Here is a 68,216-nt window from a genome sequence, read left to right as displayed (position 1 = left end):
ATGAAATTTTAAAGTTTCTTACCAGATTTATAAAAAGTAGGAATAGAGGGAATGAACCGGTTATATAAAGAGGTAAGCATAAATGTACCTCTTAATTACCCAGACCATACGCGTACGGTCCGACCATACGCGTATGGTCGGACCATATGAGTATATACCCATATGGTCATGACCATACGCGTATGGACCAAATACTCATATGGTCCGGAACATAAACAATTCGAGTATTTTTCTACTCGTGAATGCTTAACTCTGAACAATGAACTTAGTCCAAAATCAAATAAATCATTTATGGTTTGATTTAAGTTTTGGCTAAAAATTATAATGTTACAGCCGTTCTTATAATGAACAGGTACGATTGATGACAAAGTTGGTAATTGATAATATCAAAACAACAATATCAAACAAAGTATTAGCTTAGTTTACCTGAGTGTCAAAACTAAGGCAAAGTTAAGAAATCAGACAACAAATACGGTTAAGGAGACTCGAAGGTTTAAAAATTTGAGCAAAATTTTAGATATATTTTTTTCATTACAAATTTAACTTATTACACTAATAGTTGTTACTTAATGATATGGTACAAAAATCAACCAATAAAATCGATTCGTTTTGGCCCCAGATGACTTTTCAAATGTTTATATCGTTGAAAAAACTCCAAATTATCTCCCTTTGGTGAAAAAAAAAAGTTTTTATGCCCCACCTACGATAGTAGAGGGGCATTATGTTTTCTGGTCTGTGCGTCCGTTTGTCCGTCCGTCTGTCCGTTCGTTCGTCCGTCTGTTCGTTCGTCCGTCTGTCCCGCTTCAGATTAAAGTTTTTGGTCAAGGTAGTTTTTGATGAAGTTGAAGTCCAATCAACTTAAAACTTAGTACACATGTTCCTTATGATATAATCTTTCTAATTTTAAAGCCAAATTAAGTTTTTGACCCCAATTTCACGGTCCATTGAACATAGAAAATGAAAGTGCATGTTTCAGGTTAAAGTTTTTGGTCAAGGTAGTTTTTGATGAAGTTGAAGTCCAATCAACTTGAAACTTAGTACACATGTTACTTATGATATGATCTTTCTAATTTTAAAGCCAACTAAAAGTTTTGACCCCAATTTCACGGTCCACTGAACATAGAAAATGAAAGTGCATGTTTCAGGTTAAAGTTTTTGGTCAAGGTAGTTTTTGATGAAGTTGAAGTTCAATCAACTTGAAACTTAGTACACATGTTACTTATGATATGATCTTTCTAATTTTAAAGCCAACTTAAAGTTTTGACCCCAATTTCACGGTCCACTGAACATAGAAAATGAAAGTGCATGTTTCAGGTTAAAGTTTTTGGTCAAGGTAGTTTTTGATGAAGTTGAAGTCCAATCAACTTGAAACTTAGTACACATGTTCCCTATGATATTATCTTTCTAATTTTAATGCCTAATTATATTTTTTATCCAATTTCGTTGTCCATTGAACATGGAAAATGATAGTGCGAGTGGGGCATCCGTGTACTTTGGACACATTCTTGTTTTGCATTAAAATTAAAATATCTTTTTAAATAAACAGTTGAAAAATTTAAGCCATTCCTGTAATCTAGTTCTTTTTATCACGATTTTACCTCTATATCTCCTATTTAAAGTTCAACAGAAAAAAGTACTTTAACAAAAAAAAAAATGCTTTCTTGAAGGCAGATTTTGAGCTTAAATAAACGGCTAATCAATTTTTTTTATTTAATATTTTTATAAAGTATATGATAAAGGTTTTTTTATAGAAAAAAATAGCGAAATCCATTAAAAAAATATGGATTTATACCAACGATACTTTTAAATTCATGTTCAATCTTTCAGTCAATGAAAAGACGTATCTACCGACTCAGATGTGCATTCATTACTGTTCAAACAAGTGGCGATAACTAAGAGCTGTTTAGCCTTCTTTCAAACTTTTCAGTGGTTGGTTTTTACTTGTAAAAACATGTTTGTTGTCGACTGATGGATTTGATTGTACTTTGATATCTTTCGCCTTTCATTTGATGCTATAATGGTACAGAATTCAAAATGGTACAAATTCTATATACATTTGATACCAATACATAATACCAATACATTAATCCAAATACCTCTCACAGACTCTCCAATAAAGTCTCACACGACGTTAAACTATTTTTACAAGTCCTGTCTGTATTTGGCCTGCTGCAAAACAAAATGATTTTTTTCTTTTCAACATACATGTACCTTTTTTTTCAAGAGTCAGCCAAAATTCGCACCTTTTAAATCGATCTACTTTGCAATACTTATCTATTGAATGGATTTTTTTTCATCTGCATATTCATGAAATATTTGCTACCGTCTTTGTTCAGCAAACAACTATCAATCAATATTTTCATTTATATGCCCTATTCAAATTTCGACATATTTATCATATAATAGTGACATCACAAGTGTAAAAGTGTCCATAATATGTATTATCGTAGTATAATATGATAATATTTCTTAAAAGAATAAACATTATATTTTGAAAGACGTTAACATCTTGACTATCGTTGCCCTATGTGGTGAACCGAAAATGGTTTACAAATGTTAATTAATAGTTACAAATGTTATCATTCATAACCATGTCATTATTATACTTCTTACAATGTATTAAGATGTATTTTTCGCACCATATTTGGATTACTTACATTAACTCATGTTTGTATTTAGTTTCTTAATGACAACACCAATTTGAGTTCCGGTGTGAAATATCCGTTTCCTGATGGACGAAATATCTATGAAACATATGACGTTTCTTTTGTTTTACGTTTAACTACTGCATCATTATTAATATGCTTAAAGGGGTAGACATGAGGAGACATCTCTCCTAAAAGTATTGAAGCTCATTAATCTAACAGTAATTCAAACAATGATCAGGCATTAATGTTGTTTAAATTTGCAATGAGGATGATGCAGGAGTATTTTTAAGACACTTGGACAATTTTGAAACCACCAAGCATTTAATTAAGGAATAACGTTTTTTCCGCAAGATTTTAAAATCATAAAAAAAAAAGGTTTGAAAATTAACATTCATAAATGAATAAGCCTTAGATGCCTGCTTAATTTCATTTGATGTTATTGGCATTGAACCAGCTGTCGTTAACTACGAGTACTCTTAGAATTGTACTTGATGCCTTTTTGTTGTTTAGATTTAAAGGTATCTGACCACGTCCGCTATATGTTTTTGTTAGATTTATATCTATTTGTATCAATCTGATGAGTTAAACCTTTTACAACTGATTTTATAATTTGTCCTTATGTTATACTGCTACTCCACTGTCTACGGTAAGGGAAAGTGTTGGGCATCCGCTGGCTCGGTACTTATACATCTCGTCAATGTGTTTGTATTGGCTTTCATTTTTTTGTGGTTTGTTTTGTATTTGCGACTTTTTGTATTTCTTTTGTTCTTATAACGTGACTCTGTACTTTAAAAGATCCCGTCAATATGATATTGTTCTATTATATGTCATTATGATATATTTCTATTATGAATTACAATATACGTTGAACCACAAACGTCAAAATCATTCAATTGCGTAGTGGAATTAACTATTTTTGGATACTTATAAATTCTATATATAACTTTTGGACTAGTTTAAATCTCGGTCTATTTCTTAAATTTATTCTTACGTACTTTAGATTTGTTAACCCTGTATGCTAACATTCCCATGAACATTTTAAAATTGTTTGTACGCACATTGAACGACAAATTTATGTGACGTATAAAATTTTCTGACGTCAGACACTCAAATCAATAAATGTGTTCGTAGATAGTAGATGTTTTTGTGTTCTGTTAAATTGTTCCTTTTAAAATTGTTAAACGATGATGACTGATGTACCCATATTTTGACTATTTTATTTATTGTGTCTGTTTATTTAACACATCAATGTAAAAATATCGGAAATTGATGAGACTGTAATTAAAGTGAGAGGGTTAGCGCTATAGAACCAGGTTTAATCCACCATTTTCTACATTTGAAAATGCCTGTACCAAGTCAGGAATATGACAGTTCTTGTCCATTCGTTTTTGATGCGTTTTGATTTTGCCATGTGATTATGGACTTTCCCAATTGATCTTCCTCTAAGTTCAGTATTTTTGTGATTTTACTTTTTACATATTCAATCTCGCTACATTGTGTATGTTGCTGTCCATAGTCAGGAGCTTGTAATTCAATGGTTGTCGTTTCTTGTTGTGCAACTTTGTTTTTCATTCGTTAGTTTGAACATAACCGTTAGTCTGTTCTTTTTAATTTGTTTCATGTGTTCCCAAGGGGAATGTTTAAATGATATCGAGGGATCACGTTGCCATATATCACTATTTATCTGTCATTATTTTGAACATTAATCAGGCCGTTAGTTTTATCGTTTCAATTGTTTAACATTTATCATTTCGGTACCCTTTATAGCTAACTATGCAGTACGGGTTTTCCTCATTATGAAGGCCGTACAGTGACCTGTAGTTGTTAATTTCTGTGTCATTTGGTCTATTGCTTAGAGTTGTCTCATTGACAGTCATACGACATCTTTTTTTTTAATATGATATGGATTTGAAAACAAAATCCTATGTACTGATGAGTTTTCGGAATAACGCTTGACATCATTTAGATAACATCTTGACAGTTTTGTGAAAAATCAAGAATGAGGTTAAGATTTTTAAGTAATGAGCCATTTGTTGATAGATTATACTTTATTGTGTGTCTTAAGCTTTGAATTGGCAATTATATTCTAGAAAATATCACCTGAACATCCATCCTGGTACACTCTAATGCTAACACTTAAGGTATATTTGCGCAAAGATTGGACTAAGGTGACAAATTGTTAAAACATTCAATTGAGCGTCTGCTCATATAAAGACAGGGACATTTTAAAGTGTTGGAGAGGGAAACATACAATTCAATTCGACCTTTGGGTAATCGTTTCATACTGAATATTACTGTATTTCCGTATATTCTTGTCTATAGTTAGTGTTTGGACCACACAATTTTTAAAAGAGACTATGAAAGGTGTTCTTATGTCCAAATTGATGGTAAATTTCAAACGGTTAAATCAAAGAAAGGTATGTTATTTTCCAGGTTTATAAGCAATAATTGTTTCAGCATTTGTTTTGCAGGATTAAACTTGATTTTCAATTTTGTGTAAACTGGTCTTATTCAATAGTTATAAACCATTTATCAACATTCAGGATACACATATTACCTTGACATTACAAACTTCAAAATATTTTTTGCATACACATTTAACAGTCAATATTCCTAATGAGAAAATGTGGAAAAACACACACTCACATATGCCAATTACTGTTTTCAACCATTTTAAGGGTACACGCGAATTGGTCATATTCAATATTCAATATACCATATACACATAAAATACAACGGTTAATTTCAACACGAATTTAGCAGATGCATTGACCCCTACCCTTTTGATAGTGTTAATATATATAAAAAAAAAATAACAGAACCATTTTAGGGTTACCGAGGTCAACCCCTTGAAATGTCTGCAGTACCATCTATGCAGAAAATGTTACAGTTCTAGTTGTTCATAAATTTTTATTCGTTTAAAATTAATGGAATGGGAAATATGTCAGAGAGACAAACACTTAATCTAGAGTCAGAAAACAGCCTAATACCACCAATTGGTCTACAACACAGCGATAAACTCGCATCAAAAATATTTTTAAAGACCATCTGTAGAAAGAGAATTCAACACTTTAGAAAGAACATCTTGATGATCCAGCTACAGTTGAGATCACTTCTAACCTCTCATCAAATATGTCAGAATTTGTCAGGAGATCTTTTCGAGGACAGTATGTAGTATTGTTATCCTGACACCTCTTAGACAGTTCGAGCTAGAACAGTTCTAACCTAGAACTGATTTAGACAGTTCTACATAGAACTAATCCTGGCAGTTCTACCCTAGAATAGTTTTAGACAGTTCTATCTTTGGTCAGTTCTACGATTAGAACAGTTTTGCGGCTAGAACAGTTCTACGATTAATCACTTCTATCCATAGAACAGATTTAAGAACTTTTTGACTTAGAAATGAATATAAGTCAAAAGAATATAATATCTGTAAAACATATTCTCATCACACCACTGTTTTAACTGCAGTGACGTTATTCAGAATTGTTCTGCAATCCTGACAAGTTTGGTCAGTTCTACGGCTAGAACAGTTTTAGACTAGAACTAGTTATAAGACTAGAACTGATTTGGACAATTTCTACCTAGAAGTTAGAAGTGATTTCTACTGTATCTATCTTTCTGTACACTGAGTCTTGTGTAAATTGGTTTAGAGTATAAAGACGGTAGATTTTCTTCGTTTTCTTAGATGTTAAAACCAAATTGAAAGGAGGACAGATTTTTGATTTTGTAAAATGTCATCCTCTGTAAATGTAGTTTGAACGTCTTGCTTATTGCATAATTGGACGAATATTTTACATGTTTTACTACTCATACTTTTTAATAAAATATTTTGTTAAAGTTTATACTAAGTTTGTTGTAAGTACTCGGTGTTGTATACATAATTTTCTTTTATTATAGAACTATTTAATTTTATTTGTTACAATATAAGATTGTTCAATGATTTATGTCATTGGATGTTTGTCAGGCGTCATTTATGCTGTTGGTAAAGTCGGCCTGTAATATCGATTTCCATAACTCAGATAAAAAAGCTGCATTAGAACATACCTAACACGGATATAACACTACATAAATTAGACGCCAATTGCGCACTCTTCTAAAATGTTATCAATTTTATATACAAAGAGATCGATTGTCCATTACTTTATTGCGAAAATAAGTGAAAGCATATAATATATCTACCAAGTATAATTAATATTACTATTTTCATTTTATTTATAGGAACTTGCCAAAATATTTGAAAGCAATATATCAACCCATACTCAACGTAAGTATAACTTATATAGTTTTCAAAACCACATCAGTGTCTTCATTTGTTCTTTAAGTCATTCAAGCTATAGTTTTATACGTAAAATTCTTCTAAGGTTTCGATTTGCGACTAATAAAATCACACTTTTTATATTTAAACACCGGTATGTGTTTTAAGATGTGCAATTTGCGTAATTGTTATTTAACTTTATAAGGTGATTTTGTTTATATATCAAACATAATATCAGCGTGTATGTTCATTTCATTCGGTAGCAGATGTGCATAAACGTTGTAAATGCACTGTCTTTTATTTACAACATTTGCAAGATTTTGTCCTCGACATATCTAGGAACGCTTGCAAATTTTATCGACACTTTGTAAGTTTTCCTATGTGCAGACAATGTGGCTCTTTAAGACATACTTCTATACTACATGTAACCATTGTGAATAAAATGTAATTGTTAATTACCGTCATATAATGTATTGTCAATTTAAACGTGAGAACGTGTTCTAACGGCCAAAGTTAATGTAAGTATAGATTTCGATGCTAAATTGGTCAATTTATTTTAAAGACTATGTAAACCGTCAAAGACCAATTAAGTATACAAGGAATAACCGTTTTTTTTTTATTGATTTATAAGTCATCATATGTATTTCTATTTGTATCCATCTGATGAGTTAAGCCTTTTTCAACTGTTTCAATAGTTCGTTCTTATGTTGTACTGTCACACCAATTGTTTGAAGTAGCAATTAAGCTTAAAACAAATCCAGAGAGTGTTAAGAATTCGGAATGTGTAGAGACAAAATTGGAAAATTATAAGACTATTAAGCACATATTAATGAGTTTTCGCCAGTAACATGATGAGTAAAAATAAAATCATAGTACGTCACCAAATTGTAGTAGGTCACATCAGAAAACACACATTATGTGAAATGTTTTCTACAGTACTGGACATGATCACATTTAAAACTCATATTAACTTGAAAAAATGATAAATTCTGCACAATTTTTTGAAAAGTTCAAATTTAATATAGACTAATAGGGAAACATCAATGGTGGTATTTCACCTAATATCGGAAGCTGCACATTCACATTTGACCTTGTATGTACTCTTATTTGTTTAAATGTACTGTGATTTAAGTGAAATATTAAAAAAATGAAATATTTTGAATGAACTGAGTCTCAAAAACACATTTTATGAGAACATTGCCTTGATATATGCTGTACCATGAATATTGTACAGACAGAACAAACAACACACAGTCTTTTGGGGAGCTTTTTCTGACTTTTTCTCCTTATATCATTTATTTTACTTTAATAAAAAACCTTTTCCTAAGTAATGATTTAATAAATATACAGTTATAAGTCAGTGATTTTTTTTAAAGCATATACAACTAACTTTTCGCTAAGAGGAAAGCTTTTTATGTCCCTCTCTGAAACGCAGCTTAAATTTATGTTTTACATATAGACTTTTATAGCTGATTATGCAATATGGGCTTTGCTCATTGTTGAAGACCGTATGGTGACCTATAGTTGTTAATTTCTGTGTCATTTTGGTTCCTTGTAAAGAGTTGTCTCATTGGCAATCATACCTCATCTTCTTTTTTTTATATTATATTAATCTCCACGGGGGCTGCCAACATAATATATATTGATGGTTCATTTAGCTTGAATACTTCAATTTCTCCTTTTTGTATCACATGTCTGAGTTAACACTACCCAAGACTTTTTATTTATTGGCCTACAAAGTTGACATTTTAATGGTTAACTTTGTATTTTTGGGTGTTATCATATACTTACTTATGATATGCACAGGTCTGCATACGCAATAGAGATAATAGATGAGTACTGCGGCTTTTCTTTTATTGATATTGTTTACCCATTAAAGGTTAACACATCCCAATTCCAAAGTTTAATGAAGTCTGTTTAACAATAATTTATGTTTTGTCGAAAAATAAAGGATTTGACTTGTACAATCAATAACCCAAATGAGTTAATAATTGATAGAAACAATGGTATGTCCAAGTGATTTAATGACCCAATCGTCTAATGAAGACACCAGTGCTGATGTCAACGTATACAATAAAAATGATTCTGGCGTGAATCACCACACCACTGATCAAGGTATGTTATCAGTTAAATTCACTTTATACAACTCCATTCATTTCAACCAACTAAATGTCATTAAAATGAACAAAAGATATATAATACTTCTAACAGTAGCATCTATTTTTATGTAAGTAGTGATCGCATAAATTAAACAAAATGTTATTTTCATCTTTAGCACTGGTTTCAAATCGCCGCTTGGGGACTCTAAGTGCTTATGGTGTAAATTCCGTTTAAATCAAATGCAAAACTTGAGTTGGTCTCTAATTAACACTTAAGAAGATATGTATTGCAAGTAGGACAGTGTCCTAAAGACACGTATTTTTGTTTCTTATCATATTTAGAAAAAAATTCATGTATAAGCCTAAATATATGTTATATCTGTTTTCGATCCAAACGACCGTATATTTGTATTGATATCTTAATTGTTTTTAAAATGGATGTTTTAAAGACTTATTTTTAATCACAGCTATAAACAAAATATAATTCACAATGGTTAACTATGTAATTCTTGGTGTTATCACACACTTACAGATGAAGTGTTAAAAGTAAAATCACCAAAATACTGAACGCCATGAAAAATTCAAATAGGAAAGTCCCTAATCAAAAGGCAAAATCAAAGGATAAAACACATCAAACGAATGAACAACAACTGTCATATTCCTGTCGTGGTAATTGTTTGTATATGATATAGAGATTATGTAATTATGGATGAGAGATGCAGTTTTCTTGTATCGATGTTGTAAACCTTTATAAGGTTTGTCAATACCAATTTCAAAGTTTTATGAAGTCTTTTTAATAACAGTTAATGTTTTATCCAAAAATATTAATTAGGACTTGACTTGTACAATCAATAACCCAAATGAGTTAATAATTGATAGAAACAATGGTATGTCCAAGTGATTTAATGACCCAATCATCTAATGAAGACACCAGTGCTGATGTCAACGTATACAATAAAAATGATTCTGATGTGAATCACCACACCACTGATCAAGGTATGTTATCAGTTAAATTCACTTTATACATCTCTATTCATTTCAACCAACTGATTGTCATTAATATGAACAAAAGATGTATAATACTTCTAACAGTAGTATCTATTTTTTATGTAATTTTTGCCATCAAAAATTTAAAAAGTGATCACATATAGTAACCAAAATGTTATTTTCATTATTTAGCACTGTTTCCATACCCAACGATATCAGTCCTATTCAGGACCGATAACTCTGTCGATAAATATTGTCGTGTATACAATGTTGTTGAAATCAGAGCAATTGTATACTAGTATATGTCTATGTTGAAATGTATACAATAACATTTTTATTTACACAAGTTTAACTTTATATCAATTTATTGAATGCCTGGATTTTCCTTAAAATATTAGACTGATAAAAAAAATTAATAAAATTGTTTAATTTTCTACGAAATAAAACAAATCCATATAAATTAGAATTTGAATCAAAATATTTCTTTAAAATATATAATTATAGAAACATAAATATTAATTTGATTATTTTTTAAAGCAAAAATAATTTTTTTAAAGAAATTGTTTTATATTGTTCATATTTTCTTAAAGTTTATTATGATACATTTTTCTTCTGATTTGACACGGGGAAGAGAAGATATATTTGTATGAAAACTTTTGAATATCACAAAATTCAAACTCTGGTAATACATGCATGTATACACAGGATGTTTAATGTCACCTGGTTGCTTTTGGTTTGCACGTCTACCTGACAATATATTGTTATGTAACATTACAACCCAAGTCAGAGTTCACCTATTCGTCAAGTGATGGGATTTTGAAGGTATAGAATATTTATCTATTATAATTGTTTGGATTTTTTATCTGTCTTGGTTCTAAAAGGAAAGTATAAATATATTTCTAAGAAAGGATAAATTATGCAGAAAACAGGAATAACGCCTTTTCAAAAAGCAGAGAAAATTTTATTGTTTACTATTTTTCTGGTAACAGTATATATCTTGGATATCGGCGGTCAAAATAAAATGTTCCCGTGTCACTCTTAAAATAATATTTTTTTATCAAGAAATTTTGAAATCAATCATATCGAAATATCACCAAAGAAAATATCAGAAACATTAGAGATTCTACATTAAAAATTTAATTTAATCTAGGAAGGTCGTACTATACAAATCCTTGATTTGATGCAACATTTCCATATACATCATTCGCCATTTTGAAAAATCTCGAAATATTCACTTTTTTAAATCAATTTTTGACCGAAATTGCCCAGAAATTAAACTGTTTCAAATAGTTTTTTTTATATATGTTTGAATATACTTAATCGATTTGCAAAGTTTTATTTTTATTAACGGAATTTCTTTATTTGTTGTACAAGTAGACATTGGTATCGGTAATTTAGCATTGAGTCAACGGAGAAATGACGAGAAAAAGCAATGTTTTTACGATTCTCATTTGACAGATTTTAATCAAAAATTAAACTGTTAGGACCAACAATGTTTGATAGAAATATGTTTGAATATCAAGGATTGATTTGCAAAAGTTAGAAAACGGGTCAGGTTAATGAGAAAATTAAACTTTATTGAAGCACCTATGCATTTTATATGGGGCAATATAATACAAAATGGCGGTTAGTATACGTTACAAAAGTCACGTGATGTCTGACTTAGTTGGACTCAAGTAATTGTGGTATATATTCCTTCTAAATTGAATTCTTTGAAATTAAATGCAAAACTTAGAGTTGGTCTCTAATTCACAGATCACTTATGAAGATTTGAAATACAAGTAGGGCAGTGTCATATGGACATGTATTCTTGTTTCTTTTCATATTTAGAAAAAAATCATGTATAAGCCTAAACATATTTGATATCTGTTTTCGATCCAAACGACCGTATATTTGTATTGATATCTTGCTTTTAAAATATATTTGTTTTAGATTTGTATTTGTTCACAGCTATAAACAAAATATAATTCACAATGGTTTATAACTGTGTATTTCTTGGGATTATCATACTTACATACAGTACTACCTGTGACATTATCTTATTCATGGTGGCCCTATATGTCCATCATTATACCCCCTGTCGCTTAATTAATACACAAGGTATTAATCAAAAACTGGTCAAGGATAAAGGGAAATCTTGACTGCGTTGAAGTGTTAAAATTATATAACTTACAGGTCATGTGTCTCAGGTAAAATATACATGTATGTGTTTGTGAAATTTAATTACTGTGATTATGACAAGAAAATTCAAAAATAAAATGAAATAATATAACTAGTTGAATAAATAGCTGATCGTTTTTTTTTTCAATTTGACTCATGACTATTTGTTTTGACATTATACTTTTTTAATCAATTTAAGTTATTTTTAACATGTATTTTATGGTAAGTGAAGAATAAATGAATATCATCTTCTAATATAATGCAAACTTTCCCAATGCCTGCCTTTCTATTGAAAAGTTGTTTCTCAAATTAATTTTCTTAAATCAAAATAATTTATACTTAAATCATAGTAGATAGATTTATCTGCATTCAATACTGTTTTACAAATGTTAAAGATTGTCTTTAGAACTTATTCTAAATAAAATTTAGGCAATTCCTTATTTCTCTATTGAATAAATATATATATTCAAAATGTTCATTAATTTAACAAAATTTGTCATATAAACATATGGTATTTAGTTTGTGACAAAAAAAAACCAATTATAATGCAAAGAATTAATAATTCTATAAGAAATTAAAACACATGGATTTTTTTTAGGTTTGGACCCTCAGTTTTAATAATGACTATTTTTATAAGGGAGCCAATATTTTCAACATATTCATGTAATAAAGGTTTAGCATTTCTTTCACTTTTTGTTCTTGGGTAAGAGACAATATTATGAGAAGGTAAACAATTTTCAAATAGATTATCTCAAGTTGTTTTGTTAATTTTACAATTCAGGAAGGAGTGGTTTTCATTGTCCAGCAAGTGGCACAGTTTACATATTCTATCTTTTCTAGGAATTTTATATTGTCCACTATTTTCTATTTCTAAATTATGACCACTAACTCTCTATGTGACACATTTGAGTATACAGTTTTTACCAAAGTTTTTATTCCTAAATCTATTTTCAAAAATGTTCTTATATTTTTCTTTAAATTGATTTTTCATCAAGGGTTTTAAAGTCTTAATTCAATCAAGTCCCTGAAATTGTTAACCTTATCTAAAAGGCCTGGGTTTAGGGAAATATTTGCAAATGTATACCAAGAATATGTGTCATACCAGTCCAGTACTTCCAACAATATAAATGTATGCAGAAAAAAATGATTTAATTAATCATGTTAATAGACCATAAAAGTGTAACCATCTACAGTATATAAGTGTATTTTGTCAATTTTGGCTTTTAACTGACAGATATTAGCCAAACTGAAGATGTCATATTTAATAAGTTCATATTTGTTTGAAAAAGGCAAAGCAAGAGTTTTTTTCTTTAAATATTTTTTTGGAAAATAAGTCTCTTCAACATATCCATTATGTTAACTCCTGATTTCATATATTAAAAAAAAAAGATAGACAAAAATACTTTTTTCCTATTAAAACCGTATAATAATATTTGTAGTTTTCCTGAATAATAATAGATGTTATAAAAATTTATTATAGGAGGATTGATATTGTCTGATCATTTTATTTTGTTAAGAAAAAGGCTTGCTAAAATTACTTCCTTTATGGTTTCTTTAAAAATATCATTTGCTTGATTATTAGTTATTAGTAATGATAATTCATTAAATAATATAAATAAACAATTAAATTCAATGGACATCATGTACATTAATTTTTTTTTCTACTTTTAAAAAAAATTAATTAAAGTCTGATGCCTTTCAAATGCTAGTCAATAACTTTATCTTTGACATTTTTGTCTTTTTGCTTCTCAAGATTCTTACTAAGAAGACATTAAAAGAAAAAGAAACACAATCATACAAAAATGAATATAAAAAAATAAAAAAAATAAATTTGAAAAAATTCAAAAGACAGAAAAATCAAAATTAATATTAATTAATAAAGACTAAAACAATGTCTTATTCTACATTTTCAAAAAAAGGTGAAATGTCAATTTTGAAAGAAACCTAACTTACCTATACAGGTAAATTTTAAAGAAATATACAAGTTGAAAACTTCAACCCTGATTGATTACAACAGGTAACCTTATTAGATAAAACATCAACCTATGTTTTATGACCCCAATAAATGGCCAACATCTCAAGATTGAATACCCCAATAAAAGGCCACCATTGGATGTTGACCATGCAAGAGGGTGGACATAATTAAGAGAATATCACAGGCTGTACTGTATGAAGTGCGAATCACTATGAGTCCACATGCGGCGATATGGAAATGTATAAGTCATTTATGCCATAAAAAAAGATATAGCAAAAAGTTGAAAAAATGTTATCTTTATTTTCTAGCACTTGGTCGATATCACCGCTTGTGGTGGGAACTTCCTTTTAAACTAGATGCCAAATAAGGATTGGTCTCATTTTCGCGATTCACTCAAGAATATATATAGTGCAAATGGGAAGTTGTGTCCTATGGACACATATTTTTGTTTCTTATCATATTTAGAAAATCTTTCAATCATTTCCTGTACTAGCTTTAATATATCTGATATCTGTTTTTGAAAGAATCGACCGGGCCTGGTATTGATATCGTGCATTAAATATGGATGTGTTTCATTTCGATACTTGTTCACAGATATAAACAGAAAAAATATAATTAACAATGGTTAACTGTGTATGTCGTGGTGCCATCATGTACTTGCTTATTATGGGTAAGTTTTTGTACATGCAATGGCAATTGAGTTGACGTATCAATATTCAGAGGGTTGAAATATGGCATCAGTATTACATGAGTGTGTAATATGGATGCCAATATTGCATGGGTTAAGCAAAATGTTGATATAAGAAAAAAGTTCATGGTCAAATGTCAATAGAAAGTCAGTGGATAAGGAATTCTTGCAAAAATGAAAACATAGCACAAAAGACGATTAAGTAATTGAAGGCCATTGTATGATCTTTAACAATGGAGTCAGCTATGAAAAGATTACGTCATGACAAAATGTTAAACAAATATCAAACGACCTGATTTAAATAAAATGAAAAATGACAGACAGCTAACAACGACCACCACTGAAAAGAAAACTATGAAAAAAATAAAAAAGATGACATTAGATGTGTCACATTACCCATGTTTGCGAGCGCTTAACCTACCCCTTAAACAGACAGTGTTGTTTTCTCATTCGATACTTTATTGTTACATGTATCGCTCCCCTAGTCAAAAACATTTTTGTTCACACTTTTAATTGCGAAAGCCGAATGTGTACGTTATCTTTAAATAGGATGTTACTCCTTTAAAATAAGCTGTACATGGATAGCTAATTAAGTAGCGTGAAGGTACCCAAATTGCACCTATTGTGATAGTTTTTCAATTAAATTCATTTAAGAAACAGGCAAAACTTTCAATTATTTGTGTATTTTAAGATGTATCTTTATTTTCAATACAAAATCCATACTGAATTATAAAAAATAGATTTGAACCCACCTCTAAATGACCGAAGATTCTGTAATGATGAGTACATAAATTTCTCCCATACTTTATTTCCCTTCCTTAAAAAATCGAACAACTGATGTTTTGTTTTATTTCCCTGTTTTTAAAGAACAATTTCACAATGGCCCCTGCGATCTAACATATTAATAGAAATGGATATCTACGACATATTTGAAGTGCACATTTATAAGTTATTTTAATGTAAACGTCGTATGCGATCTCGGCGTAACATTTATTTGTTTCACTAGCCACTTCATATATTGATATATAATGGGATACTTTTGCGTATATTTGTGTTTATCACATATTTGTTATGAACACCTTAGGTTTATATATGCAATAACCTCAAAATTGCCGGGGGCAAAAAAGAGTATATTGATATTGTGCCCTCCAAATGACGTGACGTCATTGCGTCCTTAACGACAATGGCAAACAATGACGGTTCAAAATTCTCTTGTTTGTGTTTTGCCATATTCCAAAATTCTCGCGTTTGTGTATTGCCATTTTCCAAAATAAGTGGAAATGTGACAATAAATTTCTATAAAGTAAATGATAAAAACTAAATTTGAAATGTGATAAAATTTTTGTAATTTTTTTTAAAGATTTACCTGTTTTGTTTCATTAAATTGTTATAATTGAACTTTTTTTCCTCTTTCCTGCAAAACTTAAATATGTGATAAATAAATTATAACATGTTTTTTCCATATTGGCCCTGGAGGCCGATATGGAAGTCTCGGGATGATACCAGGGCCAACATGGAAAAGGGCATGTTATAATCTATACATATTCATCTATATCAAACGACAGTATGATGACATAATACAACAAATACGAATTAGTAAGTTCGTCCTACGGAAATGTGTACTGAATGGGTGCAATTTGGGTACATTAACATTAAACGCAGTACAAACCTTTGGTCAATTGAATTCAGATTCTTGGCTCCTCCACATAAGTTATTTAGTTCTAGATATAATACTTTTTGCTTATATTAAAATTGAGAATGGAAATGGGGAATGTGCCAAAGAGACAACAACCCGACCATAGAAAAAAACAACAGCAGAAGGTCACCAACAGGTCTTCAATGTAGCGAGAAATTCCCGCACCCGGAGGCGTCCTTCAACTGGCCCCTAAACAAATATATACTAGTTCAGTGATAATGAACGCCATACTAATTTCCAAATTGTACACAAGAAACTAAAATTAAAATAATACAAGACTAACAAAGGCCAGAGGCTCCTGACTTGGGACAGGCGCATAAATGCGGCGGAGTTAAACATGTTTGTGAGATCTCAACCCTCCCCCTATACCTCTAGCCAATGTAGAAAAGTAAACGCATAACAATACGCACATTAAAATTCAGTTCAAGAGAAGTCCGAGTCTGATGTCAGAAGATGTAACCAAAGAAAATAAACAAAATGACAATAATACATAAATAACAACAGACTACTAGCAGTTAACTGACATGCCAGCTCCAGACTTCAATTAATAGTCTACTTCTTACTGCACTTTGAAAGATAGACATGAAGTAACGGGTGCAAATTTTATGATAATTAGATGTTGTATTTTTTTAGTTAATTTGGTTTAATAACTATATTTAAAGACTCTTCATCTGAATTTAATCACACTTGACGATACTTTGTAAAGTTTCTTCAAACACGAGTAATAATAATGCATCGGATTACGGACTTCTAGATATATGAGCGTCAATAGTTTTGACTACTAATTGATATAGTATTCTATGTAAATCCTTTCTTTTTTTAGGAATACAAATAAAGGTAATACTACATATAAGTTGCAATAACATTAAGTTAAACATGAATAATCTTTCACAAAACAGCACCATTCAAACTTGCACACTAACTCATTCATGTAACATAGCATATTTATATGTAAGGATAAGGACATCAGTTTGAGTCTGTTAAGTGTAGGCATATGAGTGACGTAAAAAGTGGTGAAAGATACCAAAGGGGTGTTCAAAATCAAAGTCGAAAATAAACTGATAACGTCATGACAAAAAAAAAAGAGAGCAAGTCCGAAAAACAAACAATTTAGTATACAAATCATCATATAGAAAACCAAAAAACATGATCCCACGAAAAACCGGAAAGGGTCTCTTGTAAAGTAAGTTTATCCTGCTGTACCTGTGACAACAATTATGTCGATTATCTAAGTGCAAACCAGGGGAGATTTGTAATTCGGTCGGTCACATTACATAAACATGTAATTGGTGTTCAGATTATTGACAAAGTTGAAAGATAATGAGGGAGCGCATTTTTGATATGATACTAGTTAGGAATGAATATGAAACTACTGCAACTTATTAAGAAAAATTATTATTATCATCAAAACCTTCACAAATTGCAAGTGTATGGACATGAACGTATATATATAAACCTATTCCACAGCTAATATCATAAACCTGATAAATTACTACTCTCCTCGAAGAATCTGAATCAAATGCATTAACGTTATGAGTGATCACTTATTTATTATAATTAAAAATCAAAAGAAATACACATATATAGGTTGTTATTATTACTAACAAATATATACAACTACTTTTTATAGTTATTCCTTATAACCAGCCCTAAAAGGCAATTGTTTGTATTTTCGATATTTAAAACCATGATTCTCACATAAACTTCAATAAGGTTAACACACTAAGTACAAAAAGAATTAACCATCCAAATAAGTATTTGTATATATAAATATACGTTAAACGATAACGATTTATATGTCTGTCATAAAGCAACAAATTATATAATACATGTTTTGAAGGGAGTTTCCAATATGGGGTTGACTTGCTACGCTAATGGTATTTTTCAGGTAAGCATGGGTGTGAACATCCATTATAATAATACAATATTATGTACCATAAAATTAACACTCTGAATATCTCAACCTAATTATTTATAAGTGCATATGTTTCGAAGTGTATAAATATGCGTGTAAGCAATAATTTCTAGCCCCAGGCAAACTATGGAAAAACTTCTTATTTGTACAAAAACGAAAATCACAGATAGCATTATTAATGTTGTTGGTCTGGTTTACAATTGTACCTTTACGTTACTTATAAAACGTAAGCACATTCATCATATTCATTCTTTATCAAATATTGTCAACAAATGCAATATATAAAAGCTATTGGCAGTTAAAATAGGCAAAATGCAGAAATGTACAAACATCACAATAACAAATAGACGTTTCAAAGGCTTCAAAAGAGTTTGAACCTTGAATTAAAACCTGAAGAGAAAAGCAGAGGGAGTTTATTTCCTTATTATTTTTCATGATATTAAATTATAAATTTTAACGATTACATACCAATGAAAATAAATTCACGACGCTCATTCAAAAAAGAATCTGCACGACTATAAAAGAATCAACACCAGGGATACTCCACAGATATCAAGGAATTCTGTATATTTCTTTTTTTCCGGAAAATAATTACAATTGACATCTGAAAATCTGGATTTCATCGCATCACATTTTTAAAGTACTATAATATTTTCATTTTTAGAAAACCGTGTAACGTGCCATTAACTGTGTTTACGTATCCTAGTTGATAAGATGTTATAAATCTTTCTCTCATTATGGCAATTTGAATCATACATGTATGGGTATACATGTTACGACAGACAGTTAAAGCTAGGAAATGTGACACCTTAAAAACATTTCTACTTAGCAAGATTTTATCGTTACCGTTAAGGATAGTAATTTCATAAGGGGTTATGTTTAAAATGCCAAATATTACACATGTAACCAGCTGTCCGTCTGACAATGTAACATGTATTATCATCATCTAGGTCATAAAATAACTTGTAAATTGAACCGTGTGACGAGTACCTGGAGACGCTTGCATACAAAGAGTTGCTATGGCACCCTGTATCACCACATTTGATTAGAATTTCGAGTTCATAATCTGTTAAGGTTCAAGTCAGAATAGTTACAATTTTTAGTGGTTAAATCAAATGTTTATACATTTATGTATCGATTCTGCTGTTATATAGAGATTCTACCAATGCATAGAGTGTGATACTATATTTATTCACTACAGACAGTAAGATTTTCAAAATTTAATACGCAAGGCTCGCCGAGCGTATTAAATGTTAAAATAAATGTCGTCGAGACTGAATAAATTTCGTAATACACGAATCTGTTTCTCAAATTATATTTGAGAATTAGAGAAATATAGACTCTACCACTGTATCGAGTGTGGTACGATATTTATCTACACTCGAAACAGTTAAATATTTAAATTTATCTGTTGAAAGTGCATAAATATCGTATTGTAGAAGATTAGATGGTGAAATCTGTTTCCCTTTATAATTATAAAAGATATGCAGACAAATTTAATCTTTCCTTTAGAATGATCTACAAACAGACGTGTTCTTTTAATGTGATAGTCGCCTTTTGCATGACGTTTTTTATGACGTCACAATAGGAATTCCAGAAAGCAAAAATTATGTGACGTCATAATCGAGTTTTAATCAATTAATAACTGAGATCAAACGAACCACACGTTGATTAAATAAAACAAACATCAACAGGTCAGGAAAAGAATTACAAAATGTCTAATATACCAATAAAGCATATTTCTAAATATGATTTTCCGTAAAATCTGTTAAGCAATGTGAGACGGAAAGTGTTTAGTTTTAATTAATGTATATTTTTGTTGGTAGATACTTGCACAAACGAAACCGTTTATGACGACGCTAATAAATTTAGATATGGTACGTAAAAGTATGGTAGATATTTTTTGTCATACAGCTATCATACTCCGTGGCAAAATGTGTCATACATTCGTTGTCTTTGTACTTTGTGCTTTGCGATTGTTTGCCAGAAAGATTTAAGCTAAGGAACATAGGTTGTTAATATATGTCGTTGACATGACCATAATTTTGATATTCTCTGAAAACGAACAGGCATACTAGGTAAACATGTCAAAATGTGGGTAAAGCAGTCAACATTGTGTCATAAACTTAATATCAACTATATCAGCAAAGAACAAAATGTCATGTAGACACACAACAAACAAAACACATCAGCAAAAAATGATAGACAAGAAAACAAAACTTAACAATAGCACAATAATAGCACAATGTCGTGTTTCATAAATACCCAGCCGCGTCGAAAGGATATTACAAAAAATGGTCTGAAAAGTGATCGTTGATAATATACAAAGACAAATAAAACTAAATTTACAACAAGTAATAACGATAATAAACCCAAATATATTATTTTTAAATGAGTAATAATCATTAAAGAATTTGTCTGTGGAATCATTATCGTCGAGATTGTTCATTGTTTGTCCAAACAATTTTGTTCGTTTTGGGGATACAAATGAAAACAATGTTTGTAGAATTAGTTTAAGCAAGAGTGAAGGAACTTAAAAAAATATAATTTGTTCTGAACAAATACAAGTTCCAACGGATAAAAGTTACACATATGTTACTCAATGCTGCATACAGTGTGTTCTGATGTGCCAAAGAAATTGTTGACTCTAGCTCGAAAAATATTTCAATTTCATATTTTTCTTTATATGAAAAAAAACCCACTCGATCCAATAGTATAACGGAAATGAGTAGGTTTTATAGTGATAGAGATACAGTGATTCTTTTAAAGAAGATTATTTTGTTTAATTTCAATTATTGATTACTTTTTTCTTAACCTTTGGAACTAGTTTTCACATTGTCAAGTGATGTGTGTATGTCAGACCAACAATGTCTTAACTGATTTTTTTAAGAAAGGATAGTTTTTAAATAATGGCTATACTTATGTTTCACACCATAAACTATTATATGCCTACTAGTCGGGATTTCTAATAGCCCTTCTTCTCATTTTCCAAATCTTTCAAAGGATATCAAGGATATCGATAGTGCAAATTAAGATAAAAAGGTACCTATTTTCAAAATGGTTATTGATATATCGTATATATTGTGAAATTTTGAGTTTAGCCTGTTATCTTAATAAAAAATACTGCAATAATACAATGTATTTGATCTGTCAACATATATTGAAAATACGTCAGAAACAGAAAGCTCATTAATTAATTAAAAAAGCCTGATGTTTCGACACTTACTGAACACCTTTTGAAGAAAGACTGAACCCACGGAAAATAAACAAATGTCATACAAATTGGAGGTTCGAGTAATAGTAAAACCAGGTTTTACCAACTATTTTTTTCGTAAAATGCCTGTACCAATTCTGACATATGAAAGTTGTTCACTCCTTCCGTTTGTTTGTTACATTTGATTTTGTTAGTCTTTTTAAAGCTTCCTCTATTTTAGTTTACCTTGGATTCCGGTATTTTTTGTTACACTTTTGTCAACCTATATGAAACTTTGTGATTAAAATGTATTTGCGTACCTAGACATCTCTTGGGCCGTGATATTGCGTACCTAGACATCTCTTGGGCCGTGATATTCGTTAATTTTATCCCTCGCTAACGCTCAGGATAAAATTCGAATATCACGGCCCAGGCCATGTGTAAATTTTCAACAATCTATGGCTTCCATGAATTATTTCTTAAATTTAACAATTAACTATCATCTTTCCGATGGCAAATATTTAAAAAAAAAAAAACCCAACAAAGCGCTGTATTTAAATGCTACTAACGTCAAATGAATGATGGTCACGATAAAGTAAATGGGCTTTATCACAGATTTTTTTTACATTTGCATACAACTTCGGCTGATTGAACTATAACTAAAAAATCGAAAAAATTAATTTGCATTTATCTGTCATATTGTCTAAAATATAACTCATTGATTTTGTTTTCACAATAGATTAAAATTTGTATCAAAAGAAGACAGACTAAGCGAAATCCTTCCTTTTTTTTTTTTTTTTTTTTTTTTTAACTTTTAAGCCCCAGTCCCACTAGACCACGATCGCACAACGCTCATCGCGATCTAAAATAAATTCAGGTCGTTGGACGGTCGCGGTATGAGCGGCATGCGAAAGTTTTCGTTGCTATCACGATGCTACTACGTCCTCACTACGCTTCTACAACGATCCCGCTACGATTATTCCACGTTCTCACCGCGCTAATTCTGCGACCTTACTACGCTTATAAAGACCTTTCTACGCTCTTCGCGTTCTCACTACGACCATACCACGAGTTATCTGATTGCAACACGATCCTACCAAGCTTCTACTGCGATTATAGCACGTTCTTACCACGATTGTACTACGTTCATTCCGCGATCTTACTACGTTCTCAGCAATAACGTCAACATCATGTTCCATATCAATACAGTTCTATTCCTTCTATTTCTGATCAATGCCTAGATATCTCGGAAACAATACTGTCATGCCACCAAAATCTACTAAAACACGTTGGCGTGGTGGTAGGGGTTGATGTATAGGCAGAGGGAGCTCTGATAGTAACGGATCCTGATCAAGCAGAATTGTCGGACCGACCAATCCAACCTAAATTACAACCTATTGCTGGTCCATAACGTTTAAATGACGATATTTTAGTAAACGATAGCAGAGATGACACATATGTGTCAATAGATATAGGAAGATGTGGTATGCGTGCCAATGAGACAACTCTCCATCCAAGTAACAATTTATAAAAGTAAACCATTATAGTCAAGGTACGGCCCTCAACACGGAGCCTTTGGTTCACACCGAACAGCAAGCTAAAGAGGACATAAACCATTACTAGGTAAAACCATTTAAACGGGAAAACCAACGGTCTAATCTATATAAAAACGAGAAGCATGGTTGAACCTCTCGAGCAAATGGATAATTATATACAGACAAACAAAATCTAGGGAGCTTTTTTATATACTTTATGTGAAAATGACAATGAGAATGATGATCGTAGTATGAACGTAGTCAGGTCGTTAGCAGAGCGTGATGAGGACGGCAAGGGCGTGGTAGAATCGTACTAGGGTCGTGAATAGCGTGGTATAGTCGTAGTGGAAGCGTAGTTGGGTCGTGGTGAAAACGTGATGGTCGAAATGAGGTCGTAATAACGTGGCTGTGAGATCGTAGCGCAATCTTTCCGAATAGAATAACGCTTTCGCTACGCCCTCGCTACGATGATACAGCGACCTTTGCGATCTTACTACGATCTTAGTGCAGTCTCACTACGCTTCTACTACGACCTGATCATGATTTCGCCACGACCGCACCACGATTATTTTGAACATGTTCAAAGTTGGCCACGCTCTTCACGATCTTGAAGACCTCACCATTACCATGATACGACCTTACTGCGATCTACACGATCGCACAACGATCATCAAAATTTACATTTTTGTCACAGATCGTAATGCGATCGTGGCCTAGTAGGACTGCGGTATTACTTACAATCATATGAAATTACCAATTTAATACCATAACAAACATGGTATTTGTTAATATGTCTTTTTCATTGAGTTAAGTCATTTCAATTGATATTTTATAATGTGTCTATCTATGTTGAAATGTTACACTTTTTTTCAGATAACGTTATTTTGAAGGTTGTTGCATGTTAAAACGTTTAAGCCCGCTGCGTTCGACTGCACCTGTCCTAAGTTAGGGTCCTGTAGTTCCGTGCTTTTCGATTGTTCGCAAGTAATTCACGTTTCACTTTTGAATGGAGTAAACCGTTTGTTTTCCTGTTTTAATTGTTATATATTAGTCATGTTGGGGCTTATTATACGGTGTGAGCAAATATTCCGTTTTGAAGGCCATACATTGACATACAATTATTAACCTTTCACACATTGTGACTTGGTTAGAGAGTTGTCTCATTAGCACTCATACCAAATCTTCTTATTTAAAAAAGAATCATGGCTTCTTTCTTAAATCAGCTTGTAACACTTTGCCTCTCATTTAGTGGCAAAATCAGCAGTTCAGATGTAAAAATGCAGTTAATTGTTCCTTTTTAGCTCACCTGGCCCGAAGGGCAAAGTGAGCTTTTCTCATCACTTTTTCAACCAAAACTTGGCCACAATCACCATTGGGGTATCTAGTTTAAAAAATGTGTCCGGTGAGCCGGCCAACCACAAAGATGGCCGCCATGGCTAAAAATAGAACATAGGGGTAAAATGTAGATTTTTGCTTATATTTCTGACACCAAAGCATTTAGAGCAAATCTGACAAGAGGTAAAATTGTTTCTCAGGTCAAGATCTGCTCTGAAATTTTCAGATGAATCGGAGAACCCGTTGTTGGGTTGCTGCTCCTAAATTGGCAATTTTAGGGAAATTTTGCCGTTTTTGGTTATTATCTTGAATATTATTATAGATAGAAGGTAAACTGTGAACTGCAATAATGTTCAGCAAAATAATAACTGCAAATAAGTCAGCATGATCAAAATGATAAATTGACCCCTTAAGGAGTTATTGCCCTTTATAGTTCATTTTTAACCATTTTTCGTAAATTTTTGTAATCTCTTACAAAAATCTTCTCCTCTGAAACTACTAAGGAAAATTCAACCAAACTTGTCCACTATTATGATAAGGGTATGTTGATAAAAAAAAAAGTGTCCGTTGACCCGGCCAGCCAGCCAAAATGGCCGCCATGGCTAAAAATATAACATATTGTTAAAATATAGGTTTTGACTTTTAATTCTAAAACTAAAGCGTTTAGAGCAATAATGTTCAGCAAAGTAAGATCTACAAATAAGTCAACATGACTAAAACTATCAATTGACCTCTTAAGGAGTTATTGCCCTTTATAGTAAATTTTTAACAATTTTCATAATATTTTGCAAATTTTTGTAAATTTTTACAAAATATTTTCCACTGTAATTACTGGGCCAAGTTCATTATAGATAGAGATAATTGTAGGAACAAGAATGTTCAGTAAAGTAAGATCTACAAACACATCACCATCACCAAAACACAATTTTGTCATGAATTTATTTGTGTCCTTTGTGTAATATGCACATAGAGCAAGGTGAGCGACACAGGGTCTTGAGAGCCTCTAGTTTAGTTTTTTTAACATAATATTTGCAGTTCATCCATGTAGTACGAAATGATTTTGTTCATGGGTAAGACATGCGGAATTAGGGTACAAATGCCACTGGTATGACAATTTTAATATACGAAATGACTAGTTTTAATTTTCAAAAATACCAGATGTTTTACATGTAGAGTAAGAAAAAATTAACAAAGCAGAATATTATAGAATAAGCAGACATGGTATGATATCACAAGAGACAAAGATTCATCAAAGTCCTAATGATGATGACGAACAAACCCCACATATAAAAGTAAGTTATAAAAGGATCCCAAATGTGATATACCAAGGACAGATTTAGTAAATGCTTAAACCGTTTTATTATTTTAATTACAGCGGCACATGCCTTTGACATATGCCCTGGTGAGTGTGCTAGAAGGAATAAATGAACCAAGTCACCAGAGCAAGTGTTTAACTGTTGATAGAACCATTGTACAACAGTTACTGGAAATAATTGCTGAGTTAGTGTTTAATTTCAATCCACTGCAACGAAAATCTTAGATTAAAGTGTACATTATGTGTACTAAAAAGCATACTAAACAACTGTTTTTTAACCAAATGAACTCAATTTCTTCGAAAATTCTTAGGACTTATTTCCAATTTATTTCTATTCTGTTATATTTGGATTTTCCCTTATCTATTTATGTATTAAGTATCTATATATAAGTATGTGGTTAACTACACAGGTGGAATTACGATCGGGGTTCCATATTCACATATACGAGGTGCTCACAGGAACTTCTAAGTACAACACGTTCTGCATAAAATATGCTTCAATGAATTATATAAACATCTTTTTTATTAGATAACCTGTAAATCATTACAGAGATTCATGTTTCTCCAGATATAGACAAGATGACTGTTTGGAATTCCTGATGTATCTTCTTGAAAAATTAAAGACAGAATGTGGCAAGTTTTAAAGTTTTTAACGCATAAGCAAATGTTTGCTGCTTATAAAACATTCATAGTAGTTTACAGTTAACAATTTCTGAGGTTATCGGGCTATTATGTTGCGCAATAATAAACACAAAATCTTTTCTGGTCAATATCATTACTACAATGATTACAAATTATCTTTATACGCTTATAGTTTAATAAATCAGAATGATCATAATTCTAATCAATAATACTGAACAACCATGATATGCACACACAGATTGATTCTATCAAATGTACGCCAAATAATTGATTCTGCAGATGTGGTTGTTTCTTTTATTTTCAAATTTTAGACACATGGAAACAATATTATATTGCATTATACATTTGCACATGTTGGGGTTGACAACCCATCGAAACATTCAACAAAAACTGTGTATACAAATACAAATGGATATATTTACCATAACTGTTGGATACTGTCTCTTTTAAGAATTCCTAATTGTATCCTACCGGGTAGCCCTGTCTGTCCCTACTTTCAAATAGAAATTATTGCAAACAAGTTGAGCCATAATAATATAGTATAATCAAAGCAAGAAAAATGGAAAATTTAGACATAGCTTTTTAAAAGAGCTCATAAAAATAGTAGCTTTTAAGGTTGTACGTCAGAAGCGCGTTTTGTCTACATTAGACTCGTCAGTGACGTTAAATATGAAACAATTGGAAGGCAAAATCTAATGCAAAATCAAAAGGCATCAAAATCAGAAAATTACAAAAATTGTGTCAAATAAGGTTAAGTCAATCCATACTTTAGACTAAAAACCACAAGTGCTTTAACGAATTCATCAAGGATCCCAAGATCCTATGGTTTACAGATTTCAATATCCCGGAAAACTACTAAAAGCACAAAATGTGAAGTATGGTGATTTCTTACGTTCATCATTAATTAGTTGAATAAAATTTGCAACGAGGAAATTTTCGACGGTTGATCAATTAAGTATTTTTTTTTTATTTAGACTGACATTAAACGGAAAACTGAAAAGCACTGTCTTAACGCCTAGTAAGAAATTCGATAAATATTCGCGGTCCGATAAGCCGATATTTTATATGAATTTGTCTTTATATTTCTATTCCAACGAATAATATAAATGTGTATTCATATTAAAGTTTTTTTTAAATTTATTTTTAAAGGTTTAGGATAAATTATCTCCTGAATTTAATCCAAAACAGTTGCAATTTATCCATTTTTTTAAACTTTACTCTGATTTAGGTCAGAGCTCGCTGACCATACTTATATGTTTTCACAATAGTATAACTAATTTTAAACAGATTATCTGAACTACGTTTTGGAAACCCGTAGACTGCACAAAAAACGCCAGTGTGTCAGAAATTTGTAAATATATTTAATATTTATCCTCTTAATCTAAAATGTGGGACATTTTTATTGAAACTAAGGCCACACCAATTTAATTTCTTGTTCTACGGATTTTTGGACTCCAAAATTTGGGGCGAGCGAGCGATTTGAAAATTTTAATAAAAAAATATTTAATTTGCAAATTTTTGAGGCGAAGCTTGAAAAGTAAAGGCGAGCGATTATAATTTTTGTTTGTAAACATAAAATAGTAGGTTTTGACAATATTAAAGCTTGATTTATCACTTGTACTTTGACATTTCTTTAATTTCTGAAGTATTTTTTCCCTGTTCACCAAGAAATAATTAAATCTGGTCTATGTATGTGTGACTGACAATGAAACAATTCTCCATCCAAGTCATAATCAGTTTGGGGACAACCCCTTAATGTTATAAGTATCCCTTTTACATGTTTTAAGAGGGATCAATATAAGTTATAATATCTTTGTTTGTACAAAAGGGCTCATATTTTCTCAGAGAACTATATATCTATCTGGTATTAAATGGTCAAAAAATGTCCAAGAATTTTGTTATACATGTATTCCTGGACTTTAACCATGTTAACACATTTACTTTAACAGTTTAATATTATTCAAAATAAGTGGACCCCTCTTTTAGAAAAAGTTGTTTAAAATATGATGTAACTCTCCTCTTTTTGAGTACAAAATTCTAAGTTTTCAAAGGTTTTGTATAGAAGAACTATACAAATCCTTGGTATTTCTATTTTCTTTTCTACATCAGTAAAATGACCCCTTGTCTGAGAGAGGATTGTTCTCAACCTGATAATAACAAACACAGGTCAAAATACGGCCTTTTACACAGGGCTTTGATACAGACCAAACAGCAGGCTATAAAGGACCCCAAAATTATTAGCGTACACAATTCGAACAGGAAAACCAACGATCTAATTTATATATCATGTATATCTAAACGGGAAAATACAAATGAACAACATCACCAAACGATAACTGCTGAACGACAGGCCCCTCAATCAATCAGGACAGGTGCATAAACATGCAGCGGCTATGGATAGTTTTGTTTTGCCAGCATACAATATAATTGCAGTCGAAGGCAAATCTTTCAGAAGTTCTTTGTACTTTATTCTATTACGCAACGAACATTTTTTTGATAGGGAACATAAGTAAGGGGGAAAGTAACCAATTTTTTGTTCTTTAAATTCATATCGGAGCACTCCCGTTTTGGATAAATACTGAAACTAATATTCTCACAGATATTTACAAAGTGTGGTGGGGTGCTTTTATGTTTAAAATCGTTATATACAGGTTAAGACTGTGATTTTAAAACAAATGTTGATATCTTTTTATAATATTTACAAAAAAAACAGTGCGGGAAATGGACATGATTACATTTCCGGATGCGGGAAGCGGGAATATAAAAAAAAATAAAAAAATTCTGTTTTGAAAAAAATAGGTGCGGGCGGGTCCGTCGAACAAGGAATCAAATTGGTGTGGCCTAAAAACCAAATTTTTGTTTGAAGTAAAGTTATGTACTGTATTTCTAATATACATTTTTTTTTTGAAAAATGACGTTCAATGAAGCAAAATTTTATTAAACATGAAACATTAGCAGTTTGATAACAAGATACTTTTGTCAGCAACACGTAGACCCGAATTGCATGTTTTGCAATCGTATATCAAGATACCTTTATCGGCAACATGTAGTGACGAATTGCAGTGTTGTTATCTTGTATTAAAATGTCTAGATTGAATATTATTTTGTTTAAGGAAACACGATAAAAATTGTTTGAAAATGTTATAAAATATATCTAAATTTATGAAAATATGCGGCTCAATCCTTTTTTCTTCCTATGCAAACAATAGTAATGCATATGAACTTTTAATTTCAGAATATATTTTATATTCATAGTTTAAGTGGCACAGTTTAAGTCATTCCTATGGAAAATGACATTATTTACAGCAGTGCGTTTCAACCTATCAATAAATATTATTCCAGTACAATCATTAGGATATAATTTTCACTAGATGTACGCAAATTGAACGGGTACAATGGTACTTTGATTCATGATATGAAACCAAAGTGTTAGATACTTAAATCTGTTAGGCGTGAAATGATTTATAGAATATTGACGCATACTTTTCTCACATAAAAAAAGTTTTAAATATATTTGGGATGGGAAGCCAGCCAAAGTAAAAAAAAAGAAACCTGATAACGCGGTCATATAAAAAAGGCGGCTTACAAATGGTCGATTTTACAAGTTATGTTATGTCGCTAAAGGCATCATGGGTATATAGACTTGTTTATGGTAAATTTTCCAACTGGAAGCTTATACCTTTTAAATATCTAAAGGTGTCTTATGATATTAAATTTATATTTAATATGAATTAAGTTGATATAAAACATTTAGTTTATTTTAAATGTCTTCCAGAACTTTATAGAAAAGTAATAACGTCCTTGATTTTGACTGGAGGTGTGCAAACAAAACAACCAGTTACATGTATTGATATAAGAAAACAAACAACAAAGGGGAATACATTTATTGCATTTCATGATCAACCAATTATCTTGTATAACTGGATTTAGAGTGATATATTAGTATACTTAAATGACATTCTAGATGTTTTGTCATTATCATTAAAAAATATTTTAGACAAATTCAAGTGTAAGATTAACTGGATTGCTAAATTTCATAAATTGAATTGTCCAACAAAATTGGATTGACATAGTTAAACAGGAAAATTCAGTTCAAAGTACAGTAAAAGTCAAAAGAAATAAGATCACATGGAAAGATCGTTATTTTGAGACCACATGTTTTTCAAAGAAAATGTTATATAATTTTCTAGTGAATAATAATAATAAAAAAACGTCAGTAGGGATAAACAGGTGGCTTAAAATTATAACAACGCAAGAATCTCCAAATATGAACTAATCATATAACTTTATTTTTAAATATTTAACTGAAAATAAATTAAAAGTATACAGATGGAAATTACTACAGTTTATTGTACCAACAAAAAAAGCTTTTATCACAATGGAAAATAACTAATAATAATATGCGTTACTTCTGTAACGTAGAAGAAGACAATGCTCATTATTTTTTCAATCGTTCTCATTTGACAATATTTTGGCCACAAATATACGACTTATTAAAAAGGAGTAATTTAGATTACAACACCTGATATTTGGATACAAAATCACAGAAAACAAGTATTACTGAATAATATTTTGATTACAATAATTAGTTTTTCAATATATAAACAAACTACGTATCCGAGCAGAAAACGAAAAATATAGACATCTACAGCATTTTTGTCAATGAATACACCAAGAGAGTAGATAAAATTGAGAATGGAAATGGGGAACCAATATAAATGGGCATAAGACAATAAGTCAAATGTTACTACATTTAACAATTAAACGGAACATAATCAATGATTTTTTTTACTAATATTGTTTTATAGTGTTTTGAAAACAATATGTATGTCAATTAATCTGATCAGCTGATTATTCCCTGGAAGCTATTAAACCACAATTCAAAATCGCGAAGTTGAAATCATCCCTTCGTAAATTTTAAGGGCCATCTCTAGTTGGTTGACCGTTATGGAATACTAGTAAGCGTTTCACAGATGATATCGAATTTGTTCCTACAATCTCTTCCCTTTTCACGAATGTGACCTACCGAATTAGACTACTGTGGGTTTATTAATATTCGTTGGATACCAATTTTCGTGGATTTCGTGGGTACAAGGAACCACGAATTTTAATATTCATTAAATTTCTAATTTTCTAAGGAATGTATGCAGACTTTGTCATAACCATGAAAATTGGTACCCATGAAATTAAATGAATCCACAGTATTTACCGGGTTTGTAATAAATTGAGCAACACGACGGGTGCCACATGTGGAGCAGGATCTGTTTACCTTTCCAGAGCACCTGAGATCATCTCCTGTTAAGTTTAGGTTCGTGTTGCCTATTCTTAAGTTTTCTATGTTTTGTCTTGTGTACTGTTATTTGTCTGTTTGTCTTTTTCTTTGTTGACCATGGCGTTGTCAGTTTGTTTTCGATCTATGAGTTTGACTGTCCCTCTGTTACCTTTCGTCCCCTCATTTGGAATCTAAATGGTTTATGTAACAAGCAGTATTTGATGAATACAATTATTATAATTTAAAAAATACCCTGAGAATTGATACGGGCAATTTGTCAAAGAGACGACAACCCGACCAAATTGCGAAAAACAAACGTAATGTCCACAACGGGTCTTGCATAGCGAGCAAATTCTGTCCCTAGAGGTGGGCTTCAGCTTGCACAATAGATGAACATGAATATTACCTAAACGTAAATATACGTCATACCAAACTCTAAGGCATATACATGAACCAAAATAAAAATAAAAGGATATACAAGACTAACAAAAGTAGAAGTTCTTGACTTTGGACAGTCGCAAAATGCGGCGGGGTTCAATATTAATTCCAAAAAATGCCATCTTTAATGACATGACGTATCGTAATTATATCCTTTTTTAATAGGTCTGTTTAAAGGTTTGGTAAGCCTTTTAAGATTAATAACAACATGTTTGTGGTTCGTAAAGAATAGTATCATAACAGATTGGATGTGAAATACCTGAACGTATAAGATGTCTGCATGGTGATTTAAATTAACGAAGGATGTCCTTGTACCGATTGAAAAAAATAGTAAATGTTTTGAATAGTTTGTATTATCAAAAATCCTTGTGTAATAATTTTTCTGTAATACATTTATTTCTTTTGTTAAAATCAAATGCGTTGTTACATACACGAGCGAATCGGACAAGTTAAGATATATAAACAATATTAAATGGTGATAAGGGCCGCCACCATCTAAAAACGATAATTACCAATAGGAAATAAAAAAATATCTCTTTTATCATACATTTTGGTATTAAGCTTTTCGTTAAAGATATAGATATCAGGAATGGACAGTGTTCATTATTAGTATTATCTTTATTTAAAGTCAGTTCAACAGGATAAATCTTTTAAGTGTACATTCTGAAGTCGTTATTATTGAGAGCCAATTCACCATCAATTATCTAAAAATGTTATTAGATTTTTGTATCAGATATTGTTTCGATTGGTCGTTGATGATTTAGGTAATAAATTGTCACTGATAACAATAAAGAAACAGGTCCAATATAAGTGGTGCACAGTAAGTTCTTAGGGGGCCTCTGTGGCCGAGTGGTCTAAGTAGTTACTACTGTAAGCACTAGTCAGAAAACAGAGAGGTTTAGTTCGAACCCCGCTCGTGCGAGTGCACTCGACTCTAATCTTAATTGAATAGGATTGTCAGTTTTCCTATCGGAGGTCGGTTGTTTTCTCCGGGCACTCCGGCTTCCTCCACCTATAAAAACTTGCCGCAACGAAATAGTCTAAATGCGGTGCTTAAAAGTGGCGTTAAAACATCAAAAATCAAATCAAATCAGTAAGTCCTAATTGGAATTTCGATAACTCGGCGATATACGGTATTGCTTTTTTAAATGCCAATTTAATTAGGTGTGTGATTTTTTTCTTAATAGGAATATTAGGCAAAGTGATATATAGGGTAGAAATCAAAACTTTGAACAAATTCACCAATATAGGCATGCAATTTATCAAGTACTTCAAACAAATTTTTGACAATCGGAAAGTAATTCATTTCACTATTTTTCAAAGGCCTCATTTGAACAATTAATCATTATTTTTGTTCTACCAAGTGAACTACGTGTAGTAGGTAGAATAGATTTTAATTGGATCAAAGATTTGAAGACGAATTAAACCTATATGTGTAAGGTCTTTTGTGCAGCTTCAGAAGCCAATACATAGTTTGAAATTTCATTGTATTTGGTTTTGTTTGTAAAGGAGTAACTGAAAGTTAAGGTTTGCTACAGATTTCAGTTTCCGAAAATGGAGTCAGTTAAAATGTTGGTGAATTGGTGAATTCCTTTTGCAGAACCTCAATGTAAAATTTACGTCAAACAATAATGATATTATTAGCAGTCGTTCAGTAGGGACTAAAACCAATTTCTTGGCGTGTTCTTTAAACTTATGTTTGATACGGGCATAATGTTATTATGGTTGTTGTTAGGAGTAATAAAAGAGCCTACTTCCATTTGTCTATACAAATCAAATGCCAACAGTTACAACTTGTTAGCTTCAAGTGTTATTTATGAATTTATTTCTATCGTTTATCATCAATGTCTTCGTCTGTTAAAACCTTAAAGATTTCCCCAAAAAACTAGTTGATTTTATAAAGGGACCTGTCACTACTACTTACTATGTATTTAAAAAAGCTCCGCCTACTAACTAAATAAAAAGTATACACAGTCTTCGCGAGGTTGCTTGTAACCAAATACATTACTTAAAATGTATAAATAAGTAAGATCATTACAAATATATCATTTATAAATACACACCACACATATATCTTTAATTCATATACAATTCGCCTAAATGATAGTCTAACAATGTTAGATTCGTAAATTTTCTGAAGCAAATAAGACATAGTGAAACACAGCGATAAGTGTATTCGGAATATCATAACATCACAAAAAAAATAGTTCGACAATTATACTTTAGGAATAGTCCAATGCTAATAAGTTAACAAATATATGATTCGTTATGTTGATATCAACGTTTATTAACTTTGTCGCATGACTATAGAAAAGCAAACGAACAAAACTTCACATTATGTCAATAAAGTCATTGCCCTTTGTAGTGGCTAGCTGGAGAAATCGTTTTAAACAAACTCCAAGTGAAACATTGATTGATGACTGCATGTTATTGATGAAAGTAAACGTTAAAGTGATGCCTAATAAACTGTGCATAATATATTTTAAAGCATTTTTATTTAGCACAAATAGGTAAAATAACTCGTTTTGTCATGTTACTTTTTTGCAGCTTTCTATACAGTTTATGATTGTTTGTTTCCTTCAATATGTGAATATACTTTAAATCTATCCAACAGTTTACCTTAATCGTCGTCTTATTTTTATCAGTTGCATGACTGATTTAAACATGTTAAAGTAAAGTGCACTGCATATTTTGAATAGAGAAAACGCAAAGAAATATTTTAAGACTGTAAGTAGTCATTTGTCCTCATCACGAGCTGAAGAGATATTGAGGCAACAGAAAGTGAAAAGTATATTTTATTCCCCCATTCATTGCTATTGGACCCTCTTTATTTTCATAAAAAGTCTACAAATTACATGTTGCAGTTCTACTAGTATAATCTTATTTTTCATTATATATTTTTATGTTTGAATATTAAATAAAAACATTGCAGATTTTGGAATTATATTTTAGCTATATTATTGTTTGTTATCATTTTAGAATCAAGTACTTTGATGTTTGAACTGAACTTACAAACTGTTGTAAAAGGTCGCGAGTGTTCTCATGTAAGTTTCTTAAATATAACAAACGTCATTCCTTTGATTGAGATGCGAATACAATTGTAATATTTATAAAACCGAACTTAAATAAGACATGTGTTCAGAGATCATTAAAAAAAAGACTGAATCTTACAAACAGTTTGATTTTAAACGTTGAAAAATATTAAGCAATGTTAGTTTGCAAAGAGTACTTTAAGATACACATATTGATGTATGACATTTTTTGTAACTACATTCTTTATTATTTTATGACATGAAAAATCATGTAACTTAGTTATCATAATTATTGAAAAAATCAATGAAAATGATAACGGCGGTAATATATTAATCTTAACTTTACTGACGGACTTTAAGAACGCAACACACATTTTGGTGATTTTTTAAAACTAAATTATGATTGATCCACATATTACTACTATTCATGTTTACCATACGGCTTTTTGTTAAGAAAAATGCAATACCTCACGTACATGAGGTTATTGAACATAACGGATTATTGAAGTCGCACGAATTTCTTACATGATTCTTTTCAATTGAAATTCTTCGTAAAACAATTCTTCCAAGTCATACTCAAACTTGAATCGGTAATAAAATACAACAGAGAAGATATATTAAAAGAATGAAATAAATCGGACGACTCAAACATTTAATTTACATAAATATACTACGGCATTACGGTTCACACTTATTAGGTTTTTTACTATATATGAAAGCAAACTCAATTAAAACGGACAAATCACATTCATGTATTTTTATATATATATACAATTATGTAGGAGATGATAATCAAAAATTTAAAATCATAATGTCAATAAAAAGAGTAGTCAGTTGAATACATGTGAGAGTTAAAAAAAAAACAACGTTTTTGTTCTTGTTCGTGAATGCACCCAGAGGCCCACTTCTAGTCGTCCAAATCTGGTTGACTTGTGTTAATGCGCATGTGTGATACCTTCCCGAATCGAAACGAAAACTTGACTCGAGTTGACTCTCTATATGAACAGATTTAGATAAATCTGGTTGACTTGTGTTAATGCACACGTGTGTTATCTTCCCGAATCTAAACGAAAACTTGACCCGAGTTGACTCTCTATATGAACAGATTTAGATATAGCACCAGTTCTCAGTTTCTTCTTATGGACGTCGACAATAAACTTTATGTTCAAATTAGTAACAATATTGAACTTGAGAAATTCTATCATTTAATCATTTCTAGTTTATATCATGCCATTATATTCATGTAATTTGTTTTATCTTGCCCGTCGTCTCCTGAGTAAAGAGAATGAATTTTTGCATTCACATTTTACTCTTAGCAACTCCAAATCCCGATAAACATGATAATTTTTTTTCCTGTTCTATTTATAAACACCACCGATATGTTTACACACGCAAAATATTTTATTTAATGCCTCAAACACAACAATTTTTTTTTTACCTTTGGCTGTATTTTGTAACATTTCAGTCTATTTAATTTGTATCATACCAAACCTAGGGTTGGTGTTGAGATAACTCGGATTGGTTCAAACGGTCAAACTCGGAGGGTTAGATCGATTGCCAGTCGAGTCAACACAACAGACTCTACCCGAGTTGGACGAATTCAAGTAGGCATATATATCCCGGTCGGAGCAAATCTGAAAATCAATGAAAATCAGTGTGTGGTATAATTGCAATGATACGACTAGAACCACATATAACAAAGAACAAACATGTGAAATCTTAGTGTTTTCTGCTTATCACTGCTGTTTCTAAAGTCATGACTACTCATACTGTACAGTATCGTTTATTTTCATAATCTGACCTTTAAAGAGACATAAGTGGAAATCTTAAAATAAGAAATATTAATGAAAATTGAATCAAATAATACCACATTGCGTTCCCTACTTTGATTGTCTGACGATAGTATGTTGTTAATAATTTATTAACAGGTTGATATATGTGGCACCCAGCTGTCGTTTCATCTTCTTGTTCCATTATATAAAAAAAAAGTAAGTTGCAATGTATTTTCAATTTACATCATTTCAAATTGGTATTACATTTTACATTATTTAAAACTCGATTTTAAGTTTGATTGCCATGTACAAAGGAAATGTCTTCTCCTTTCTGCAAAAAGATATATGTATTATGGTATAAACTCGCTCTAATCGATTAAAATATCAAACATGTATATTAAATATGTATATAAGTAGTGTTTTATCTAGAACTGAATAAGTGCATCGTCATTGTTTTCAAAAAGGGCACTTTGCGCGTCGACTTTACGAAATAGGGCACATACGTAGAATAGCAATTTACATATTCAGGTTTCGTGTGAATACAAAATAATTTATCTATAGGTAAATTTGCCATGACAATGTCGGTGCTGGCTACATTTCTAAGTTAAAACAGGCATAAATCTTATAGAGACATGGAAAAAACATGAACGGGAACAACACATCCATTTACAATTCTACATAAATGATCATACAGTATACTTAATTCAATTCGTATTGATACGACAAACCATGTTAGGAGTAATAAAGGTGCAGTCGGGAGCATAACTTTTCAGGAAATCTAAAAAACTTTGCATAAAGACAGGCCGACAGAAACACGTCCATTAACGGAATTTTGCTTGCAATTGTATAATTAGAAAATACTGTTTGGCACGTGTCTTTCTTTTGAAGCTCTTACATTTTTTCTTTATTTTGTTCCATGTTGAATATATTGAAGGAGTCTGTTTTTTTTCATAATGTAATGCCTTTAATAAATTTGCATAAAAACAAGGTTTTACCTTATATTGATTGAAGATACCTGCTACAGATACTGCAAATTATTATCCTTTTACATTTAAATAACGTATATAACAGACGATGCAGATGTGGATAAGAAATATAGAAAATCATCATCTCTTATTTTAGGCATGCAAAATACCAATAAGTTCCCATGGCAAGCTCATGATTTCGTGTATGTAAACTGTTAGTAGATGGTTTAACTTTCTCACTTTAAGTCAACTTAAAACAATTTTTATCTTGTAACAAGAAGTTTATAATCAAGGTGAAATATGGCCCTTACCGAATTTACCCTTTTAGTGATAGTAAGTTAATGCCAATCATACAGGAAAGTTCATTTGTTATCCGTGATGATCAACCGGTAACAAGTAAACAAAGTCATAATCTATATTAGTTTGATTCCTCCCGATTATAAAAAAAATAATGAAAAAAAATATGCTCCAATAAGCAAACCAATAAGAATGTACAATTACAATCAATGCATTTAGAACCTAACCAAAAACATACAGTTCAGGAACCAAATATTCAGTTGTTGTTTGGTGATGTGGTTTATAAGATTTTCTCGTTTCATGTTTTGTTTTACATAGATTTTCTGTCTGAATGGTGTTACACTAGTCATTTTTGGGCCCTTTATACAGTGGACATCACTTCTAACCTATCTTTAGAACGGTTAGAATAATCTGTCATAGGACTGTTCTAAACTGTCCTAGAACAGTTCTACCCTAGGATCATTTCTAAGTAGAACTGTCTAAAACTGTTTAAGGTAGAACCCATATCAGTTTTAGTCGTAGAACTGTCAATAGAACTGACCAAATCAGTTCTAACAGTAGAAATGTCAGCAGAACTGACTAAATCAGTTTTAACTGTAGAACTGTCAGCAGAACTTTCTAAAACTGTTCTAGCTGTAGAACTGACCAAACCTGTCAAGATGATAGAACATTTCTGAATGACGTCACTGAATGTTAAAACAGTGCTGTGATGATAATCTTTTAATATATATTATATTCTTTTGGCTTATTTATATTTAAGACAAATAGTTTTTGAAACTGTTCTATGGGTAAAACTGACTATATCAATTCTAGCCGTAGAACTGACCAAATCAGTTCTAATCATATAACTGATCTAGTCGTGGACCTGTTCTAGCCGTAGAACTGTTCTAGTCGTTGAACTGTTCTAGCCGTAGAACCGTTCTAGTTGTAGAAATGACTAAAGATTTTGTCAGTTCTAGGTAGAACTGTCTAAAACTGTTTTAGGGCAGAACTGTCCAGGTCAGTTCTAGGTAGAAATTACCAAATCAGTTCTAAGTTAGAACTGTTCTAGCTAGAACTGTCTAATAGGTGTCAGGATGACAGTTCTATAAACTGTCCTAGAACAGTTCACCTGACAGATTCTGACATATTTTGTGACAGGTTAGAAGTGATCTTCACTGTAGATTGCTGTTCGATGAGCCAAGGCTCCGAGTTGAAGACAGTACTTTGACCTATAAGGGTTAACTTTTACGAATTGTGACTCGGAGGGAGAGCTGTTTCATTGGCACTCGTACCACATCTTATATCTAGTTACAAGTAAAAAACTATCAACAGCTAGAAACATGGAAATTACATATTGTATCTTTGAAATCTCAATAACCATATTATGAAACTGTTCTAAACTGTCCTAGAACAGTTCTTCTCTAGGATAATTTCTAAGTAGAACTGTCTAAAACTGTTTTAGGTAGAACCCAAATCAGTTTTAGTCGTAGAACTGTCAACAGAACTGACCAAATCAGTTCTAACAGTAGAAATGTCAGCAGAACTGACTTAATCAGTTTTAACTGTAGAACTGTCAGCAGAACTTTCTAAAACTGTTCTAGCTGTAGAACTGACCAAACCTGTCAAGATGATAGAACATTTCTGATTGACGTCACTGAATGTTAAAACAGTGCTGTGATAATAATCTTTTAATATATATTATATTCTTTTGGCTTATTTATATTTAAGACAAATAGTTTTTGAAACTGTTATATGGGTAAAACTGACTATATCAATTCTAGCCGTAGAACTGACCAAATCAGTTCTAATCATATAACTGATCTAGTCGTGGACCTGTTCTAGCCGTAGAACTGTACTAGTCGTGGAACTGTTCTAGCCGTAGAACCGTTCTAGTTGTAGAAATGACTAAAGATTTTGTCAGTTCTATGTAGAACTGTCTAAAACTGTTTTAGGGTAGAACTGTCCAGATCAGTTCTAGGTAGAAATGACCAAATCAGTTCTAGGTTAGAACTGTTCTAGATAGAACTGTCTAATAGGTGTCAGGATGACAGTTCTATAAACTGTCCTAGAACAGTTCACCTGACAGATTCTGACATATTTTGTGACAGGTTAGAAGTGATCTTCACTGTAGATTGCTGTTCGATGAGCCAAGGCTCCGAGTTGAAGACAGTACTTTGACCTATAAGGGTTTACTTTTACGAATTGTGACTCGGAGGGAGAGCTGTTTCATTGGCACTCGTACCACATCTTATATCTAGTTACAAGTAAAAAACTATCAACAGCTAGAAACAATGGAAATTACATATTGTATCTTTGAAATCTCAATTACCATATTATGAAACGTGATAAGTACTGTGTTTGAATTAAGAAATACATATAATATTTATTCAAAACTGAAAAAAACATAGTTCCGTCATAGGTGATCTATTCCTCTTTATTATAGTGTCTGAGGGGGCAAACGTTTTTCAAGTCGAGAAATAGCAAACAACATTCAAATCAAATTTCCATTCTCATGTGGTAAAAAGTATATAGTAGTACTATTAAAAAAACAAACATGAAATTCTAAAGTTTTTATAATGTATCAATTTCTGTAACATATACATGTTTTTACAACTTATAATACTGATAAGGTATATTGTTTCAGGGAAATCTTTATACAGTTGCATCTGGTTTGAAGAAAATGCTGAAAAAGAGTGAACCTTTTCGGTCTGGAGAACTTCCTTGCAGAAATTGTGACAAAACTAAAGCTTTAAAAAGAGGTAAAAGCCTTTTTCTTTTTCTTTTTTCAATAGATAATCTGATTAAAAGAACTGAACATCGGATGTCCGCAAATTATGGTGAATGGTCTCAACTAAAATAATTTCTCTATACATGGAAGCTATGCTAAGGTACAGAGATATATTTTTTCTGAGACAAGAACCTATGTGGATGATGAATAAATGAAAGGGAATTCAACCTCATCGTAGTAATTATTATATTTTAGTGATATAAATCATTTGGTAACATAATACTCTGGTTTGTTGTTATACATCATATCTATAAGACATGTTTTCCAGTTCAGTCACGTCCATGTGGGCACGTTTGGGAGAATCGGACACGCTTGGGGATCAGGACACGTTTCTGAGTGTTATATATATGATTCAATTCAGTTTACACTTTTTACTCTCAATAAGGTTATCTCACTTCGAAATAGTTATGCTGGAACTACCGTTGGATTATTTGACAAAATGTTTTTTGGAACATATATCTTTGCAACAAATCTTTTACATATGTAGTATAAGTAAGAAAGACCCATCTTATGATTATATGACCATATCAAGATCAAGACCTTGTTTTGCTTTTTGTGGGAAAAACTCATATGGATATAACGAAGTGTTATCGATTTCGTTTTTAAATGTTTAATGGTGTACTCCTCCTGTACGGGACGTTTGACGTGTCATTTGTTTAATAATGGAACACGTAATCATTTATGTATTGCAAATTTTTTCGGGAGGGAAAAAAATCAAAATTTCGATAAATAAGCAGTCTAAAGATATCAGTGAGTAAGAAGTTATGAGAGACCACGTAACAAAATGCAATAACAGCAAATAAATCAGAACTTATACATATAGCATCGGGAAATATATTTTGAATGAGTACAAACTATGATATGATTTCTTGTGTAACTAGAATGTAATGTTAAAAGAACAAAAATGTTTTTATACAGTTGTTTTAATATGCTGACTTAATTATTTCCGGTATTAGTGATTGCATTTGTAATGGTTGCACAATTCTGGTCTTGGAACATGGAACAGATAATTAAATTATTATCAAGATATTAAATGCTAGGATTCCGACATAATCCAATTCAGTCTATAACATAAATTCTGAAGCTGTTATCGCTAGTAAAGATGACTTTAAGAAAAGAGAATTATCTTTGAGTCTTTGATTATCTTCTATTTATCTTCTATTTATCTCCTTTCTTTTTGAAATACTTTTGTTATACATTTTATATGTGTTTACAGAGACGATTAAGTACCTTGTTGTGTCCAAAGTTCCAGAGATACTCATCCTGCAAATTGGAAGAACTGAAAATACAGAAGTAAGCTTATAGTTATGTAAGATGAATAAACACATTACGCATAATAAGTTCCAATTGTTGTTTGTTCATTTTCTGTCTACAATGGTTATGATATTAACTTTACATTTTAATATTAAATTTTAAAAACCTCATTTAAAGTTATGGTTAATACCAACAATATTTCTTACTTTGGGATACTGATCATGTTTCCTCCTAAAATAGATTGTCTTGACTAAAACTGATTGCTCTTTAAATTTTACTAGCTATACATTTCGGATTTCGTTTTGTCTAAGCTTAACATTTTAATAATCCAAGTGCATCATGTACATGTTCATCGTGTACATGTGCTACATGTTTGTAGATCTGATTTTTTGCTGATTAGTTGAATGAACAATAGGTTCGTCCGATATTTTGTTAATTATGCACTGTTCAAATGTTATGAAATCATTTTCTCTAATGTTTTGTAAATAAGTTGATTATTACAACATGTACAACTTTAACAAAACACCAATGACTTTAGTTTGTGAATATATGTTGGACAAATGTTTGAGCGATAACATTACAAAATGTATTTGGATATCTTTTCTAAATGTACCCGTTTAAATACATTTCCTTTTTACCTTTTTTTTATTTGACCGTCACTGGTGAGTCCACGCTACTGTCGTTCACATTTTTAATCCTGGTATCTATGATGTATGTATGTAGAGACAACAATTTTTCTGTAGTAATAAAGCTAAAAGAACCTTTTCGAAATTTTACATACAAAATAATATCCGTGCTATTGCTCGTCTTGTTTCAGACTTACAACAGTTTACGAAAAAGGAATATTTTGGTACGGTATCAGCATACATTGAAAATTGACGAAGTAGAATGGGTAAGGCATCAAAACGTATAAAGTTTACTTATTCATAAATGTCTTTTCATTTCATAACTAATGCAGAGGTATACACTTTCGTTAGTAAGGAAGTCAAATGTTGTGTTGGTAAAAGTGCTACCAAGAACAAACAACGAAAACATGAACGTACGAACGGACGCCTGATAATTCTACAATTCCCTCACTCTGTGATTCAGACTGTTATATATATAAAGCAAGTGAAAAAACAAACAGATTCCTTTATAAAATAAAATTAAAGCTGAGGAATGGGGACTCTTACTTAAAGGAGTAGGTCCGGTAAGGGCTGATTTTGGCCTCAAATTTCAGATTTATCTGACGAAAGATTTTGGACACTTTTTGAACACTTAAGTGTCTATTTCAGTTGATTCAATTAGTTTATGTGACAGATTTTAACTGATTCACTCATTACAAACGGCCCGATTCAAGCTTACAACAGTTTATCTTAACTGTGTAAAGATGTTAATATCAGTGAAAATACACCTACTTCGTGTAATTTTAGTACCTCCGAATATATTTATGGACCCATTTCCCATGTTATAACAGGAGATCTTAACATCGTCCAAGACCGAGAGTTAAAATCATTCCTCAGAAAAGGACCTAAATATCGTCCCCCGTCAATTATTAATTGGAATGAGTGTCGTAATATCATCCACGACTCACTCCATACTTACTGTATGAAATGGATAAAACGGGAAAAAGCTGACAAAAAATCTTTGGACTCTTTTTTTAATTCAGTAATGAAGATAGTTGATATACGTATTCAACATTTTAAAGAACATTTTACTATTAACAATAACCACAAAAAACCTATTTCTCGTATCAAACATAAACTAAAAGAACTAGCCAAGAAATTTGTTTTTGTCCCGGCCGATAAAGCTGCTAATAATATTATTATTGTTTGACGTAAATTTTACATTGAGGTTCTGAAAAAAGAAATCACCAATTCACCAACATTCCAACTGACTCCATTTTCAGAAAACGACATCTGTTACAAACATAAACTTTTAGCTACCGCTTTACAAGCAGAGCCAAATACAATGAAAGTCCCAACTATGTACTGGCTTCCGACACTACACAAAACACCTTACAAATATAGATTGATTTCGTCTTCAAGCCATTGTTCCACTACTAAATTGTCTATTCTTCTTACCAGCACACTTGGTACAATTAAAAACCTGATAATAAATTGTTCAAATAAGGCCTTCCAAAATAGTGGAATTAATTACTTTTGGAGTGTCAAGAACTCGTTGGAAGTACTTGATAAATTGCATGCTTATATTGGTGATTTTAAATCTGTTCAAAGTTTTGATTTTTCTACCCTGTATACCACATTGCCTCACATTCTCATTAAGAAAAAATTCACACACCTAATAAAATGGGCATTTAAAAAGTCAGAATGTGAATATATATGTTCAAACTCTTTTAGGTCATTTTTTTAGTAGCAATAAACAAAAAAACTATGTCAATTGGACATACTTTGATTCTATATATGCCCTTGAATTTTTACTAGATAACATTTTTGTTCGCTTTGGGGATTCCGTATATCGTCAGATTATCGGAATTCCAATTGGGACTAACTGTGCACCACCTTTTGCGGACCTGTTTTTGTATTGCTATGAGTTACAATTTATGACAAAAATAAGCAAAGACCCATCGAAACAACATCTAATAAACAAATTTAATAATACTTTTAGATATTTGGATGATATTTTGGCTCTCCATAATGACGACTTCAGTATGTATATTAAAGAAATTTATCCTGTTGAACTTACTTTAAATAAAGCTAATACTAACAATGACCACTGCCTTTTCCTCGATCTTGATATCTATATCACTAACGGAAAGTTTAATACTACAATTTATGATAAAAGAGATGATTTTTCATTTCCTATCGTTAATTATCCGTTTTTAGATGGTGACGTTCCCTTGTCACCATCTTACGGTGTTTATATATCTCAACTTGTACGATTCGCTCGTGTATGTAACAATGTTTTATATTTTAACGAGAGAAATTTATGTATTACTGAAAAATTATTACACCAGGGTTTTCGATATGACAAACTAGTCAAAACATTTACTAAATTTTATCATCGGTATAAGGACATCATTCGTAAATATAGCTCAACATGCAGACTTCTTATACGTTCAGGTATTTCACATCCAATTTTTTATGGAAATATTCTTTATAAAGCACAAAGGTGTCAGTATTCACCTCAAAAACTAACAAAACCTTTGAATAGACTTATTAAGGTAACACGATACCGAATGGCATATCTCCCGATTTCCAAACTTTTTGGCACACGTGTTCTTTGAATCGAGTTACATCGGAATATGTAATAAAAAATGGGGGTCCCCATTTTTGTTTTCTTTGTATTTTCATAGGAAAACGTAAATTTTGGAGAAAAATTTACCTAGGTATATAGGGGAAATGCCTTTTTGTCGGCTTACCTTTTTAGATTTTCCAATGGATGGCTATGTTCTTATATACGGAGAAAAACAAAAAACTAACATAATATCCAGAATTGCATACTGAATCCATACACGTATAGAAACTAATATGTCACCATCCTTGTTTTTGAGATAAATGGCTTCAAAGTTGATTTATACCCTTAGAATTGGACCGAAAACGTGTGACGTTATTGAATGCAGAATGTAACGTAACGGTATTACTACTCAGAGATATTGAAAACAAAATATGTGTCGGGATCTGAATGGTGTTTATTTTATTTTCATTTCCGCTGTCGGGTTTCGTAAATTTCCTAGTAATGCAATATGCAATTCTGCTGATATAATTTATTTCGTTCTGCACCTGGAAATTAATTGTTGGTTGCTTAACGTCCAGTGGCAAATATGTCATGCATGTTCAGGAATATTTATAGTTGAAAGTGGATACTTGGGACTGGCTTAAATCAGACACTAACGGGACATGATTTTTATTTTTTTTTTATTTTTGCCGAGTCAAGTTCATATGTATTTCTTAGCCTACGGTAACTTTCTCAGGCCTTATTCTGATGTTGCTGTCTGTCCTGTGTAGACTTGGTCTATGATATTACGACGCTAGCACTTTATTTTTAAAATGTTTCCGAAACTATATCGAATTTACTCTGTACAGACTGTTTACACTTGGAATACAGGAAATGTTATTCGGCAAAATTACCAATTAAACCACTTTTCTATATAGGAATATGACAGTTTTTGTCCATTCGTTTTTTATGCGTTTTGTTATTTGATTTTGCCATGTGATTATGGACTTTCCCAATTGATCTTCCTCTAAGTTCAGTATTTTTGTGATTTTACTTTTTTCTACATTCCATACTAACAAACTATTTTCTGTATGAGTTTCAAAGTCTGGTTGTATTGTGATTTTTTGCCTTATTCTATCCGTATTGAGGGGGAAGGATCTTTATCGGGACTCCGGGGTCAGGTGTTTTTAAACTCGGGATTTCGGGATTGACCCTTTTGGGATCTGGGAATTCGTTTTTTCGAATTTCGGGATGGCGGGATTTCAATATTTTAAATTCGGGACCTCGGGATTTCATGTTTTTAAGTCCGGGATTTCGGGATCAGGACCCCTCCTATTCAGTATTCTCATCCAGATAAATTTCCTTTTTCCATTTTGCCCGAGCGGTGTTTTTGACGACCATTTTAACACGAATTAATAGCTGTACAATTAAGTTTCTATAGACAAGATTTCTATTTTCAAAGCAAAATTGCATGGGGATACGGCGTTCATCATGAAAAAGTTTTTATTGCGAAAATAAACTGAGAGTAAAATAAAATGATAAAACTCGGACTATTTTCCATAAGAACATAATTATATAGATAAATCGTGCAGATGCTAAAATATTAAAGAAACAGAATATGAATTAAAAGTAAAGTAAAACATTGTTTAACAAATGTTTAAGGTTAACAATGAGCAGAATAATTACCGGAAAACGATAAAACAATCTATGTCGAAAAGTTAACTGTTACGTATTGCATCAAAACTCTCGGCACTCTGCATCTAGAACAAGTTACCGTTAAAAATGTAACATAGTTATGATTATCCAAAATATTTTTTCTTTATTATTATAATCACTTTGTGATTGCAGAATCTGCTGTATTGGCTTGTATATGTATGAACGTTATTCGATAACGTTAGGAACGATAACTCGTGGCGTAACGTCATTCGGTATCGTGTTACCTTAAGAAGGGATATAGTTACGATACTGTTGTCAGATCATTAAAGATTGCATATTTTGGCGTTAATATTGATTCACTTATAGGGTCTTTGCATCGGAACTAAACACATTTATTCAAAAACCAGTTGTTGGCATGACACGGGTTATGTTCTTCTCATATATGGTATGATGGTATGATACTAAAGCCCTAACGGGAAGGATTGTGCCTGATGTTCATATGATGAAATCATAATCTTTCAGTCAGATTAATTGAAGTCTGGAGCTGGCATGTCAGTTAACTGGTAGTAGTCTGTTGTTATTTATGTATTATTGTCATTTTGTTTATTTTCTTTGGTTACATCTTCTGACATCAGACTCGGACTTCTCTTGAACTGAATTTTAATGTGCGTATTGTTATGCGTTTACTTTTCTACATTGGCTAAAGGTATAGGGGGAGGGTTGAGATCTCAAAAACATGTTTAACCCCGCCGCATTTTTTGCGCCTGTCCCAAGTCAGGAGCCTCTGGCCTTTATTAGTCTTGTATTATTTTAATTTTAGTTTCTTGTGTACAATTTGGAAATTAGTATGGCGTTCATTATCACTGAACTAGTATATATTTGTTTAGGGGCCAGTTGAAGGACGCCTCCGAGTGCGGGAATTTCTCGCTACATTGAAGACCTGTAAGTGACCTTCTGCTGTTGTTTTTTTTCTATGGTCGGGTTGTTGTCTCTTTGGCACATTCCCCATTTCCATTCTCAATTTTATTAAATATAAAAAATCTATCAAATATGCCAGAAAATGCCACTTTTCAGATGGTTTTTGTTAAAAGGTTATCCTCAACCTTTATATATGTTATGTATTATCATCAAATACAACGAACATTTCAATATTAAGAATGTACACAAATGCGGCAACTTTCATTTAAGACGGAAACCGTCTAAAATTCAAATAAAATGCTAATATTGTGAAGATTTCAGTAATTTAGCATGACTTAATGACGCTAGTACCCAATACATGTGCATTGTATTGTCAAAAAAACAGCCCATATTTGTGTAGCATAATCATTCTACTTTCCAATAAATAACTAGAAGTTAACATTTTTAACAACTTTGTAAAACTGCTATATTTTGGGGCCAAAAAGGGGTCTTTCTTGACCTACTCCTTTGCTTGTATATTATTTAATGTAATCGGGTCGATTAGACTGATGGTGGATTTTTTATTTCCCCAGGCTATCACTAATACAGTAGTCAGCACTTCTTGGTTGACATGAATTGTCATTGACATGGTCATTATCATAAATTAACTGTTTTCAAAACTTAAAATCTTGGAAATAATTAGGCTTTTCTACCTCATGAATAGATTACCGTAGCTGTATTTGGCAAAAGTTTTTAGAATTTGTGGTCCTCGATGCTCTTCAACTTCGTACTTTGTTTGGACTTTTTAATCTCTTTTTGTTCGAGCATCACTACTGCGGCGCTTCCTCCATGGTTGTTAACGTGTGACGTCATAAATTTAAATTAGATGTTGAATTTCGTGAATAAAAACATTTAACAGTCTGTCTGCGCAGGTTAAAACAATAAAAGTAACAAAGGGTATCTTTCTACTTTTTTGTATATACATTTCTTTACAAAAAGTCGTCTAGAGTTTGTACAAGTATCTGTGGTCCTCTCGGTCTATTAACATTCAATGTTTAATTGACGATGATGTATGTTTAATTTTGCTTAGTAACTTAATTTCAAAAGTGTCAATCTTTGCTGCATATCAATCGTTCCTTTTGGAATTTATTTCCTGACTTTCTCTGATCTAGCTGTATATATACGAATAAATAGCATGTTTCGGAGAGGTAACAGACAGTAAAACAAAAAATTGAAGTTAAGACACTGGAAACTTATTCCCTTGTAAACATTTTATATCAATTTCACTCCAAGCATCTATAGCCTGCTGTACTCGTCGTTTACTTCTTATGAAGAAAATGATAACATTGAGTGAAATTTTGGTTTTTATTTCAATTCAATTCATTTCTATTCTAATTATTTATTACAACGTATTTCCATGAATCCATAATTGATGGCTTCCTTGCTGAAACGGGACAAGTTTTCAGTGCCTCTGGTCATTTTGTCATTAAATTTCCAACTGCTTCCACGGATATAGCTAAATCTATAGTGAAGAGCACATTATACAAATTCATGAATACTTCTCGTGTTTTGTTTTAGGAAGTTGATGGGAGCAAAAAGGCAGTACAACATTCTTACAAGTTATATGGCGTTGTTTTACATTCCGGCAATATTGATTGTGGGCATTATTATTGCTATGTCATGCATAGGATTACGTTAAAATGGTTTAAATGCAACGATTCACTGGTAACTCCCATAGAGGAAAAAAACGTTTTGAACAGTCCAAATGCATACTTGCTTTTTTACGAGAAAAACCCATGATAATGTCATGCAAATAAACATATCAAGATTGTCAGTGTGGTATCATGAAGCCATTTGCCGTCGCTTTGATTAAAAGTGTTCAATCAACAATAGTCATTTATTACTCCTGCCATTAAATAAAATGCCTTTTGTTTTCGTTTAAATGTAATCTTTTTATAAGAATTGTTTGAAAAGTATATGTATACGACTTATGCAAGCTATATGATTTTGTTATTAGAGTTTGTTTTACAGAGTAACCTGCCAACTAAGAATGAACCAATCTATATATTACAATTTTAGTTTTCTTGGTGCAATGCTTGACGCTTTTAAAACCCGGACTCTGTGTTTTGCTAAGATAAAATTTTATTACTCATAGATAAATAAATAATAAATTAATAAATCAATATATGAAAATGTTAAATACTGGCCAATGAAATGACAATCCGCCATCATTTAACGGTACATTACAATGATCAAAAGACATACCGTACAGAAAGCTTTCTAAGCCACCGAAAGGGCAAATGTAAAATGTTTAAAACTATAAAACAAAATAGTATACTGTAAGAGACATATTATTTGATTGCTGATAAACAAACAATGGAAAACTAAATGCTTATGCAAGACGAGAGCAAATTAACTTGATACGGAAATCAATCTTGTTTTGTGCTAAATCGATAGACTGAGTCGGATTTTTAACATACCAGTTCACACTGTAACAGTCCGCAAAAAGATATGTCATCCTTCACGCACACGTTTTTTTTATTCCGGGCCGAGCCGTTAGTGCTATAACTCCTGAAGGCCTCTGCTAAGCTAGTGGATAACGAGCATGCCAATTATTATGTCTTCCGTTAAACCCGATCGGGATTTGAACCTATAATCTGTCACACTCGATGCGAACACGTTACCTCGAAACCGAGACTGTTTGTGGTTTTTATAAGGTCTTTTATTAACAAAAATATTCAGTCACAATGCATTTTGAAAACAAATGCATAATAAGGAACTACTTCGAAACGAAATTATCTTTAATTATAATGCGCTTTTTGTATAAATATGTTTAAACTTATTTGACAATGACCGTATAAAATTTGTACATAAACATGATACTGTAAAAAGTAAAAACACAAAAATACTGATTTCTGAGGAAAATTCAAAAAGGAAAGTCCCAAATCAAATGGCAAAATCAATAGTTCAAACACATCAAACGAATGAATATCAACTGTCATATTCCTGACTTGGTACAGGCATTTTCTTATGTAGAAAATGGTGGATTGAACCTGGTTTTATAGCTAGCTAAACATCTCACTTGTATGACAGTCGCATCAAATTCCATCATTGTCAACGATGTGTGAAAAAAATAAACAGACACAATAAGTAAAAATGTCAAAAATATAGGGGTAGAACAGTCAACATTGTGTTATCATCTTAATCACTATGAAAAACAACAAATGTAACGAAGAAGCACAAAAAGGTATACATCAAATTTAACATCCCCATTTTGCTTATATTATACGATTTAATTCTCTAATTAGTGAGTATGTAAAATCTACCCATAAAGGATGGAAGGTTTTCAGTACTGGTGTAAAAGTGCGCGTTTGAAATTCCCACAGGTAGACATAAAATAATTTTGTCGTTCAAAGTATGACGACATACATAAATGCAGAGTCACGTAAAGTAGATATAACAAAAAAAAAAACAAAAAAAAAAAAAACAGACTTAACAGTAAAAGTAATAATAATAAATAAAATAATTTTGTGGTTCAAAGTATGACGGGATACATACGTACAGAGTCACGTCAAATGTATATCACAAAAACAGACTTAACAGAAAAAGTAGTATTAATAAATAAAATAGTTTTGTCATTCAAAGTATGACAGATACATAAGTAAAAGAAATTAATATTAATAAATAAAATAATTGTGTCGTTCAAAGTATGATGGTATACATAAGTACAGAGTCACGTCAAATGAATATCTCAAAAAACTGACTTAACAGTAAAAGTAATATTAATAAAGACAAATAAAAGAATACTATTACACGTTATTAAGATGATAACCAACGTAAGTACGCAAAATCTATACTTCAAGACCATCTTGTATTATTTGTGAAGTTGATACGGAATATTTATCAACAAGTTCTTGGTACGATGAACTTTTTTAGAAAAAGGACGAGACGTACGTTTACTTTTCTACATTGGCTAGAGGTATAGGGGGAGGGTTGAGATCTCACAAACATATATAACCCTGCCGCATTTTTGCGCCTGGAGCCTCTGGCCTTTGTTTGTCTTGTATTATTTTAATTTTAGTTTCTTGTGTACAATTTGGAAATTAGTATGGCGTTCATTATCACTGAACTAGCATATATTTGTTTAGGGGCCAGCTGAAGGACGCCTCCGGGTGCGGGAATTTCTCGCTACATTGAAGACCTATTGGTGACCTTCTGCTGTTGTTTGTTTTTTTTCTTTCTATGGTCGGGTTGTTGTCTCTTTGGCATATTCCCCATTTCCATTCTCAATTTTATATTTGACATATCCCTGGTTCATCAACTTTCTGCTCAGACACTGGTGACGTTTTACAAAGTCTGAGTAGGAGCTGCAAGCTCTTGAATACCGAATAAGTTGAGAAATGTATATTTCATATGCAGGTGAAGTTGGTAAATTGCTACTAAGGTGGGTGAAATTGATAATTTCAAAATTAAAATCGTCTCGTTTGTCATAGATTCTGGTACTGAGATGACTGTGTATGTCAAATTCGAGGTATAAGTCTAAAAATTAGGCGGAGAAAGCCGTGTCTGTTGTCTCTTTAATTTCTAGTTCTGGTGGTTATATTAATGGAACCCAATCAGAAAAGTTCGGATTGTTAATGGAAAGAACATTATCAATATATCTGAAAGTGAAATTAAATAGCCTGGCTTCTTTGATCTTCTTGTTTTTAACAAGTGTCTGAAGGAACTCCGATTCATATGAAAATAAGAAGAGGTCGGCAAGGAGAGGCACACAGTTCGTTTCCATAGGAATGCCGACAATTTGTTGAAACGGTCTACCTCCAAATTTAACAAATATGTTGTCAATAATAAAACTCCCGCATACTGATAATTTGTTCCTCTGTGTAGTATGTTTTACCCTTTTGTTCTCTATTAACAAAAGATGCCTTATGGTATCTCAAAGTGATAAATTTATAGCGTATGCTACCATTTTTATGATGAAAAGCATTGTGGATTATTTCTTTTAGACGGTTTTTCAAATTCACATGGGGAATGGTTGTATACAAGGTAGAAAAATCAAAAGTTTTGATATAACTAATTTCAGAAAAAGACCGAGATTTAAAATTATCCAGAAGTTCTTTAGAGATTTTAAGAATCCACATACGGTTAATACTACTACGCGAGTAAACAGTTTCACAGTATATCTGAAGACCCTCTTTCACTGCGGAAAGAATTTTAGTCAATCTAATGGACAATTCTTTAGTAGAACATGCAGATGAGCCGGCAATGTACCGTTGTTTGTACGGAATTTGGTGAAGTTTAGGTATCCAATACAAACAAGGTAAGTCCTCCGATTTGTTGTTCAATGCAATGTTCATTGGAGCCATGAAGGACATATGATTCGCCAAAATCTCATCCTTGTCAAATGATATGTTTTTGTATGTGGGATTATACCTGAGTGCTCATTTATTCCTAATTCCTTTACAAGACACTCGTAGTATTACGATTTACATATAAAGACAATATTATTTGAAGCGTTGTCCGCAGGAACAACAACATACTTATCTTCAAGAGATGATAGACATTTTACAGCCTCTTTGTCACTGAAAACGGATTTAGGTCGATCATTCACACAGTTTTTCAACTTATGAATGCGACGTTTTATCAGAGACCTGATTGTTTTGACCCGTTCTGACAAAGTGTCCAGTTGAACTTCTTCTTGTTTAGCCCATGCTCTGGCGTAGTCCTCAATGGAATCCATAATTATTTTGAAGTTATGGTTCCAATGGATGTGTTGGAGTTCTCTAAACTTAGGACCATGAGAAATCACCTTTCGGAGATTTTCATGTTGAATTATGTTTAGATCCCCAGTAATAACATGGCCAGAGGGTCTGTAATTGTAAGGCGATCGGGAACAGTCACATGTCAGAGTTTTGTTTTTAGATATTGTTCTAAATTAAGGTCCTGTAATGCTTGTTTATAGTTAAATATTTTGGGTGCGATGTTTTTGGTGTAGCTGTAGGATACAATAGGAACAGACTGATTTTGAAAATAAATAGGAATTTTAGATGTTACCTCCTTGTGATGTAGAACGTTGCTGCTGTTGATTGCATCAATTCCTCTATTGGTAAAGTCAAAAGGAAGGAATTTCCTCTTTTCCTCATGTAAAGGTTCCGATCTTACTGGTTTAAAGAGACGGAAAAGAGCTACATCACAAATTATACTGACAAGTCTGTATATTGGAGAAAATGTATTGGTGCCTCCTTTGTCAAGTGCATAATCTCTCAAACATTTTAGAAAATTAACAGGCAGTGAAAAAATAATAGTTCTAATGTAATGTAACCTTAACGGATGATGAAGATGAGAAAGAAGGTCATTAAAGCTTCCAGAGGGCGATCTAGATTTGGAAGACTTTTTTACATTAGGCCGATGGTAACGTTTTTGCCCATGGCTACGTTGGTTTCGTAAGGTAGTATTAAATAAACTCATTACATTAACATCACTGCAGGCTGAACTTGACAAATTTCCTACTCCTTTAACATTATCATTGCAACCATATGGCATTGCAGTACCTAGTTCCCTTATCCAGAAATTTTCTCTATCTTTTAGGAAAGGAGTACTAAGTACAGGGCTATTTGTGTGGTGATAAATTTTCTCTATGCTGCGTACTTTCATAGATAAAGAAGGATCATGGTCCGGTTGATTAAAATGGTTATAAAGAACCCTGAATTGCGGATCTTTATTATCAGACCGGTGTTGATTCATCCATTTACGTAAAGTTTGTCGAGTTTCACCAACATAAAGTAGTCCACACAAAGTACATTCGATTTCGTACACAACATTGTCCGTGGAACAGTCCAGAGGCTCGAAAGATTTAGTATAATACGTTTTTCCTGTTAAATTACTGGTGAAATCAGGAGTCGTGATTAACATATTACATGTCTTACACGTGCTCCTTTTTCCTTTTTTGTGTTTACAAGAAGAAATGATAGGTGTTGATTCACTTGTAGCAGGTGTATTCAAACAGTCGAAAATATTAACGTAACATGGCTTTAATTTCTGAAAAGTATCTGAATTTTTTAAGTAGTAATTACCTTCTGGTTAAACGTACGTCAAATCAGGGGTATCCCGGAGGATATTCCGTGGAACACACAAATCAAATGCTACAGTGTTCCGTGCAGCAAAAGAGGACCTTGGTAACCCGGGCGACGTCCCAGCCGGTTTGTTCTTTGTATTATTTGTATTCATCATGCATAAAGCTACCAAGTTAATGATGCCCTCGGGGAATAATCCACCAGCAGTAAAGTTTCTTCTAGGAAGAAACTTGACATCGACTTGGTTGTAGTAAAAAGTAAAAACACAAAAATACTGAACTCCGAGGAAAATTCAAAAAGGAAAGTCCCAAATCAATTGGCAAAATCAATAGTTCAAACACATCAGACGAATGGATAACAACTGTCATATTCCTGACTTGGTACAGGCATTTTCTTATGTAGAAAATGGTGGATTGAACCTGGTTTTAAAGCTAGCTTAACCTCTCACTTGTATGACAGTCGCATCAAATTCCATTACATTGTCAACGATGTGTGAACAAAATAAACAGACACAATAAGTAAAAATGTCAAAAATAGGGGTACAACAGTCAACATGAGGATTTGTTTTTAAAATATCACCAGACATTATTTATATATTGATTGAGTGTTCAAGATCATATTTTGGGATCCATTATTGAATAATTTAATTTTGGATGTAAAATGTCTTTTGATTGGCTGACAACGCAACGCGAGTTATTCAGTGTGAATCACTTTTCTTTTATTATTTCTTCAGACAACAATATTACAGTCATTCCTCAAATATTGTTGCTTTATTTTTAATTGTTATTTTACTTTTTTCCGCACCTTGTAGCTTTTTAACTCTTATCAAAATTAGCGCTTTCCAAATTTACATACGTTGTAATAATACTACATAATGTATCATTACATCAGACAATTTAGATGCTGACTGTATATGTCATATACTATATAGTGGGTATAGTCTTTTATATTTGTTTGATTTGACTTTGCACTAGCTTTCAGTAACTGCGAGTACCCGTTAAAATATATCGGTACTTTGTGGCTATTGTTTTAATGTTAGTTACGTTTGTGCTTCGAACCAATCATTTGAGTAGGTCAATTGCAATTGGATTTTACGGTTTGTTCTTATTTCGTACTGTAACACCACTATCCCAAAATAGTGGTGGAGGGTTCAGCCCCCACAAAAATGTAAGAGTTTTCTCTCAATTGATGTATGACTTTTGAACAGCAGTATACTCATGCTACTACTTTATTTAAACCACAACATTCTTTATGTGACTATCTCAAGTCAAGATCCTTGTCGTTGGTTCATGTCTTTTATATTTGTTTTTCGTATCTTTTTTTGTTATAAAGTAGGCAATTTTTTTTCTCGTTTGAATTTTTAAAATATTATTCATGTCGGGGCCTATAATATCCAACTAAAAAGTATGGGTTGTTCTCATTGTTAAAGTCGAACAGTGGTCTATAAATGCTTATATTCTTTTTAATTTGAACTTTGTTCGATATATTGTAACTGTCTCATTGGCAATCATATCACATTTTCCTATTTCTATATGAAAGACTCCCATAGAAAATGATATGGTCACTGTGTAATCAAAATATTCGTCTTGAAAATAACTTCCTTAATAGGTTGCCATTACCAAATACTGTTTTGTAGAGAAAATGTTGCAGGTGTTGGCTCTAGTCTTTGTCAATCTTTTCAATTGATATAATTACAAGATATGAATTATTTTTCAATACTGATGTTTGGGAGGAAGAATAAATTCCTTACAACTGTCCATTACGGAAGCCTAAATTACTAGAATCAAGTGATGGTAGGAAAAATGAGTGATTGGAGGAACATTGAGTGACTCATTCTATGTTTTTTGTTCATTTGTGCCCCCTGTAAATATCTGAACTAAACATTCGGTTTGTGGTTCTAAAGGGTTGTGCGAGTCTCATACTTAGTATTTCCTTACACGACTGTATTCCGTCATTATGAAGTATGTTGGTATACAACACGGTGATATCTAAAGTGACAAAGAGAGTTTCCGGAGGAAGAGGGTTGGTTCATGGATTCTATTTTACGAAGGTTATCCGTGGTGTCTTGAATGTGAGAAGGAATATTTTCTACATGAGATCTTAAATGAAAGTCAACGAATTCCGCGATTTTCTCATTCAGGTCGGGAACATATATTTAAAATTATATATAAACAAGTCTTATATAAGCTTTATATAAGCTTTGGATTTCAAATATTTTGATCACGAGCATCACTGAAGAGACATGTATTGTCGAAATGCGCATCTGGTGCAAGAAAATTGGTACCGTTAATTTTATTACTACCACTGGGTCGATGCCTCTGCTGGTGGACTATTAGTCCCCGAGGGTATCACCAGCCCAGTAGCCAGTACTTCGGTACTGGCATGAAAATACGGATTTTTTTTGTGTTATTAAAATTTGCTGTTACAAACTATTAGAAATTATTATAAATTAAGGAATGTATCTCCCTCATGCAAAGCTCTGATTCCTTTCAAGGATTTGGCTATACTTTTTGGACCTTTTGGATTATAGCTCTTCATCTTTTATATAAGCTTTGGATTTCACATATTTTGATCACGAGCATCACTGAAGAGACATGTATTGTCGAAATGCGCATCTGGTGCAAGAAAATTGGTACCGGTAATTTTATTACTACCACTGGGTCGATGCCTCTGCTGGTGGACTATTAGTACCCGAGGGTATCACCAGCCCAGTAGCCAGTACTTCGGTACTGGCATGAAAATACGGATTTTTTTGTGTTATTAAAATTTGCTGTTACAAACTATTAGAAATTATTATAAATTAAGGAATGTATCTCCCTCATGCAAAGCTCTGATTCCTGTCAAGGATTTGGCTATACTTTTTGGACCTTTTGGATTATAGCTCTTCATCTTTTATATAAGCTTTGGATTTCAAATATTTTGATCACGAGCATCACATGCATCACTGAAGAGACATGTATTGTCGAAATGCGCATCTGGTGCAAGAAAATTGGTACCGTTAATTTTATTGAAAACAACGTTCAAACCTATAATTGCATTGAGTAAAAACAGCAACCTTTATACGTGTGCATGCAAAACATATTACTTTGTAGAGGGGTCTAAATACAGCACGAACATCATTTTCCAAAAAACACAAAAAGTGAAAAAAGTTGTCTTAACAAAACGCATTTGACCAGCAGATCGAACAACGGATGTTCCTGAAAACTGCTGACTACCATGACGACTGCCAGATAAACGGTTCGCTGGATGTAAGAAAATGGATTTCAATTATTAATTTAATATCAAACAGAAAACAATTAACTTGAAAAAAGAGGATATACCGCAAACATGAGGTGCAAAAATTGGTACACTATAACCGGATTTCGATAAATAGTGTCTTTTCAGTGATGTAATGAAACGGTACCCTGAAAATCATAAAATTTACCTTGATTAAGGAGAAAATCATGAATTTTGAACAGCCAAATGGGATCCATGATGAACGGACTTTCAAAACACGAAGGCGAAAAAGTGTTTATCTATGATTGCATTGGATAAAATCCTCAAAGCAAATTTCTTCGTATATTATATGTTTTTATTTTGGTTTGAACGTTCATAAGACGTTTCAGATGCATCAAAGGAGAAAGTCAGGTAAGAGCCCTTTTGGACCTAAAATATAGCAGTTTTACAAAATTGTTGAAATATACACTCTTAGCTATTTATTGGAAAGTCGAATACTTCTGCTGTTTTTGACAATACAATGCACATATATCGGGTGTACCAGCATCATTAAGTTATTCTAAATTACTGAAATCTTCACAATTTTAGCACAATTCTATACGGTTTCCATCTTAAATCGAAGTGGCCACATTTGTGTTCATTCTTAATATGTAAATGTTTGTTGTATTTGATGATAATACATAATACATATAAAGGCACTTTCATTTTTTTACGGAAATAATCTGAAAAGGAACATATAATGGCATATTTGAAAGATTTTACATGTTTAAGCTTGAAATTGAACGTCTTTAATGACTTGATAAGTTCAAATCGAAGTAAGCATTTATGTGCTTAAAAAGTGTTCAAAATCTTTCATCAGCAGACCTGCAATTTGAGGTCAAAAGCGGCTCTTACTGGACTTACTTACTGGACAATATAAATTGTGTGTGTGTTTTTTTTACTGATATGATCTACTAAAAGATAGAAGCAACTATTATGTATTCACATATATTTGTTCTATAATGTAAGTTTGATATAAACGTATGATACCGAGCCTGACACGTGTTTATCAAATAACATTCTACGGGTAAAATCAAGGGCAAGCGCTTATATCTTTATCTTTTTGTCTACCTGGGTATGAAATGCTTTTAATAAAATCAAACAGAAAGTATAATCAATCTACAATTAGTGCAAATGTCTTAACAATCAAATAAAAAAAGTAAATAAGATACCAACAATTTTTTTTTATATGGAATAATCACACTTTTGATGTTTTTGTATACATCAACAATTGATCTTAATTTGATAAGGTCAACGCATGTCATCCTGAAGTCGGCGTTTACTTATACTTTGTGTCCAAGCAACGCTGATTTTCATATTGAAACATTTGTTTAGGAAATTCAGGTAATGTATTTTTTCATGTGTATTTTTAACTATATGGTATAACAGTGTCCCATAGTTGTTCAAATTCACGTATTGTGGTCTCTGGTGAAAATGTTATCAAGAAAAACCAATCTACATCTCCTTTTTTTCAAGTACAAATTAAATCAGATGATATGATACAGATTTTTAGTTTCGAATCAATATTTATTTATTGTCATGTAATCTAAAGTTACATGTATTTTATCAAATACTTATGTACCTTTATGGCACAAAGCTTAAGTATTCATATATCTCTCTTTACAAAACACGTTTAGACGCATCGAAAGAAGAATGTGTTATTTTTATTCATTATCTGATACTTATTTATTATCAGCATTCACATGATTCAGTGTTAATCTATGTTGTTCGAGTTACACTATCGTCAAAATACACTTGTTTTAGCAAACATTAACTTTTAACTGATATTTTTACTATTGACGCAAGATTAATAGAATGTCGTCAAATAGTATTGTAATTCTTATTCGGTATTCATCGAAGGCTTCCACCTCACAGGTTACAGTAGATAAGGTAGTTATAAAATTATTAATTCTACGAATAAGTTTTATTATTATATTTTGTAGATAGATAAAAATGTGACAATCACAAAATTAGAATGCTTTGAGGAACAATATTGATACTGTTTTACAGATTAACCCAAAAATAATTGGTAAAAAATCAAATGGGATCAAATTGTTTTTTATTCAAAATTGTCACAACCCTTTCTCGGTTATTTTTTATTACGTACTTTTGACAACAGTAATGTTTTTCTTGACGTTAGTGAACTTATATCTCTGTGTGTTTTTTAATAATCTGACGTCAAAACAAGTCTGTTATAACAATTGGACAGTAACAACATACCTAATGATCTTCATTTCCGTCCGAGATTTTAATTAAGAAAATTGTTGGAAATTAACACATGGCCTCGGTCGTGATATTTCAATTTTATGCTGAGCGTTAGCGAGGGATAAAATTAACGAATATCACGTCCCAGGCTATGTGTAAATTGACAACAAATCTATGGCTTCTATGAATTATTTCGATTCTAATATGAAAAATACAGTCATTTAAAAACTGAAGCGAGGGTTTTGTATGCCGTATGTGTGGCTGTTCGTTTTTACTCCTTGTTTTATAAAGCTAAAACATTCTAATAAATATGTATCTTGCGTGGATCATTTAGTAAATAACCTCTAGAAAAATTGTATAATGCTTTTAATTCTCCAACCAACATTTCCCATTTTTAATGTACATGTTTTTCTCGTAAGCTACCGCCAAATCCAAAGTTGACATTTCGTACCTAAGGAACCGCCATGTCGACTTACTGAAATCAGTAAATATGCGAATAATGCAATACCAAAGGAAATAAAACAACACCTACCTCAAAAATCCATTTAATGTAATATTACATGTATATGAATTTCGGTGGTTAACGTAACGGAAAAACTTCAGTTTTAGCGTTTTCATTTTTATGATGTCATGTTTTGAAATGACTTAAATGCGCCAACAGCATTAATGGACTTTCGAGGAATTTTATTTTATTTTAATTTTGAAGATTTCTCACACTCTTTTGAATTAATTATTTTTGTTATGAATCCGAATTCTGTATTTATTCTCAATTGCAATTTAAAAATAAATATAACGGCATACCATTTGCAAATAAGTTCCGATACATGTGGATTTACGTGGGAGGTATATTGTAACATACTCTAGTATGTATATCTCTGAGTCTGTGCTAAGTATAGATATATCGAGAATTTTATCACGGTATTCTTTACAAAGCGAAAGAAGCACGTCATATTAGAATATGAAAATATTGTACAGTTAAAACCACTGCAGAGAATGCATGTTATAAACTGAAAAATGCACACTAAACTGTAAGACAAAAGAATCAATTTTTCGTTCCCTATTGTTAATTTCCCTTTTGGATAATGATGTTCCTTTGGCACCTTCTAACGGTGTTTATATTTCACAAGTCGTTCGCTACGCGTCTATTGTGACGTTTTTGATTTTAACGAACGTTATCAGTGTATTAATCCATGGATTTCATTACCACAGATTACTGAAAACCTTTATTAAATTTTTCCATAGATATAAAAATTTGGTTTTGATTTTGGTTGTGCCTGTAGAAAACTTATTTCAAACGGGATAGCACATCCTCATTTTTTGTGGAAATGGTGTTTACCGTGTCCGGAAAATTAGAAACGATCCTTGTAAACTTATCGATCATTAAATAAACTTATTCTAAAAGTTTACCAATTCAACACTGTAAATAGATCATTGTAAATTGTTTTGATTGGTATTAATATTGATTTTGTTATCAGTAAATTTAAAGCAAACTTATAATTATTGTAATATACATAGACACATTCATGGATCTACAATCTGTCCATACCTGTATCTTGGTATTGAACAAGGTCATGATTTTCTCTGACTGTTAATAACATCTTTACCCAATATGTGTACTAATTGATAATTTTGTCCTAGATGCATGATTTGTTTATTAGTTGTTAGTTAAATTGAACTAGCTGTAAGTAACTGCGAGTAATCTCAGATCTATATGTAGTGCCCTTTTGTTGTTGGGATGTACAAGTACCCGGCTACGTTCACATGTATTTGTAGTATTTGTATTGTTATCCATCAGATGAGTTTTCAACTGATTGTTATATAGTGTGTCTTATGTTGTACTGTTACACCACTGTCCCATGTAAGGGCAGTGTTGGGATCCCGCTAACTTGTTTAAACCCGCCACATTCTGTATGTATGTGCCTGTCCGAAGTCAAGAGCCTGTAATTTAGTGATTGTCTTTTGTTTTGTGTTACATATTTGTTTTTTGTTTATTTTTTTGTACATAAATTAGGCCGTTTGAATTGTTTTACATTATCATTTCCAATTGTATTTTTGTCCATCTGATGAGTTAAGCCTCTTTCGACTGATTTATATACTTCGTTCTTATGCTGTACTGTTATACCACTGTCCCAGGTTAGAGGAGGGTTGAGATCCCACTAACATGTTAAACCCCGCCACATTATGTATGTATGTGGCTGTCCCAAGTCAGGAGCCTTTAATGTATTACATATTTGTTTTTCGTTCATTTTTTGTACATAAATAAGGCCCTTAGTTTTTTAAACGGGGGCCTTTTATAGCTGACTATGCGGTATGGACTTTGCTCATTGCTGAAGGCTGTACGGTGACCTATAGCTGTTAGCTGTTAATGTCTGTGTCATTTTGGTCTCTTGTGATGAGTTGTCTCATTGGTAATCATACCACATCTTTTTTCTTTTTTATTTGTTAAGGAAGTTCTAGTAAAAATAGTGAAATGAGTATTTCTGGAATAATGGTCCTTTGTCAACATCAACCTTAGTATCGCAACTCCTCTGACTTTTTAGTAATACTAGTAATACTAGTACACATGAAGCTTAAGGTGGTACAGGGTAAGATCATCAGATGTGCATCTGGATACATTTGAGATGTTCTGATTTGTTAAGGGCAAGTCTTTTTTTTAGTACCTTGATTTTAGACAAATACATGCTTCATTCAAAAGATTCTCTTTTAATAACAAAACGCAGGCATTGTCAGATTAAGAGAAGTAAGTGGTAAAAATTCAAATTGTTAGAAAAGCAATTGACTTGTGAAAATAATCATTGCGCTGGTTTTGGAAGTTGTTCGTTAGAATAGACAAAAAAGAACTTTTTTTGTAATAATTTGATAATAACCTTAAAAATTTGTAAAATTAATTACTGTTTAAGTGAAGACTTGCGACATTTTCTGTTTCAGTGATAGCTAGCTTTATAAATAAAACAACCGTTATAAGGTCCCTAAATATGACAGTCAGAATTTTGATTCTTCAAATTTATTTAAATATACATACTGAATATACTTCTTTGAGAACTACTTATGTGTCTGACGGAGACAAAACGCGCATCAATTCATAAGACTGGAATCTTTGATTAGGTTTTACAACCACTGTGTTCATGAAACTGCTGGTGAACGCTTTATACCTGAAAGTATCACTAGCACAATGTTCAGCAATTAGGTGTTGACGAGAAATATTCTTGATGTGTTATTGTTTTAAGTTTAATGTGTATATAAGATGTTAAATTACTCGAAAAACTAAGGTTTATCTAATCCAGGCATAGATTGCCTCAGTTGCATCTTGCATAGCCTTTTTTCGGTTTTAAATGATCTTTATCTTTGAATTTGGTTCGATGTTCAAACTAGTTTGATCCGAGCCTCACTTGTTTGTACTAAGCAGACGATCGCGCGTCTGGTGAACCAAACTGTAGAATTTTTTTTCTAAATGACGCGTACATTTTTCTAAAAAATGAATCCAATTCACTGTTTTCAAGTTGATTTCATTTTCGTTCAAAACGAATATGACTCTCACATTAACCGTACCTCATATTACACAATTGTATATAATGGTGTTTTCTTACAAACATAGTTACACGAAGTTCAACTTGGTATTGTCTGATCCTTGTAAGTCTATTGTTGCTTTTTTTTCAGGCTGACACTCTAGACCAACTATTCGAAAGATTATCTGAGACCCTGAATATTGAAACAGAATATATTACATTCACCTATAATGGAAAGCAATTTCGTTATGACTCGTCTGAAAAAAGTAAACGGTTAACTGATATCGGATTAATTGACCGATCAACTATATTTGTTGTTTCAAGAGTGAAAGGTGGCTACAGAATGTGAACCTCTAGACATATATTTTATGATTCAATAATAACAGTATACGAGATAATAGATCCTCATTTTTAACAGAAATGTTTTACCGTGCCAAGTAAATTTAGAAACGATCCTGGTAAACTTATCGATCCTTTAAATCAACTTATTCTAAAAGGTTACAATTCAACACTGTAATTAGATCATTGAATATTGTTTTCATTGGTATTTATATTGATTTTGTTATCAGTAAATTAAAAGCAAACTAAATATCATTGTTAATTACATATACACATACGTGGATCTACAATTTGTCGATGCCTGTTTTTTGGCATTTCACAATGTATGTTTTTCTCTGACTGTTTGTGACGTCTTTACACTAAATCTATTGGATGTTGGATGTGTACTGATTGATAATTTAGTCTAAGTTGCATGATTGTTTTTATTTGTTGTTAGTGGCTTTGAACTAGCTCTCAGTAACTGCAAGTAATCTCAGATAGGTAATTAGTGTATTTTTTTGTTGTTAGTATATACAAATACCCGGCTACGTTCAGTCTGTGTTTTTGTTAGATGTATTTCTATTTGTATCTATCTGATGAGTTAAGCCTTTTTCAACAGATTTTTATAGTTCGTTATTATGTTGTACTGTTACACCACTGTTTCGGTTAGGGGAGGATTTGGATCACGCTAACATATTTAACCCCGCAACATTCTGTATGTACGTGCGTGTCCTAATTCAGGAGCCTGTAATTCAGTGGTTGTTGGTGTTTTTGTGTTACATATTTGTTTTTCGTTTATTTTTTGTACATACATTTGGCCGTTAGTTTTCTCGTTTGAATTGCCTGTTATAACTGACTGTGCGGTATGGGCTTTGATTATTGTTGCAGAAAGTACGATGACACATAATTGTTTATGTCTGTGTTATTTGGTCTCTTGTGGAGAGTTGTCTCATTGGCAATCATAGCACATTTTCCATATGTTTTACAAATTTAATTGATGATTTTACGAAAATCTTTCAATTTTCAATTTACCAAAGTGCTATAAAATAAATAAACATTATTTAATTACAGTTTACTTACATGTCCACATCATTTGGACTACGAGGTATAGTAATGTTGTATCATTGCAATCTTGCTACATCTATTTATGTTTATATAACACAATGAAGCATTCGGGCTCTTGTCAAACGTTCATGTTCTTATCTTAGTATTGATGCATACGGTCTGATGACAACAACAGAGGAATTATAACTTAAACATGCTTATAAATTAAACAAACAAATGATAAAGCATGTCCATTCTCGTTTTCAGGAAATAAAATATTTTCTGTATCATGTCGGACGATCTAAAATAGGTAAAAGTGAAATTGAAAATGCTTTTATTATTGAAAAAGCTCACCAATTATACCTTCTGAAGAATTAACACTGTTTTGAATAACTTGTATATAACTTATATACGGTCTTCTTACATTTTCGTGCCTAGTACCGGTTTGGAATTTTTATTAAATGGGTTTTATCATATTTATTGACACAGAAAATCTAACGAAAATCTTTAATACTTAGTATTCCATAGACACTTTTGTATATTAATTAAACATTATGATGGCCTGTATAGATACTAAGACAAATATCTGTTAAAGACAAGACATTAGAATATAAGTAACTTCGACTTGCCCTTAGAATATCATAAACAAAACTAAAACTATTACTGTTCAGTATATAACAATCATGTATCATTTATTTATATAAATTTTAGCATTGCCTAGGCATGTTTTTACAATTTTGTAAAGATTTTATGACGAAGTTATATCACACGAGTTTTACCTGTTCATTTTTATTTCAGTTTGCTTCATATTTGTTTCTATCGCTCGAGTTGTCTGTTTGACAATGCAACCTTAAAAATTCCAAGTAATTAAAAGTCACTCACCTTTGTCATGTTTGGACATCAAATCTGATCCTAAGCATTCTTATAAATGTTTTAATCATAATTCCGACAATCATGTATTGGTTTCTATGCGGGTCTGTAAATCACTAGCATTTCACATATATGTATATGATACAGTTCCCGGTGCGTTTTGTTTATTTAATAGATTACATATTACATTCTATTACATAGACAATAATGTTGCATCAATTTCACTAGGAAACACAATATCTAATGGATTTATTTGGAGCCAATATCAATAATCTGCAGCAGAAATTTATATCAGGCGGGATCAACGTGTTATCCTCTGATATGTTATATTTCTATGATCTGACCTTGCAACATACTAAAAGTTCCGTTCGTGCACACATATGTTGATTATTTTGCCCCTCCTACTTTCACATATATTTTCAAGAACTAAATTATTATACATGTATGAATTGTTAATACAGAAAGGCGTTCACCGCAAACTTTTGTGTGATGCCAGTTGCCCAATTTTCAGAAAGTGCACTTCAATAAAAGTAACCGAAGTGAAGGTTCAACATAACGCTTCCATCAAAATCAATTGCTGGTTTTACTATAAAGACAATTTGAAGAAAAAATTGATTTTCAATGGAATTTGTACTGACACAACATATGATGGACAACTCGGAAGATGTCGGATTTCGTAATAAATATCTATCGCAATATTTCTACCAAAATTATGACTATAGAGGCAAGACTTGTGATCGTACAAATAATATTCAGAATTTTATAGACGTACACGTTTGCAAAGATTGCCAGTCTAAAACACCGTCAAAATTGAATTAAAAAGCAGCCATTATTTTTACATATGTGCAAAACTTAACATTATATATGTATATGATTTAAACAAAGTATGTTTTCGATTACACTCTTATATCTTATTTCGTTTCCCAAATATTGGTCAATATCCAATGCGTATGTTTTACTTTCACTTTCTGTCGTGAATTTCAATTCACTGATACCGTTGCACATATAGAAAAAAATAACATATATTGCCTTAACTGTTGAAAGACCAACGCCGTTTGGTAAACACCGAGTTGAGTTTATATAACTATAGCTACTATTGTGTTTTTTCACGAAAGGGGGGGGGGAGGGTCGAGCACTTCAATACTTAATCGATAGGGGTGCCGCTGGATTTCTGTTACCACTCCCTTTTCATATAATTTAGATTTTTTTCTAATCAGATTTTGTCAAATGTCTTAACGTTTGTATTTGTAAATCTTATTTTTTTCTGTTGTATTCGTGTGTTATGATAAAGTTAATTAATCATGCAATTCATTTACTAGATTTTAGTTTGGATCAACGAAATTTATACGATATATTTGGTTTACAGTTTGATTCAGAAGAAACACCGACATAACTTTAATATAATTAATTATCTAATTGCTACCACAATTTGATATTAATAAGTATTGTAATTTTCATAGTTAGTAATAAATGTTTTATCAGGCTTACGCATCTAATCTTGAATTATATTCTAATTCTATCATAGTTTTGGGAAATCATTTTAGACAATTCAAATGTGACGTCAACAAGTGAGTTGATGACTTTGGATAATATTAAAAAGAAGATGTGGTATGATTGCCAATGAGACAACCAAAAGACCAAAATGACACAGAAATTAACAACTATAGGTCACCGTACGGTCTTCAACAATGAGCAAAGCCCATACCGCATAGTCAGCTATAATAGGCCCCGATAAGACAATGTAAAACAATTCAAACGAGAAAACTAACGGCCTTATTTATGTCATAAACAAACGACAACCACTGAATTATAATGTGGCGGGGATAAACATGTTAGCGGGATCCCAACCCTCCCCTAACCTGGGACAGTGATATAACAGTACAACATAAGCAAGTAACTCGGCTGATGTGCTGGTTTACGTTGTTTTATGTAATGTATCCGTTTTCATTCTGTAGTAAGTCACCAATTCGGTTTTATCATGTTTATCTAT

General features: G+C 31.8%; 3 protein-coding genes across 4 annotated transcripts in view; all 3 read left to right on the top strand.

Moving 5' to 3' along the window:
- The window catches only part of LOC143078615 (uncharacterized), an 18,234-nt gene extending 5,464 nt beyond the window's left edge, over positions 1–12,770 (top strand). Inside the window, exons 4-7 of the mRNA XM_076253469.1 lie at positions 6,870–6,915; positions 8,905–9,021; positions 9,885–10,001; positions 12,751–12,770. Coding sequence (XP_076109584.1) covers positions 6,870–6,915; positions 8,905–9,021; positions 9,885–10,001; positions 12,751–12,770 — 300 coding nt within the window. The remainder of the gene's footprint in view (positions 1–6,869; positions 6,916–8,904; positions 9,022–9,884; positions 10,002–12,750) is intronic.
- Positions 12,771–18,354: 5,584 nt separating this feature from the next.
- On the top strand, positions 18,355–26,448 carry LOC143078614 (uncharacterized). Its single transcript, XM_076253468.1, has 4 exons — positions 18,355–18,399; positions 20,253–20,303; positions 25,865–25,989; positions 26,355–26,448. Exons 1-4 carry the CDS (start codon positions 18,364–18,366, stop codon positions 26,446–26,448), a joined length of 306 nt encoding a protein of 101 aa, XP_076109583.1. The 5' UTR covers positions 18,355–18,363.
- An 8,622-nt stretch (positions 26,449–35,070) lies between these two features.
- LOC143078200 (ubiquitin carboxyl-terminal hydrolase 2-like) lies at positions 35,071–64,588 on the top strand. Of its 2 annotated transcripts, none has more exons than XM_076253135.1 (6): positions 35,071–35,200; positions 37,117–37,176; positions 40,849–40,963; positions 42,209–42,285; positions 43,064–43,138; positions 64,146–64,588. In XM_076253135.1, exons 1-6 carry the CDS (start codon positions 35,150–35,152, stop codon positions 64,341–64,343), a joined length of 576 nt encoding a protein of 191 aa, XP_076109250.1. In that variant the 5' UTR covers positions 35,071–35,149; the 3' UTR covers positions 64,344–64,588. The 2 variants fall into 2 exon arrangements, with proteins under 2 accessions (XP_076109250.1, XP_076109249.1); XM_076253134.1 differs by lacking the exon at positions 64,146–64,588 and adding an exon at positions 49,534–49,845.
- Positions 64,589–68,216: the final 3,628 nt, after the last annotated feature.

Source organism: Mytilus galloprovincialis, chromosome 6 (assembly GCF_965363235.1).
Source record: "Mytilus galloprovincialis chromosome 6, xbMytGall1.hap1.1, whole genome shotgun sequence".
Lineage (NCBI taxonomy): Eukaryota > Metazoa > Mollusca > Bivalvia > Mytilida > Mytilidae > Mytilus > Mytilus galloprovincialis.
Note: the sequence above shows the minus strand (reverse complement) of the source record. Positions and strands in the feature narration are given on the sequence as shown.

Excerpts from the sequence above, each read along its gene's own strand:
- LOC143078614 (XM_076253468.1), top strand. The coding sequence starts at position 18,364 with ATGGGGTTGACTTGCTACGCTAATGGTATTTTTCAG. Across the intron at positions 18,400-20,252 it reads ACGCTAATGGTATTTTTCAG|ATACTTGCACAAACGAAACC; the intron begins GTAAGCATGGGT and ends TTTTGTTGGTAG. Across the intron at positions 20,304-25,864 it reads CGCTAATAAATTTAGATATG|CGGCACATGCCTTTGACATA; the intron begins GTACGTAAAAGT and ends TTTTAATTACAG.
- LOC143078200 (XM_076253134.1), top strand. The coding sequence starts at position 35,150 with ATGTTTGAACTGAACTTACAAACTGTTGTAAAAGGTCGCGAGTGTTCT. Across the intron at positions 37,177-40,848 it reads TTCCATTATATAAAAAAAAA|GGAAATCTTTATACAGTTGC; the intron begins GTAAGTTGCAAT and ends ATATTGTTTCAG. Across the intron at positions 43,139-49,533 it reads AAATTGACGAAGTAGAATGG|GAAGTTGATGGGAGCAAAAA; the intron begins GTAAGGCATCAA and ends GTTTTGTTTTAG.